Here is a 72,089-nt window from a genome sequence, read left to right on the forward strand (position 1 = left end):
ACAGAAATTCGTGATACGATCACAAAAACGCGGAAATTCGTGACCTTATCACAAAAAAGAATTAAAAAATTAGGTGACTATAGGTACGTAATTTCGTGTGACTGGGCTGCCCACAGATGGCGTCTGCCTGCCGTTTTAGACGCGTTTGGTGTACACACCCTTACTGTGACTTCCTGTTAAAGTCCAATGGCCATCTTATACTATAGCTGAGAACATCCATGTTATCCAAGGCTTTAGATCAAATGTTCATCTGAGCATTTATGTATATCCATGCATGTGTGAAATGTAGGTTCTCTCAAGCTTCATGCAACTAGTAATGGCAGAGCAATGCGATCTCATTCATTTCAAGAAAGCTTGGTGACTTCCGGTGACACGAGCGACAGTGATTTTCTGCAAATGACGAGCAACTTTCGGGAGCGACTACAGTACCAACGAGAAATTCATGTTATCCATCTTTATCAGTTACCACAGTGGACGGTTTCTCATATGTTTACTGTTACTAGGACAACCAGAATTAGGAACGCCTTCTAACGACCTTATTGAACAAGACGGGCGACACACAGCGACAAAGCTGCTCGCAGCGTGCATTACAGTTAGAAAGGTTCATTATTGTTTTGTCTCATAACATTTTACTGGCTCGTCCTCAAATACAGCTTGATACAAGGATGGTCTCTCAAGACACTTCTCTACCGAGCTTTTCTCTGAAGTAGTCCTTTTAATAGGGCCAAATGTATCCCAGGCCTCCATTAAACACCCCAATTACTGTAAGGGCAAGAGTAGTGATTTTCCTATGATAGAAGGTCTTACTGGATCTCGCCCACTCGGTTTCATTAGAGCGGTGCTTTCCATCCTCTTCAGTAACCCTGCGAGTGCCCTCGGCTATTGTGCTGAAACTGACCCCCACTCTGGTCAACGCTCCCTCTCCACACAATGGCTGCACAACAAGAATTAAGTGCTTGAAAATAAATTGATTCATTGCAACAGAAATGCGTCACACGACCTTTACAGTGCTCATTACACGTCGCGCGCATCACGCCGAGAGCATGCTCCCGTTGTTCGGACCTTTTGTCTCACTCCCTCTTCCTCTCACCGTTCTACCTTCTCCGGGGAAATGGTAATTAATTGAAATAATTTCCATGTGTAAGGTTGCCAAAGTCCCTTCTTGCACTGTGTCAATGGGTCGATATGTATTTGGATCATACAGTGCACACAGGTGATAAGAACTCAAGTCACACTGTGTTAAATGATTGCCAAAGCAGCGAGTGAGAAAAAAGAATCAGATTCAAGGGCAGAAGAGTTTGTGTGGAGAGCGAGAGAGAGAGAGAGAGAGAGAGAGAGAGACAAGCAGTCCTCTGTGGATGACATTCTGGCAGCAGGGGCTGATGGTCAGCACCCGCAAAATTGAAATATTTCAGGTGATTCAAGGCCGGCCACATTTCTCACTTCTTTTTCCTCTCTCACTCACTCACTCACTCTCTTTCAATTATCAAAAGGTTGTCTGTGGGAATCAAACAGTCTCCTTGGGGGAGTTCATGCGTGTTTCTCGGCACCGTCCTCGGTGTTCAGAACGGGCTTCTCAAAAATAAGGGGCCGCTCTCTTTATGTAGCCTGCCAAACAGTGCTGTATCTTTAGGAGGCATGTTACATGCTGTTGATTAGTTTTGCTGAGTGGGTATGCAGAGACCAATAAATTAAATATGAATAAATTAAGAATGTACTGTAGCAGAAAATTGCTTGGAAAACAACCACCTCCCCATTAAAATATGTATAGTAATGCCTTTTATGTCTGCCAACGTGGGATTAGATATCACTGTAAATTAACACGCCATCCGACCGTAGTTGAGAACTTTTCACTTTTAACAAGGACTTATAAAAAAAGCATTTACTCTAGTGTGTTCGCTAATTAATTTGATATTCAAATGAGCTTATGCATTATAATTGCAAATACAGTATCCCGAATAAAAGTAGTCTGAGGAAAAAAAGAGGGATAGTGTCAACAAAGATTGATGAAGAAAATGCCATCTGTTTGGAGCTTGCATTTACCGCGCAAGAAATGCGGCACGGTTGTATGTCAGCACCTGCCCCGCTACAGCGGCTCGGCTTCACGTTGAAGGGGATCGGGGACATCAGCATGTGAGATGAGCTCCCGCAGATAACGTCCCCGCAACGTCGCTGTGACATTGTAGCCGCATTAGCTCATTACTACACAATGTCACGGATAGCACGGTGAGGATGCTGTGCATTAGGCGGAGGGGGGACTCAACCGCAGGTATCGGGTCTCTGCAGATGAGCTGATTAATTAGGAGAAGCTCCATTAAGGTTATTGAGAGAGATGACATGGGTGGGAGACCAGAGGGGGGTACTTACAATCCTTCTTCTCAATTCCTCACCCTCATGTGACATTAGCGCCTCCTGCACACCTGCAAACTCCTGGAGTCACGCAGCGGGCCGCATCACTCCATGCCCCCAACTCGGGGATCTAAAAGAGGCGAGCGATTTTTAATTCCTCCTCTCCTCTATCTCCTCCCCTGTGCCCATCTGTCAGGCTGCACCGCTGCAGAGGAGGAAGGCAAACACCTTGTTCCAACTGGCCGCCTTTCTAATTTCCTGAGCCTCCACAGCTTGTCCCAAACAAACGCCCCTTTCTCAGCCGCCATGCTAGCCTGCTTGTCGCGCGCACACTCCCATTTCGGATGAAAAGTTTGCCGGATAGAGATCTTAAAAAAATCAATTTTACAACGGACTCAAGTGTGGATGTGCCGGCAAAGAGGAATGTGAAGATATCAGGCCCATCCGCTCATTTCTCCAACCAAGTTTTTCTCTCCTTTTTTAATCTACTAAATTTCTCCTCTCTTTTTCACTCTCTCCCCGAGGCCTACAGATGCACTCCTGTAATTTACTGCAGGTCACATTCCACCAGCACAATTCAATTTGAAGATTTCTCTCTCCCTCACTGATATAATGAATTAAAAGTCTGGCACAAGAAAATGAGGGCCATATGTTGAAATCCCATCCCTGCTACTGACACGGCATTAGCTGTAGAGGAGGTTCTCCAAACAGAACTTATGCAAATTAACTCCCCAGCTTTGGGGGGGTGAGATTTTTTTCAGAGCAAATAAATCTTTGCTATCTCCCAAGCTCTTTTGGCCAACAATGGATCAGTTGGACCTGTGGTAGTTGCAAGTCCATCTTGTTGTAGTACAATCTCTCGGATCAGGTTGTGGTTGTGATTCATTGTGTTTGGGTAATAAACACTGTCATACACTATAATTATTTAATGGCTCAATCCATCAAACGTGACAATGGCCAGACGTACAGGAAACTGAATATGGGGCTATTGCGTGCAGGCTATGTTGTCCGTTCTAAACATGACATGTGTTTGGCGTTTCATTCAGTATTTTTCTTTTAGCTCATAATTATTTGACTTGAGACTAATCAAAGTATTATCCTATTGATAAGTGTATGATATTTTGTATAACAGCACTGAAACATTTTACGTGTTCACTAAATATAAAATTCAACTTTTTATTTTTCCTTCAGTTTCTTTTAAAACCAATTTTTGTTAGCGAGCAAGGTGGTGTCATTGTATTCAATAACAGTGTTTGGGATTCTCACAGCTATCCTGATTACAGTACCACTCTTGTTTGTGTGATAATACTTGAATATTTAATATTAACTTCTTAATAATTACCTTAAAGATTAACTTCTATTGTGCTTAATTTGTTATCCGTGTACTATCTTTCCTCTAATTATTATACATTAAAAATCTTAAACTAGATTTTGCTATTCTGCATATTGTAAATTGATGAAATGAAGAAATGCAATCTATCATGCTCTTTTAATAAACAAAGCACAGATGAAATGTAATAGTAACAATTTACAATAAGGTTTTATTTGTTAACATTACTAAATGCCGAGGTCATTTCTAGCCATTTTGACCCCCTAGGCGAAACCTCTATTAGCACCCCTTCTTATTCAAGATCATACAATTTTACATGCAATATTACATAAAAAAACGCCAATTATGTAAAAATCATGGGATCATGTAACACTCAAATCTTAAATGTAATAAATTCAGCAAAGCAGTTAACTTAGCATTCCTATAAAGGCTAAACAAATGCCTAAAAAGGACACAACTTGTACCTGCTATGTTGATTGTATCTTAAATTGGTTTACATCATTCAAATCAAAAGAATTTTAGCTTTCCAAAGATATGTGACATGTTATATGTGAAATGATATGTGACATTCGAACCCGGGTCTCTCATGACATGGTGTGAGAGACCCGGGTTCGAATCCACTGTGACACCATTGTGTCCCTGAGCAAGACACTTAACCCCTAGTTGCTCCAGAGGCGTGCGACCTCTGACATATAAAGCAATTGTAAGTCACTTTGGATAAAAGCATCAGCTAAATGAATAAATGTAAATGTTTAGTTTTTTGTTTTTGAGTTGTTGTATTTGATGAAGTTTTTTGTCAATTAATGCAGCGTCCCTCCCACGGTACACTGGAATTTTATTAAATAAAAAATTACAAATTATTTTACTTAAGTTTTATAAAAGAAAAAATAATTTGTGCACTGTATAAAAATTCTGTAGAAATTACAGTATTATTGGGTACTACTGTAGCTGCCAGTAACTTACTGTAGATTTTACATTTATGTTATTTACTGGCAACAGTTTGTTTAAAATTAAATGAACATGAAACATTTTCAGTCTTTATCTTCTACAGTTAATTACTGGCAACCAGCTTCATAATTACAGCTAATTTTTTTACATTGTGTGTTTTTTACTGAACCAATTATTTATTGACCTTTGAACCCTTTGATCTAATTGGGGTGTTAAGCGCTGAACATGCAAACTTGACAGGGTTGTTTCCTGGACAGGAATTAGACTAAAATAATTGTAAGAGATGTCCAAACTGAAAACAACTTGCACTGACATATCTTAAAATACATCAGTGCCCTTTGTTTTGCTTCAAAATGCACACAAGTAATGTTTGTAAGGCATGTTTGTTAAAACCACTTATATTTCCTAATTAAACTAAGGCCTAGTCCTGGTTTAAACTAATCTCTGTCTGGAATACCACCCATTAATGTACTGTAATTATGATCTGATAGCCCTCTGATCCAAGGGCATATAGACATCAGATGACAGTACTCCAGCCTAATGGTGCTATACTGTGGGGGCAGCAATCGCATTTTAAGGTGGCTGCAGCTTGCACTACACATTGGACCAGGGGTAGGCAAATATTTTTGGGCCACATCAGGTTTAAAATACATTTGAAGAGCCAAGACAAATTAAGCTTTATTTATTTCAAATCAACTCAATTATTAATGTACTAAAGTTAAACATTGACATTTATCTTTACCCTGCAATTTCATATTTTGGGAAAAACTGGACACCTGCTCTTGTGCATATCATATTAACTGTTCTAAAGTAAACATCACAATCAACGTTATATATTTAGCGTAGACGCAACTCTCATTTCATATCCATTTTGAGCCATTTTCATGAGAAAAATATCATCACTGGGAAAATTAACTATGGCTTTATTTTTGTAGTAACCATGATTTTAGACGATTAATTCCCATTTAACCATAGTTTTACTACAAAAAATACCATTGTTATTATGACAAGAACATAACAAATTGTGGTTACTACAAATAAAACTGTGTTTGCTATAGTTTAACTCTTTCCCAGCCATTGACGAGTTAACTCGTCAATTAAGAGAAAACGCTTCCCTGCCAATGACGAGTATTTCCGGCTTTCCGCTCTTTCACAACTTATAAAACCCAGAAGTATCGCCCTAGGGCAAATAGCTGTATGTCCGTGTAAGTTTTGAGGATCGCTCTGCATTTGATTTCTATCAAATGTCCTTCACAAAAATGGAATTATCTCAGATTTTTGCTCAAAATTTTTAGAAACCTCCCCTTATTTGAGAGGTGATAAAAGAGAACTAATGAAGGTAAGATGAAACACTTTTTTTGTTTTTGTTTGAAACCAGAGGGTCTGTTCTTTCATTTGATATATTGTATGTTTATATATTTACAGAAGAACATTTTCTGGAAGGCAAAATGATGACTCCTAATAAAAAAGCTGGCGTCGAAAGAGTTAATCAATAATAATTTTGCTTTCCATTCTGAATTAAACACACAACATTTAAAGTTTATCTTTAATTCTGTTGCAGTGCTCATTTTTACTCATTCAAGTGCGTAAAGCAGCAGTCAAAATGTATAGGCGCTCTTTGGTGACCCCTGCATATGGTGGCGCCATATGCCTAGAAACGGCCCAGTCCTAACTAGATGCGATGCGATGCAGTGACATGCAATAAAAGTTATCTTTCCTATGTTAATCAGAGTTTTTGTCCTAAACACCCGCGACGCGATGTAGATTTCTTTTTTAAAAGCGACGTCACAGCTGACAGCTCCACCTATACAGAGATCTCATTCGAATGAAAGTATAAATGATTAATAATCATCAAATTTGGAGAGATTGATTATAGATGTTTAAAATCAGAAATATATCAAATCCGTCAAATTGCACAAGGAAAGCAATAAAAAGCGATGAGTCTGGTGCGTCTGGTCATCAGCTGCAGTGCAAGAGAGCAAAAAAACAGATCAAACGCAAACAGACCAAAACTGTTTTGATTGGCTGTGTTTTGTAATTGACTACATCGCGCTACAACCCTGTTCAGTATGTACAGACAAATTGCTCATCACATATTGCGCTGGATCTAGTTAGGACACAGCGTTAGCTAACACGAACTAAAAATAATCCCTTTAGTTTTTCCATTTACTTATCTTTGTTAATTTTAGTTAAAGCTAATACAGTTATTCATTTTAGTTCGTGCTGCATTAACTAATTTTAACAGTTACAACTTTTAAATTGACAAATTTGAAATTTTACCCATCTGATGATCATATTGTTAGAGATTTTAAAAAAAAAACTTTGATGTATTGTGCACTTTCTGCTCATTAACAGTTACCCATTTGTTTTGGCACTGCCCTTTTGTCCAAAGTTTCTGGTCTGACATTTGTAATTTTATTGTAGAAAAAATTTAGAAAGATTTCAAGCTGTTTTGGAAGGATGTTATTTTTGGCCTTTATGACCTCAACAGAACTAAAACGAGGCCTAATGAAACTCTCATTATTAATCTCATTATTCTCTTGGCAAAATTTTACATTCATAAATGCATAAATGTAACTTTGCACATTCCAAAACATCTTTAATTGCTTTTAACATTGAGGTCAAGCAATATGTCAACACAATTAAGTATTCTCTTAATCAAAAGGCAATAAAAACTGTGAATGTGTGTAAACAATTTGATACATTTTTATAAATCCGTACTTCCCCTGGCAAAATGTGATGATGTTAGTCTTTTGTTTATGTTAAAACACCTGCAATGTTGGAAAATGCACAATATGTTATTTTTATAATGAAGATTAAAGTTCCTGTAAACTGTGCAATTCTTGAAAAACAAAATGACGAATTTGAATAAAATTTAAGTAAATACTGAAAATAACATGAACTAAAATTAATAAAATTCTGTATAACTATTGTTCATTGTTGGCTAATGTATTTACTAATGTTAACAAATACATCCAACCTTATTGTAAAGTGTCACCATAGTAATAATAATGTGCCCATGCTTATGCAACATAAAAGGGTTTCGGCCTTCAGCCTTCATCAAAAAATTCCCACGTACACACATGCACTCACACTCCCTCGATGCAAATGGCAGGATTACAATAGTCTCTGAGTTCTGCTTGACTATTTTAATATTGTACCCATCTTGGGGATTATTTTCTCTTCACTAGAGAGACTAGTGCTTGAGTGGTGCAGTACTCACTGTATCCCCTGCTGCTCTCAACAAGATTAGAGACCCTGCACTTTGACTCCCAATCCTGCTCTCTTCATGGTGTCCAGGCACTCAGCGCTCACAGTCATTCTGTACCATACAGCTAACATTAAAGTCACCTCACTTTTATTTATTTGTGTTGCACCTGTAGGAACATTTCTACGTAGTTACAAGTATGTTGTAAATATCTGACATAAATATGAGTCAACATAATGTTAAAATATTTATATGTGGATGGTTTATTTGTAATAGACAACAACAATTACTAGGAACAGGTACATGTACAGGTACTTATTATTTGGCAAAAGATGACCGGTATGATGATAAAGAGACCAGCAAATACACATTTAACTCTAGGGAACATCTGAGGTCAAGATAGCTGTTGGATGTACTGTACTGATGCGGCATAAGCATTCATTTAAATGAGCTAGATACTATGTTTTGATTGGAGATTTTTGTTTGGCTTCATTGCAAAACGGAGAGCTACAGCTATTAAACCCTGTTGCAACCAATACATTCAAAGAAACATAAAACTTCTTTTTATTCTCTAATAGCAGTTCAATGTGCTTCAAGATGACTTGTGCGCCTTTTCTAACATGTCATGAGCAGGCAAATCGATATCATGCCATGCAGGGCTTTTACAGTGATGAGTTCATCTGTTCCACATCCATTAAACTAAAGCAGCATGTCGGTTTACTTTCACCTCCATTTAGTTAAATTCTGTGAGTCTGACAAAAAAAATAATAGATCATCCTCAAAAGAAGTCCTATTCATACGAAGAGCAATATACAATTGAGTTGTTCACCCAATCTTTAAAAAGAATTTGTTTTAAACCTGTGTGACTTTACTTTTATCTGCATAACACAAAAAAAATGTAGGGAATGTTTATGATGTATTTTTCCGTATGATGAAAGTGACTTTTTTCATGTACAACTATGAGAATAATTTTAGCTGAACTGTCACTTGAATAATTTGCTCAAAATTATTGTCAGGAAACGGTCACAGTTTCATATAAGTAAAACTAAAGTTCTGATTTGTATAGTTTTTACTTTTGATTTGTTGTATTCTGGCTTAAAAGTCACTCCAACAGGGCCAACACAGTCCAGTGGATCCCTGGAAAAGCATTCCTCACCTTTGGCACTCATTGTTACCATCCAACCGGTCTCTGATGAGGTCTAGCTGCGTTTTTGAGCCCGGAGGCCAAAGCCTGGGTTGGTTGAATGGGGGGTAGAAGCGGTGGAGGGACGTGGGGACGTACTTTCGTGCTTGCTTGAGTTGGATGCTACGGCTACTGCATTCGCTGGCGATGACGGTTTGACGCAGGATCCCGAGTTGGAGGCCTTGGTGTAGTTCTTTGTGCTCGACTGCGCAGGGGGTTTGTTACCTGTGTGGGACTGCAAAGATAAGACACGCTCATTCATCTCACAAAAGCATGAAACACAACACAGTGCACTGTGCTGGACGGTGCTATGTGGTGTGTGACAGCTGTTGGAGCAGGGTTATCTTGGCACCATCTAGTGGCAGTTTAAAGAACATGCAGATTGTTGTCAAGAATTCCAACCATGAATTTTCACATAACTTATAAAGGACAAAATATTTCTTTGATAAATATTTCTTTTGCAGTCAAATGCAAAGCAGCAAGCAGCAGGTGTTAAATTTTAATGAGACTGGGTGAATGACTGACCGGTGTCTTGAATGCATTCGGAGAGATGTAGGCCTTTGCGAGCGTTGTGCTCTTCTTTGAAGCGTTAAAGGATGACGCTGACACTTTTTTCTTCAGAGGCTATAAGGATACAATCCAGCACATGAAAAACAAAAAATGAGACATTTACACTTTTTATTTATGGCAGACATATTGGTATGTTGGGAAATGCATGTGAATACTGTCACATTTAAAGGCTTTTTGGAGGCATGATGCACATCTACAATACTGTACAAGCTCTTTAAAATACCCAAATTAATTAAAAAAAAGAAAACATTTATATTTACGATTAATTCATTAGGTTACCAATTAGAACCCAAGACTGAAATCAGTACTGGAAACCCTGTTCCAGAATTATGAACACCAGTGATATTAGTTAGGCTCTTCTACAGTATATTTGGGTCTTACTTTCTTATAGTTGATATGTTAAAAACTTTTGAGAGTTTGATAATCTTTTTTTTTAGCTAAAGTGTCCATCGTGATATCCGGTTTATTACCTTCTTGATTGGGGCGGAGGGATCACTCCTGTCTGTTACGTCCTCCACAGAATGTGTTTGGGTACCTGAGAGCTCCTGTGAGGTTCTAGGCCCTGATCCTCTGTCCTGAGTGGATATGAGAGAAAGGCCGTGCAGTCTATCACTCATCTCTACAGTTTCTTCGTCGTCTGGTGAGTCCCGAAATGTACGCATCAATTCTAGCACGTTAGTGCGCGTGCTGGTGGACGTATCCCCCTTTAAAACAGTGACAATTTTTGGTCATTTGCCAAACTGAAGAGAATAAAAATTGTTCTAAATCTAGAATATAAAATTCAGGACCTAATTTTCACAGGGGAATAGAGTGATTGAGTCCTCTTACCGAAATCCAAGGGTTATCTAGCAGCTCACTGGCTGTAACGCGGTGAGCCGGATCAACTTTTAACAGACTTCGCAATACATTTTTAGCTATAAGACAGAACACAAAAACGTTACGGGCAGTTCCATGCAAATGTCAGCCTTACTATAAGAAAAAATATATTTTTACTCGGATATCTCAGATGTCAATATTTGGTGGTGTAAATACCCATGCAAGGTCTCTTAAAATTCTTAAAGCAAATTTTCATAGTTAGGTAAGCACATCTTTTTTAATCTTACACCCATAACAGAGATATGTCAATTTCATAATGCTGTTTTCTTCAAATATGCACACATTACATATATATAAAATGCCTCTAGTCTGCATTTTTTAAATTCCTACACAGTATTCTTTCTCCCAAAAACTAGTAACTTTTTTGTCACATCCATAGGGTATGTACACTCACCTAAAGGATTATTAGGAACACCTGTTCAATTGATCATTAATGCAATTATCTAATCAACCAATCACATGGCAGTTGCTTCAATGCATTTAGGGGTGTGGTCCTGGATAAGACAATCTCCTGAACTCCAAACTTAATGTCAGGATGGGAAAGAAAGGTGATCAAAGCAATTTTGAGCGTGGCATGGTTGTTGGTGCCATACGGGCCGGTCTGAGTAATTCTGCTTAGTTACTGGGATTGTCACGCACAACCATTTCTAGGGTTTACAAAGAATGGTTTGAAAAGGGAAAAACATCCAGTATGCTGCAGTCCTGTGGACGAAAATGCTTTGTTGATGCTAGAGGTCAGAGGAGAATGGGCCGACTGATTCAAGCTGATAGAAGAGCAGCTTTGACTGAAATAACCACTCGTTACAACCAAGGTATGCAGCAAAGCATTTGTGAAGCCACAACACGAACAACCTTAAGGCGGATGGGCTACAACAGCAGAAGACCCCACCGGGTACCACTCATCTCCACTACAAATAAAAAAATAGGCTACAATTTGCACGAGCTCACCAAAATTGGACAGTTGAAGACTGGAAAAATGTTGCCTGGTCTGATGAGTCTCGATTTCTGTTGAGACATTCAGATGGTAGAGTCTTGAATTTGGCATAACTGAATGAGAACATGAATCCATCATGCCTTGTTACCACTGTGCAGGCTGGTGGTGGTGTAATGGTGTGGGGGATGTTTTCTTGGCACACTTTAGGCCCCTTAGTGCCAATTGGGCATCGTTTAAATGCCACGGCCTACCTGAGCATTGTTTCTGGCCATGTCCATCCCTTTATGACCACCATGCATAGGTGTCATTTACACTGGGGACGCTGGGGACATGTCCCCACCACTTATTGAAATGGATGATTTTGTCCCCACCACTTTTTGAAAGCATTTGGTTAAAATGTTCTAAAAAATCAAGCAATAAATGTGGGACTTAACACTGGAAAAATGACTTTCTTACTTATTTTCTTAGGTCATTTTGCTCATCAAGAAAAAGCAACTTGATTTAAGAATTTTTAGATATTTCTACTGAAAACAAGACACAAATACTAAGTAAGAAAGTCAGATTTTCAAGAAAAAAATCCTTAGTATTTTTGTCTTGTTTTCAGTAAAAATATCAAAAAATTCTTAAATTAAGATGTTTTTTAGCAAAAATCTAGTTTTTTGACCAAAAATATCAAATTTAAGTGATGTTGTGCATAAAACAAGCAAGAAAATCTGCCAATGGGGTAAGTAATTTTTTCATGAATTTTTCTTGAATTTATTGTTTAAGAAAAATGTTCAAGATTTTTTGCTTACCCTATTGGCAGATTTTTTTGCTTGTTTTATGCACAAAATCACCTTCATTTGGTATTTTTGGTCTAAAAACTAGACTAATTTTCTTAAGTCATTTTGCTCATCAAGAAAAAAGCTACTTAATTTAAGAATTTTTTTTCTTGAAAATCATTTTTTGCAGTGTACAACTGGTTTTGTGGTCCAGGGTCACATATGTTGCGTTGTGTGCTTATAGTGTGTTTTCTTTTACATAATGAATTTCATTGTAATCATTGACTTAACGTGCTGCTGTTTTCTAGTGCTTTGGCACTGCTCGGTTGAGTTGGTGTTGCAGGGACTGTTACATGGGCAGTCGACATTGTTGAGGGTTTTATGCTGAGTCTTTTTGTGTTGTTGACCGGCCTACACTATGACCATTTTTGATGCGCCGTTATTAAATTTTTTCCCCTTCCTGCTGTAATATTTTTTTATCTTATCTTTTGTCCCCACCACTTTTCAACATAAACTGCCACCATGTACCCATCCTCTGATGGCTATTTCCAGCAGGATAATGCACAAAGCTCAAATCATTTCAAATTGGTTTCTTGAACATGACAATGAGTTCACTGTACTAAAATGGCCCCCACAGTCACCAGATCTCAACCCAATAGAGCATCTTTGGGATGTGGTTTAACGGGAGCTTCGTGCCCTGGATGTGCATCCCACAAATCTCCATCAACTGCAAGATGCTATCCTATCAATATGGGCCAACATTTCTAAAGAATGCTTTTCGCACCTTGTTGAATCAATTCCACGTAGAATTAAGGCAGTTCTGAAGGCGAAAGGGAGTCAAACACAGTATTAGTTTAATGTTCCTATTAATCCTTTAGGTGAGGGTATATTTCTCTGATATTTTTCTGATGTCTAGACATTATCATCAGGGGTTTAGGAAAATATAAACAGATATCAGAGACAACTCTAACCTGCATCACTAATGGTGCGCCACACAGGGTTAGAGAAAGTGAGCTCTCCCTTCATAATCATCTCAGAAAGTTTCTCCTCAGAGCTGGCTATAAAAGGAGGCTCTCCACACAGCCTGCCGAAAAAGAAACACTACTGCAGTTAACCAGTGGACAACCAACAGAGCAGCTATTTGTGTGTGTGTGAACCGTGCAAAGTGTGTGTCAGTGGAAACAGAAGAGCTTTAAGTGTCTGATTGCATGTTAATCCTTATGTGTGCGAGTATGAGAATGAAAAGAGGTGAGATCTTCTTACAGCATGTACATGATGACTCCGATGCTCCACACATCACACTGCTGGCTGTATTGGTGAGCATTAATCACCTCAGGGGCTGGAAGGGCAAGTGCAGGTGTCAATAATGAAAGATGTGGGAGGCTTGTGAAATGCTAGATACCTAAAGCGTGATGCCGCTGACAGCTTTCAGCCTCCTTCTCAAATGTTATCAGCTTCACTGATATCACTTAAATGAGGTCATCTCCTCTCTACTGTTCATTTTAATCAGCTCTTCATTCACTTTAACACCCCCCATGGTATTTAATCACATAAATGGGACATACAGTGGTGGCCAAAAAATTGTCACGCTTGGTAAATATAAGAAAGAAAGCTGTTAAAATTAATATACAGTACAATGTTTCTTCTCTAAAGTTTTAGTTAAAACAAAAAGAAAAACAATTGAAAGTGGGGGGGGGCATCGTGAAATAAATGTTTTTCTTTAATACACACTGGACACAATTTTTGGCACCCCTAGAAACGTTTATGAGAAAAAATCTCTGAATTATATTCCCACTGATATTAACATTTTCTTTGCACACCATGTTGACTACATAAAGTGATGTTGTGAGTGATCATGGCTTTCTTAATCAGTCTTCACAGTGCATAAACCCAAGGAGTATAGTTCTGGTGTGCAGCAAAAGATTGTTGAGCTATACAAACTAAAAGTGGCTTTAAGGAAATAAAAAAGACATAAAAAAACTATTTTAGGGCAATAACAAAGACAATTTAATAAACTGGAGACGTGTGTCCATATCATCTTAATGCTCAGCAAGGAGAGTAATTTGTGTGGCCAAAGACTCTCCAAGGATCACAGATGGAGAACTTTAGAAATCAGTTAAATTTTGAGGTTAGAAAGCTTAAAAAAATAAAGATAACAAAACTGCAACTCCATCACTACAAGTGGTTTGGGACGCAGTTTAAAGGGCCAATATTCCGTTGCTACAAAGCACATTACTTTGTGTATTTGGTGTAATGCAATACGCATTATTTTCTACATACCGTACATTATTGTAGCTCCTCTATGCCCTGCCTTTCTGAAACGCGACAAGTTGTACAAAGCTAATCATTCTTAGAAATCATGGTGCGATCCGATTGGCCAGCTATCCAGCGTGTTGTGAATGTCCGAACTCCTCGAGTGTGTAAACGAGACGCTCCTTACCATGTTTGAAAGATCAGCTTCCAAAGCAAGAGCCAGGAAATAATATTATCTTTACTACCTTATCAATACGAGGTGAGCCCGAATCTGACCCAGAACACACAGATGACCAAGCTTACTTATTCATTTAGCTGACGCTTTTATCCAAAGCGACTTACAATTGCTATATACAGTATGTCAGAGGTCGCACACCTCTGGAGCAACTTGGGGTTAAGTGTCTTGCTCAGGGACACAATGGTGTCGTGTTTAAGAAGAAGATCTCTTGAAACCTCAATATTTGCGACTTTACAGATATTCTATATGCACAGACATCTTTTAACACTCTAAAGACAAAAGAAAACATGCAGGAAATTAACCATACAGATACAAATGACTTGAGTGAACTGAAGATGAGAGAGCACCAATGTTTGAAGGGTCTGGAGAAATTTTAAGATGGAAAAGTAATCTAAGATCACTTGGCATGCCATGAATTCTTCAGACATTATAAAAGAAGACTCAAAGCTGTTATCCTTGCAATTGGAGGTAGTAAAGATTATTAAATGGGGGGGCAATAATTATGTCCAGTGTATATTAGAGAAAGTCATTTCTTTTATAAAGTCATTTTCCTCCTCGCTTTCAATTGTTTTACTTTAATAAAACTTATTTTTGTGTTTTTTTATTAAAGCTCAAAAGTAGAAACATTGTCGATTCAAGTCCACAGTTTTTTGCTTATATTTAGCAAGGGTGGCAATATTTTTAAATTATTCACAGTGAAATGTATGTGATTGTGTGAGTGTGAGTGTGTCTGTGTATATGGATTACCCATATAGATGGGCGTCCCGCAGGCGGCCTGCAGCAGGTTCTCACTGCCCACACCACCCTTCTGCACTGAGAGTCCAAAATCTGTGACCTGAGTTTAAAGAAAAGTTGCATCTGTAACATTACTGAAATACAAACTAAGCCATCAAAAAAACATTCAATACTTAGAGTTATCTTCTTTAATCATTGCTCTTAGTGATTTTTATAATTAGATTTTGATCTTGTGGAAGACAGGGGTTATCATCATGTCATTTTGGATAAAGTTTGAATTAAAAAATGTTATAAGATTTACTTGAATAGGACTTATAATTAGATATATATATATTATTTCTCTGAATATTGCAACTCTATGAATAAATTTTTACATTCATTGACGGATGAAATTAATTTAGTTTAACTTGCCCTGCTGTTCCTTCTTTGTTTTGCTAGCAAACTTTTTTGTTACAACATAACAAATACCATCCATTTTCTCTCTCTTAACATTATTATCCTCTCATAGATAACAATAAATGGTAAGCACTTTATCAAGCAATGTAATGTAGTCTAATATATGAAGAGTTCAGATGCAAAACCATCTTGTGAGCATTTTTATCAGGCTCTTACTGTATGTTTAGGATAAGTAATTTCACTTTAATGGCAATGAAAAGGTTATTAGTTAGTAACTGAAATGCCTTACTTTTACAAATGTCACTTTAGTAGTTGCAGAATTTAGAGGACTCTGCTAAAAAATCCAAATGGCTTCCGAGACCGAGATAAAGCGGATTTGAAACAAGAAGTATTCAGTGAACGTATGATATGTCCTGAGAGCATTATCATGATTTTTCATATCGGTCAATATCATTATCGCATTTCTGAGCTTTTCATATACTTTTATATATATTTTGTTTTCTTAATCTTATCATTTGCCACAGACACCACAGATCGCATACATCCTGCACTTAATGACTGTATTTCTCTAATTTACCTCCAGATCCCAAATTAAAATATTTACAGCCCTAACAGACTTCTAAGGTGCATCAAGTACCCACAATCACACAAAGCCTACGTGCTCCTGGGCCATGTGAATAATATATACGGCAAGTGTATACGGTTTCATTAGTGCAGGCAGGATTAATATCAAGAAGAGATGACCACCTTCTGCCAGATAAAAGCTTTTAATACAGTGCCAGGACAGCGCTGTCTTTGGGCCTCGCTCTACACTGATTTATAACACAGCGCTGCCCTGATTCAACCCTACGCTCCGGGTAGCATCTTCAGTCGGATCCCGTCAACGCTAGATTCTGCTCCACGCTGTGGCCCGGCTGGTAATTTGTCTCAGAAAAGCCACTTGTGATTCATTTTCTTTGAGAATGCGATATGAAAGGAGTTAAGCAGGAGGTCTGGTGTAATGAGACAGTATTTAAAAAGCGGTTAAAAGGTTTGGAAAGGGGGACGATGGAAGAACTAAACAACAGAGGAGACCATCCAGAGGTCCTGCAGCGTTTGAATGCCATACCACATGCCTGTGCAGAAGTTTTACCATCTCTCTCACCTTGATATTGACCACATCATTATCGTTGCCTCGGTGACAACTCTTGACAAGAATGTTTTCCAGTTTGAGGTCACGGTGAACGATGTCTGAGAGAGAGAGAGAGAGAGAGAGAGAAAGAGAAAGAGGAAGATGAGATGGATATTTTTCATAAATCCTAAATAAGCAACGTTAATTTTTTTAGATATGCTTTGATGACCAATTGTAATGAAATGTTTTCCCACCAAAGCCTAATACAACTCAAAAGGTCATTTCTTGTTATTAATATTGTCACGCAATTAAGTTTATAAATAATAAAATGCATATTAGCCCTCCACATTTCTTTATTATTGCTTCACACATTTATTGGACTGCATCTACTTAAATAGAAATGTGGAAATAATCTAATTATAATCAGTGTGTAAGGCCAACATACTCATACATGCTCATAAAACACTCTCTAGTCCTGTATACACATTGCAAGTGGCATCATTAGCTTCACTAGACGCGAGACACAGCAGCACTCGGAGACTGTTGAAAAACACACCTATTAATCAGTATTCCTCCCTTGCTCGTTGTTAATGACTCATTAGCCCCATGTAATGGCGTCTCATTGCCAAGCAACGTCCTAAATTACCTCTAACTGCAGATTTCACAAGGAAGAGAGCGAAAGCGAAAAAAGCAAAGCATCTTCAAATAAACCCCTCAGACTCGATTAAAATTAGCTGATATTTTGTCTTGACGGTTGTTCATTATTATCCCATTATTAAAACAAGCCAGACACAATGGCAGAAGAGCTTAATGTGGATGCAATCATCCAGGCGATTATTGGATATAGCTGGGAACAAAGCAATCCACTGCATATGACTAAGCTAAAATGGGAGCAATTTGTCCAATTAATTTTCACATTACGCTATGTAATTCTTTAAAAGCAATGAATAAATAATCAAACCAAACTGCAGTATAGGTCTGCAGCAGTGTCAAATATTGACATTTGATTTGGTTGTAAATGTCTATTTAACTTTAGGTCTGTCTATTTAATATTATAGCTTTATGCCTGTACTAGTAGTCCTTTATGTGTGTTCACCATGTCAAGATGTGTTTATGAATATGTAGGATGTGAAAATACTGAACTAATATAATATAGGTACTAATATAATAAAACAAAAAAATTGTAATCTGTAAGCAAAGTTCATTTCTGTCACTCGTTAGCAGAGTAAGCATCATAGACTGTAAAAAATATGGATGTAGTGTCTATGATGTCACCCGTAGGTTTGTGTAGAGCTGGCAGAGGCTGCCGTCGCCATCTTGGCAGCACAACACTTCGCGGATAACTGAAAATGGGCAAAGAGGCAGGACGTGGGTGGACCTGAGGTGCCTGGTGGCTAAAACCACACCCGCCTAGCCCAATGATAGTGACCACAGTGGCACTTTAGCTGTCACTAAAGTGGTCACACCCTTAATTATGCAAACCTTAAAGGCGTAATATAATTTAAAGGCGGGTTGTGTGATTTTTGAAAAATACTTTGGAAAAGGGAGTCGGGCCGAGTACCAAAACACACTTGTAGGCAATCAGCAGTAAGGGGCGTATCTACTTACAGCTCCCCCATGTGGTTGAAAAGCGCAACAGTGCCTGGTATCAGACACTCTTCTGCAGGCAGGGGGAGGGGCGGGGCTGTGTTTCCTACCCTCCATCGCCACTTTCAGAGTGTGCTGGACCTTCTTTTGATAGACCTACCCCTCACATACGCAATAAATAAAACAGGATTTATAAGCGTTTTAACACAGCGTACGCAAGCGCTGCATTTAAACAATTGCCTCTGATTCAAAAGTGAAAGTAAAATGCGCATGCCTGCATACGCTGTGTTAAAACGCTTATAAATCCTGTTTTATTTATTGCGTATGTGAGGGGTAGGTCTATCAAAAGAAGGTCCAGATTCTATTGGGGTAGGGGGTGTTTGTTTAGGTGATTTCAAATGTCAACATTGGCTTTCAGAGAACACGCACCCTGCCTTTAAAGCAACACTATGCCGTTTTTTTACCTTTAAATAATGTCTCTAAAATTATTTCAGTGATAGAACAACTTTTAACTGGACAAATTGTACTGTTGCTGCAGCCTGAGCAGCCTCCTAGCTGCTACAAGCACACTCTGAAAGTGGCAGTTGAGGGTAGAGCACACAGCCCCGCCCCGCCCCCTGCCTGCAGAAGAGTGTCTGATACCAGGCACTGTTGCGCTTTTCAACCACATGGGGGAGCTGTAAGTCATTTTTACATGGAAACTACTAGGGGTGTCCTCGACTAAGGATTTACATATTCGAATCAGAATTGTCGAATCTTTCCATAGTCGACCGATAGTCGAATCATCTATGTTTGTGTGCATGGGTTGGGAGGGGGCCAGACCAGGTACAAATTGGTAACTTTTATTATATTTCACAAGCAGCACACATAAACAACTTTCTGATAAAGTGACCAAAACTGTCTTTCAAGTAATAAACGAAGACAAAACTGACGATGCATTTATATATATAAATTTTTTAAGGTCAAATGTAAGGCAACATTTGTTTATTTATTCCTCATAACATTTTAAAGCCACGATCTACAGAACATCACACAAAAATACATTTTGATAACTAAACCTAAAAAAATAACAAAGGTGATCCTGCCTTGGAAACTCCGGCTACAATTAAGTGTTTTTATTTAATTTGGAGATTTAGCGCGTCAAAGCAGTCATGACCAAAAAAAACCCGACAAATGAGAAATGACAAATAATTTGTGATTGTGACTGTAAATGATAAAAACTAATCTTTATATACAATTCATTAAACGTTAATTTATAACAAGAAAAACACTGAAATTAATAATTTTATAGACACTACGCGTTATTATTTAGCACAGAAATACCTGCTTGCTTGCTTGCTTTGACTTTGATCATCCTTGTATTAACTTTAGATACAGAAAGACCGGATGATATTATTTATTTCAGGAATCTCTTTGCTATCATTTGAAAGTGAACACCGACCCACCATAATATTAAATCACAAGAAAGACATTCGTGTCAGGCAGAAATAGGTTCGGTGCAGATACTAGTTTCCGTTTCATCACCGAAATAAAAAAAAACGGCTTACCTGTTTTGACAAGATAACCACTATGTTTTAAATACATTTTAAAAACTTATACTCGTCGAAAAACATCCGTTTTTTAATGTTTAGTTTGATGAACTCCTAAATATGAGACGCAGAGCACCTAGCCCGTTCGGCTAAATTACATGCGCAAGCATGGCCAGCACGCAATAGCGCAACATCGATACAACGAAAAGCTATCCAAAATGTACATACTTAAATTAGATCAGAATTTACGTTTATAAATTTTTTAAAATAAAATAAGGTCAGAAGTTACAAAGTGCATAACAAATATGCAAAATGCCTCAAGTGCACGGAAACAAAACACAAGCCAAATAGTTAAATCAGATACCCCAAAGTGATTTATAAATAAAATAAAATATAGAAATTATTAAAAGAACGAAAGGCATAATATAATTTGCCAGCTTTGTCTTTTAAATGTAGAAACAAAGAGGCAATGGTTTATTAAAAACCTCTTATGGACGTGTAGCCCGGTCACAGGGGTTGTTGGATTTATTAACGCATTTTAAAAATATTTATTGAAAGCTGCTACTTCACATATTATTTGCAGCATTATCATAATATGCATTATATTAATATATTGTGAGAAAGCTGTTATATGTGAAATCAGATAATGTGTGCACCCATATACGGTCAAAATTGAATGATCCTCATTTCATAACACATCTGCGACGATTCGACTGTGAGATTGGTAGTCGAATCAGGCTTCTCCTATTGATGCATCAAATCTTCGACTATTCGGGGTCACCCCTAGAAACTACATAGTGTTGCTTTAAAGAAATAGTAACAAAAAAATTCGCCCCCCCTTACAGTTGTCGTGAAGCAGCCAGTCGATGAATAGCAAAAAAATGACTTCCGTGTGGGCTTTACGATAGAGATTGGAAGGTTGCCTCTTGGTAAGATCAACAAGTTTAAATAAACTTTCAAACTTCAAGGGCATTTACTACCGAGTTAAACGCTCATTAGAAAGATCTGCAAATTCATATCGAGAAACTGTGCTGGGTTTTGTGGGCTTCACCTTTTTTGTGCAGATAAACAATAGCTTCAGATAAGTTTTTGATGATTTGTCTAGTCTGCTCCTCCGTGAAGCTCTTGATCTTTTGCAGGAGATGCTTTAGATCACCTTCTTCACAAAGTTCAGTCACAAGGTACATCCTCTGTATAAAACACACACAAACACACAGACAGAGATAAAATGACCAATACTGTGGTCAATGTTGTCAAACTTCATAAAACCCAGTGGCAGCTCGTGACTGCTCATCCGAGGGGCGCTAAGTCAAAATAAGGGTTCGGAGTGTCATGTGTGTTGCTTGCATTTTCAAAATATGTGTTTGTTGTGTCATGTTAGCCATGTGCATCACGTGTTTTGTCAAACTAAGTGCCTGCTGCACACGCGTCAAAACCGTTTATGATAAAAGAGACGTTCACATTCATAAAATACACGCAAGACACTCCCTTAACACTAAACTCTGATTACAAACAATATTATGCGAGTATCTTGCAAATGCGATCGAGTTTCTCTTTTATCATAAACCCTTAGTCGCATCTGCAGCAAGCACTTATTTTGGCAAAACACGTGGTGCACACACGATCTCTCGATGCGTAGAACACATATTTTGAAAAAAGGAACCACACACATGACGGACGACATACATCTTCGAACTTCGCATCGAGCGCCCTCCAAAAAAGAAGTCAACGGCTGATAAAACCCCAAAATATATACACTACTCAAATATAGTACAATTAAAGCAACACTATGTAGTTTTCATGTAAAAATGACTTACAGCTCCCCCATGTGGTTGAAAAACACAACAGTGCCTGGTATCAGACACTCTTTTGCAGGCAGGGGGAGGGGCGGGGCTGTGTTTCCTACCCTCCACCGCCACTTTCAGAGTGTGCTTGTAGCAGCTAGGAGGCTGCTCAGGTTGCAGCAACAATACAAGTTGTCCAGTTAAAAGTTGTTCTATCCCTGAAATAATTTTAGAGACATTATTTAAAGGTAAAAAACTACATAGTGTTGCTTTAAGTCTATGTTTTAAACACCTTTCTTAGTTTCCCACCAGCACTTTTTTCTGTTTTTATTCTCACCTTTGGTGTCTCAAACACTTCCTCCAGATGTATAATATGTTCATGTTTCACTTGTTTCAATATGCTAACTTCCCTTTCCAGATGTTTCACACCAGAGGTGCCTGCCTGCAGGGATACAAAGCATCGAGTAAGAGCATTTAACCCATCCTTGGCAATCATGAGAATGGCTCTCCATCCATCAGCTTTGTCAACAGGTGAAACATGATGACCACACACTTACTTTCTCTTTGTTCACCTTCTTAATTGCCCACTTCTTCTGTGTCTCAATGTGAGTGGCTTCGCAGACGAAGCCAAAGTTTCCTTGACCTAATTTCTTCCCAAAGGAATATATTTTCTGAGGATTCAAGCAAAGAAAGCAGCATTACTGTAGGTGAAGCATTACAAACCCCTCCTTCTCCTACAGTGACAGTAAACAACGCTTTCACTCTGACTAATGGGGACAGAATGAGGGTGGGTTTGTTTTTCAGCTTCTCTATACTCTATTAAGTTGAGACCTGAATCCTTAAAGTGGAACTTAATTTTCAAGTTTCCCAGTCTCTGGAGTTTAGGGGAATATAGCATTTCTAATCAAGTTACAAATGATTAAGTTGCTGCCGCAGTTCATTCAATCTCAGGTCTAATTAACTTGATCATTATCTCTGCGCATGCAAGGCTGAGCACTGCCTGCTGCGGATTTGGCAAAGACAGCAGTCAGAAACCTCCAGAGAAGGGGAGGGCAACCAAAAGCATAAAGAGGTGTAATTTCCCTCCAGACCTAATGAGGGCGCTAGCATATTGGTGGGAGGTCAGGTTGCAGAGTACAAGGCATCGGCTCTAGTGTAAACTAAAATTAATCTTTTGCCACGGATCTGAAACAATACGTGGGGGAAAGGGACAAAATTAACTTTTCAGCACTCAGCGAGTCAGATTTGATAGTGAAAGAATTCCAGTTACACTGTAAAAAATCCAATTAATGAAATGTTGGAAGGGCAAAAATATATAAGTTAAACCAATTTTCTTGTTTGGGCTTAGTTGAGTAGACATATTATTTTAAGTCTAGATAAATCTGTGTTTAAAACATTAAGTGAATGGTTATTTCCAAATTCAGTCAACATTCAGAATGGCTAGTGTTGACTGAACTAATTAAGACAAATCTGGTCAATATGTGGACTTATGACAGCTGTTTCCTGACAACAAAATGCTTACAATATTACTGTTATTTGGTAACAAAATGTAATTTTAAGAGTTGTTCAGGCGTGAATGTATGTGCTTTAAGTTTAAATATGCGGTCGGTTAATATAGATAGCGTCTATTTAAAAATGTGCTCGGACACTTTCGGACGGAGAAGAGCTCCAGATGAGCTCCAGAAAATCACAGACACTTAAGCGCTCACACCCCGCCCAGCGCAGCCTCGCCTCGGCAAGCCCATCAGAAACCGACTGCTGGCTCTATATCTCTGTGGCGTTTAAACATGCGATTTAATTCATTTTAATTTCTTATACTTAATAATAAAAGGTTTACCAGTATGTTTTAAATCATATTTTAGGATTGCACTTAAATGATATCGCTGTTGAATGATATTTCATATCTTTCACATTTGTTATAACTGGGCTGCGTACTGCCTGCGATTTTGAACTTCAGAGCTGAAGGTGCGAGTGGAGAAATAGTCCCAATATCATAACAATCTTAAAACTTCTAAATATACCCGTGTGTGTACCCGTGTGCGTGCGTGTGTGCGCGCGCGCGTGCTCGCGCGTGTGCATGTATGTATGTATGTATGTATGTATGCGCGTGCGTCTGTGTATTTTGAATTTAAAATGTTTTAACTCGGAAGGATCTGGATCACAGGTCATTTCATCTGAGATCAATCCGCACACAACAGCTGGAATCACTTACTGATTCACACAAGGGAGGACACAAGTCAGCCGTTTCCTCAAGTTCACATCAGGTAAGTGTTTGTAATTAAATGTTAATTTTAGAATATATTAATTGGCAAAGACGCAAATACTCGACGTTTTTGTAATTATATTTTTGTAAAGATACATTAGAAGTGTGTTATGTTACGTGACCGAAGTAAAGTGGAGCTATTTTAGTTAAGATAAAAAGCCTGGATATAGGGTTGGTTTACCGGACAAAGTTTAGAACTCGGTCTTTATTATAATTGGGACATTTTTACAAACAAACCTTATATAATACAATACTGGCGTGCATTTTGAGACAAAACAATAGCACTCATATGTTGAGAGATGTCAGTAAGTTATTTTAGTCAGTGAAAAGCCCTGTCCGAGAAAACCGCCCAATAGTGTTTAATTATGTGTGATGTCTGAGGGAAATTTGGCCTAACATTAACGTTATTTAGGGAATAAAGTCTTTCACCGTCAAAATGTATTATATTAAACATGTTATTTATGTATGTGTGTGTGTTTATATTCCTCTGTTTATCAAACCAGAGCGGAGATTATGTGAGGGGCAGACCCAGAAGGATACATAGCGAGACAGTCTCCGCTTGGACTGGCTGAGGAAAGTCTCCTAAATGGCCCTGGAGATGTTCTGACTGACTTTGGAGGCTTTTTGGACTGTTTTATGCCCTCTATTTAAATAAGACTTAATTCTGTATGTTCAGTCTGTATGATAAGTGAATAAAAAGCTTTTGTTTTTATGTGACTGAAGTTAATTATTTTGTTTACAACACCAGCATAAATTATTTGATAAATAATTTTAAAATGTTATTAAAAAAATCCCAAATAATAAATATTAATTGAAGTAACACATAAAACATTGAGTGTATACTTAAATTTTAATTGACAGAGTCTTTGCTGTAATTTTTTAAAGATTCAACTGATTAAAACATTTTAGTTGAATGAACTATAAAGCTAATTGAGCCAACATACTTTTTTATATTTGAGTCAAATTTGGGCCAACTAAAAAACATCAATCGAGGTAACACTTTGGAGACAGAAATTGAGTGAACGTAAAATTTCTGTGGAACTAGTTACTAAAAAATAATTCATTGAGCCAACAATTTATTTTTTACAGTGTAGTGAAGGGAGAAAATATTTTTTTCGCAAAATGATTTGCTGTTTCGAAGCGTTTATCACACATGCTGGTGACACCTGCAGGTCAATAGTGTGAAAGCAACGAGATCTAGGCAAACTTAATGGGAAGGTTTTCCGGACATGGCTTATCCTGGTCCCAGACTAAAATGTATGTTTGAGCTGCCTTAATTTAAAAACATCTAGTGCTGATATATCTTAACTTATATCAGTGCCATTGTTTTTCCTCAAGATGCACAGTAGTAATGTTTTGTTTATAAAAATATTTTAATGTCCTATTATAACTAAGGCCTAGTCCTGGATTAAACCTTGTCTGGGAAACCGCCACAAAGACACCTTTTACAAACAATTGCAAGTATCGTCACAACAACAGTGTAATGTTTTTAAATTAATTTACAAATAATAGTGTATTATGGTATGTCAAGTGTTGTTCAAATAGGATTGTTTTTCAATTCTCATATAGCTCCCAAACAATCTAATTCGGCCTTTATTTCACTTATTTACAATAAACTTCAAATGCCAAATTGTCCTTCTTTTCCGCCAACTCAATAACCCACAACATCTGGCCTTGGCTTGCTTGCCATAGTACAATGATTCTCAACCAGTGGGCCGTGTAGGCAGTTGTAGTCTACTGCCAAATACATTTTATTTCTTTTTCAATAAACAAATCTTGTTATTTTCACATCAAATTGTTCTTATGAATTATATGAATAAAAATGCTCAGTCATGTATGATCTGTAAGCCAATTTATGTTTGAATATCGCAACACCAATCACACACAGAGCGTTTGTTCTTTCAGATGCAGTAACATGTTTTAGTGATCCTTACTTTACCAATTTGTAACGTCCTTCTCAAGCTGCACTGGCAAAATTGAGCGATAAGCTTGGTCATTCGCATTTTCTGGATCAGATTGAACTCGTATTGATAAGGTAGTAAAAACAATATTAACTCCTGTCAGTATTGCATTGTGAGCTAATCTTCAAAACATGGTAAGGAGCGTCACATTTCCTGTTGATGTTAAAGGTATTCAGACCAATCACACCGTACTGGTAAGCTGGCATATCGTGGACACAGTTCTATTCAGATCGAGGAGCTTTGTAACAAACAAGAGGATTTGAGGAAGGCAATAATGGAAAATAATTTGTTTTTTTAACCTTAAACCACGCGAACAAATTTGGCCCTATTTTAACGATCTAAGCGCATTGTCTTAAGTGCATGGCACGCGGTCTAAATGGGCGTGTCTGATGCCGCTTTTGCTAATTTAAGGACGGGAAAAATGGTTCGTGTGCCGAGCGCACGGTCGAAAAGGGTTGTTCATATTCACCTAATGAGTAATGGGTGTGTTTTGGGCTTAACGTGCAATAAACCAATCAGAGTCTCATCTCTCATCCCCTTTAAAAGCCAGTTGCGCTGGCGCTATGTGTAATCCCTATTTAGTAGGGGTGTAACGGTACGTGTATTCGTATCGGACCGTTTCGGTTCAGGGCTTTCGGCACGGTGCACACGTGCACCGAAAGGCTGAATGCAATCTTTTATGTGCACCTGTGCGGAACATAATACGTGGGTTTCCACACGAACATATTAAGTGGCGGAAGTCTCCGTGTTCAGCGCAAGTCTTCTGTCAAACATATAACATAATTCGGCCCGCAGAAAGATTTGTATTTACTTAGTTGTATATTCGTTTGATTATTGATGTAAACGTTTACGTGTCGTGTCTAAAAGCGCATGTTTAACGCGTGTCAACGCGCTGTTTTGTTCTTTCAAAAGTGCGTGAGAGGATGCACGTCTTTCGTTGCTACGCAATCATGAGACGCGCTTTCTGTGACAGCGAGAATAAGGAATGCGTGATCAGATTTTTCATCTGCACCTCACGTCAATCATATCATTGTCACAATGCGATCAGCTGGTCGGGACAGAGAAGAGCTGTAACCCGGGCTTACTCAGCTGTTACTCAGCTGCGGAGGGGTTCGTTAGTAAAGTCACAGCTTACATTGACGACACAAGCAAAGATTAGGAGAAACGTGCAAAAGATCAAAGATGGCATGGTATGCAACTCACTAATCTCAAAATGAGTGTATAATAAGTATATCATCATGTTGCTTGCTATGCAGTTACACAGAGCAGTAGGCCTAATATTATTTTTATACAGAGATGGTACATAGCCAATTCAATACTGTGAGTTAAACAATCCAAAATAAATCAAAACAGAAAATTTTTGGTGGCAAAAATTTAGGCTAATAGTTCATAAATGTATTCAGGAATTGAATTTGTTAGTTTAGTGCAAGGTTTAAGTAGAAAAAGTTTAAGAGAAGGTTAAGAAAAGAGTTACCTACTGTTATAAAATAATGTAAAAAAGAACTTTGCAGTAGTATTTTATTTATAATTTTTTCACTTTATATATATTTTATATTTTAATAAAAATGTTTAAAAAAGTGTAAACAAATTGTAAAAAAGTTTATAGTAAACAACCTGCAGTTTAATGTTTGCATTTTTCCCTTACTGTACCGAAAATGAACCGCGCCGTGGCCTCAAAACCAGGGTACGCACCGAACCGTGATTTTTGCGTACCGTTACACCCCAACTATTTAGATGACGGACTTTGTAAACTGAAAAACTAAGCAGAGGAAGAAGACCCCCAGTTTAAGAATAATGTTAAAAAAAAATTTGTTGTTTTCATTTTTATTGAAACTTTAATTTTTGTAATAAAACCTTTAAAAGCCTTTTTTTTTCAGTCATAGAAGAACAAATAGCAGGCTTTTAATTGCTGTAAATGTATTGATATCCTACATAATCATTGTAATCTCATAAAATAATTTGCAAATATGCAAGAAAAGATTTGTACTCTAAAAATACAAACAAGAGATAAAGGATTTACTAACATGCAGAGAGCCGAAGCATTTCAGCATTTGGACAGTGACAATTTTTAAAAAACATTACTTAAAATGTTTCTCATCTCACCATATCCACAGGTACAGAGTCATCATATACAATAAATCCGTAGGATAGCATTTTAAAAACATTTAAAAATAGATCCATGTTTAAAGCAAAGCATTTATTTACTTACGTACCAGGCTACAGGTGAAGCAGCTCTTTACGCCTATTAACGTCTCATTATCGGTCATCATTTATGTCCAAGAGACTCAATAATAATCTTTTACATTTCAATCCTTTAATCTTTCATATTTAAAAGCGTTTTTGTGCTGCTGTGCATACATGTATGTGAAAAGCAAACCCTCGTTGTCGGCCCGTTTATAGGTGCATATTATTAACGTGCTCTTTAAATAACAAAAAACTTATTGCGCCATTGACTTTAGACTAGGTTTTTGTTGGTCAATGGTGTAGTGGGCGCATGGGCGCAACATTGGGCACAAATGCATTTGCGTTTTTTACCAATTAAAGAGGTCCTCTTTAATATATTTTTACTTTAAGGATGTAACTTCTCAAAGGTGGAATTTTAAATAGCTTTTTTCTGCTGGAAAAAGCCTGTGATTTCCCATTGGAAGCAATGGCATTCCTAGACTTTTAGCATCTTCATAGTGACACGCAAAGCATGAAAATGCTTTGTTTTTTGTCGCCATTTTCTGTTATTTTCTGTTTATACTATTATATTTAGAAAGGTGGTCCTCAGAATGTTTTTAAACCAACCTTGGTGGGCTGTAAGTTGAAAAATGTTGAGAACCCCTGTCATAGTAGACACTGGTTCGTGGGTTCACTTTGAGATCAACACCGCCTAGTGGCAGTCATCAGAGTTTTTAAACGTTTTGAAACAGTAATGACGTAATGCAAAAGCATTTTACCTGTATGCAGGATTCATCCTCAATCCGGGTGTGGGGAACCACCTTCCCTGCACTGTTTGCACGAGTCCACTGGGAAGCCATTATGTTTTCTGCTCGAGGAACATTTGTATGAGTCATCTAAGATTGAGAAAAATCTAATGTAAGCAATTTTCATATATAGAACAACATCAATTTCAAACATGAAAACCCAAAAAAACATTTTCAAAACCACCCTCAAAACATATTTTATATAATAATTCATTTAAACAGGACTAAGTATACCTCATCACATACAGTAGCAATCATATTGCTTCTCATTGGAGAATGTTACTGTACCATTATGTGTGTTTCAAACAAGAACCATTGAGATTTGATGTTACCAATGTGCCACCACTAACTGCACTGAACTGTATGTTTGCATACCTGCCGCTTAATAAGCTCTTAATACACTAGTCAACATTCGAAGTGGATCAAAAAAGTTTATCAAAGGTGTCCTAAGACAAGAACGCATATTGTCCAATATTTTAAGACAACTTTTATGAAAGGTTTTGATCCACTTCAAATGTTGACTAGTATATAAATTGCTTCACAAGACATACAGTATTATCCTACTAGAGTCATTTCGATTACTTTAAATGATGGATGCATTTTTTGGAGCTTTTTTACTGTTGGCTCCCATATAAGATAACATGACTCCATTTTAATTTAAAAATGATTTTGTGTTTAACTGAAGAAAATCATGAACATCTGGATGATTTATGTGATATATCATTATATGAGAATTATGATAATTATGTGAGATTTTTTTTATATTTGAGTAAACTACTTCTCATCTCTAACCTTGAATTAGCTAGGCTTCACCTGCCGCTCTCCAATTCACTCACTTTAAATGAAACCAAATGTCTAAAGTCTCCACACTAACATTAAGCACAATTTACTCAGCTTAAAAACGTTCTCCAGAGCCAAATTAAATGTAAAGCAATTACGGTGTGATAAGTGGAAGCGGCGAAGTGGATCCGCCACACAGACAGTGATTAAATATTAATAAGGAAGCAGTGTCTTTAACCTCTCCACTCTCTGTGGAATTATCAAGTCCCACTGACAGATCCTCTCATAACAGCACTGCATGTCCTATTACTGACCATCTATCTGCTAAACAAACCCCTAATAGCTCAATCAGAGTTACGTGATAAGAGTCATATAGATCAGAGTGTGGCACATCAGGGTTTCCTTATTAACAGGCCTAGGGAATGGTGGGGTTGTGTTCGGTGTTTAGGTCATGATACTGTCACTACTATGATATTACGTACTGGCCGAAAATAGTCCCCTGCTATTGAAAGATGCTAAGGGGACTATTTTCAGGCGCTGCGTAATATCATTGCGCCTCCTGCAGCCATGTTATTACGCCAGAATGACGGTATAGTTCCTAGCCATATCTGCCTAAAAAATTGCAACTTTTACATTTCCGTTGGTCTTAGTACACGATGTAACTACAGAAGAATCCAGTTTTAAATAAAAAAATATCGAAACTCTGGTTATTTTTTAGCGCAATGCTAATGGTCTAATCAGATTCAATGGATTATGCTAAGCTATGCAAAAATTTATATTTCCTACTATGGAAGTCAAAGTTGCTCCTGCTTCCTGCTTGATTACAAATATCTTCCTTTGCGTTCAACAAAACAAAAAATGTATACTTGAGTAAATCATTTTTTGGGGATTCACTATCCCCAATGAGCCAGAACCAAGAAATAAACATAAATGATCATTAAAATAAAGGCAGGTTGAACAATACAGTACACTAACAGCACTTAATGCTCAGTATGCTCAACATACTCACAGTTGCATCTTTTATGTAATATTTTATAATACATTTTTGGCTTGTTGCCTTATATTTGTTAAAAAACACACACACACACAAAAAACATGTCCCACCTTCTAGACCAAATGTCATTTCTATAAGGGGACATACCATGAAAATTATAATTATTCCATGTTTAAGTGCTATAATTGGGTCGCAAGTGCTTTTATCAACCTAGAAAATTTGAAAAAGATCAACCCAGTAACTTTTTGTTTTGGTAAACCTTTCTCTGCAAGCGTGTGAAAAAATAGCTCATTGAAATTTGGCTCCCCTTGTGATGTCAGAAGGGGATAATAGCGCCCCTTTATCTCCACTATCCAACCACGCCACTGCCATTTAGTACAGAGATCAGCTCATATGCATGTTAAAGGACACACCCAAAACGGCACATTTTAGCACACACCTACAAAGTAACAATTTTAACATGCTAAAATAAATTAACCATATGATATTTTGAGCTAAAACCTCACGTATGTACCCTGGGGACACCAAACATTTATTTAACATCTTAAGAAAGTCTTGTGAAATGTCCCCTTTAAACAATTTTGCATACATTTTCAAAATAATACAAATCTTACAATTACATTAGTGAAAAAACAACAACAAACTAGCCAAGCAAACACAAACAGGCAAGCATGTAAGACAGAGACACAATTCATCTGCCTCACAGAATACGCCACCAGCTAAAAACCAATCCACGACCACAAGCCTCGGTTTTCTGGAAGCACTCACTGTAAAGTAATTACAGGAGATTGAATGTCAGCAATCGATCCTCTTGCATTTTTCATTTTCATAACTGTAAAAACCCATTAGTGCTTGTTTACTGATTGTTTATGGACAAAATGTGTATTGTTTTCTCTGAGCACAGGAGATGCTGTGTCTCTGGCTTGAGCCCCAATTAAATGTGACATTGGTATGATGCCTGAACACACAGAGATAATACAGGGCCTGGAAAGAGGTCCCTCCTCCAGTCTTCTCTCTCTCTCTCTCTCTCTCTCTCTCTCTCTCTCTCTCTCTCTCTCTCTCTCTCTCTCTCTCTCTCTCTCTCTCTCTCTCTCTCTCTCTCTCTCTCTCTCTCTCTCTCTCTCTCTCTCTCTCTCTCTCTCTCTTTTACTCTATTTCTAATGTTTCTGTCTGAATTGTGGTCATACGGACTTGACTCATCAATGAAGTCCCATACCAGGCAGCTGTACTGTATATTAAAAAATACATTAAGAAAACAATATACTGTTAAACAATAATGCAGAAAGACAATATAGTTTTATTGCACGCGTGCTGGTTGTTATTAACAAAATGTATTGATTGTTTGTTTAAATGGACTAATCAATAAAACACAAAGTTTCTCTGAAATCTCAGAGGAAGCAGCAGGCTCCTGCTCTGCTCTTAATAAAGATTTGATTTTCTATATATGCAGCTTAATTATTCATTGACAGCTGCCTTTGATGAAAAATGATAAACGTCAAAGTCTTAATGAAGCTTGGAATTACATTACATAAGTGATAGAGTGCCTAGCATGTCTAGACTGCTTACACTATTGGAGTCATTTAACCTCATAATGATAATTTACCTGAGTGCTTCACCTCACCATACGGCATAATGTTTTCCTGTTTAACATGAAGTGTAGGTCTGTAATGGACTCCCATTTGATATAATCTAACTATTATGAAAGTGCTACGGAAGGTGAGCTGACTCTATCTATAAACCTATAAATGATCTTTATATAAAATATGGGATGCAAGAAATCATAACCATAATTGTGTCTGTATGACTTCCCCACTTTAAACCAAGGTATTCATTTGTAGTGTATACTGTATGTACAGTGAGTGAGAAGGTAACCTCTTAGGACTTACGTCATGTTTGATTAGTGTCCAGTTTGTAGACAATTTTATTAAGGGAAAGTAAAATATTAAGAGGAGTAGGCCCCAGACAAATGCTAAGATATCCATTTGTGTTACAGTGTATGTAGTACAGTGCTGCATCCAGATCGCTCTACAGTTGGATGATGATGACCATGCTGGTGCAGGAAATGTCTCCTGATTCCCAGTCTTGCAAGTTTGTTTGGCATTAGTCATTTTCAATAGTTCACGGATTCTCTTAGGATGCTTAAACGTATGTTTACGTGTAAATCATTCTGGGTTTTCCTAACAGGCAGTACCCAGATGGTCAAGTTGGGAAACATCGCCTCATCCATAAAAATAATTAACACCTGGATTCCACAGGGCTTTCGCTTCAGCCCTAATTATACTCGTTTTTCAACCATTCACTGCATCGCTACACTGTGGAGCAGCATCATCAAATTTCTGTTAATCAGTGATAATGATGAATTCACATACAGAGAGAGTATCCTCTCCACTGGTGTTTGAAGAACAATCAAGCTGTGAATACCAACTAGAGAAAAGTATTGAGAATTTTAGAAAACAAAAGACAACTCACACCCTGAAACTGCATAGATGACTCACCTGTTGAAATCATTAACTGCCTGCACATTTCTGAGGAGCTCACCTGGACAACAGACGCTCCATGCTGAAATCCGCTTTCCACAGCTATCTTTTCCTCAGAGCCTGAGGGATTGAAATATGCAAACACACACTAGTGAACTCATACAATGGCATAGTGGAAAGTGTGCTGATGGTTGACATTCATCACTGTCCTGTATAAAAAACAACGAATGTACTGTGTAGCACAGCTACAAGCAGGGACAGTACAATCATGAGGAGAAGGTACTGTATGTCTTTAAAAAATGTTAAAACTTTGTACAGTTACTACAGTATGGCTTGACTTATTGTTCTTTTATTTTTGCCTTTTGTAAGTCACTTTGATAAAAGTGTGTGCTAAATGACATTATGTAAATGAGATTCATAAAACAGTAAATGAGAGAATCACGATTATTGGCTTGCATATTGCAGACTTTATGAGGCGGTTTCCCGGACAGAGATTAGATTAGTCCTAGACTAAAATAAATGTAAAAGATGTCCAAACTGAAAACCACTTTAGCAGACATATCTTAAAATACATCAGAAATGCACACAAGTAATGTTTTTAGTAAGGCATGTTTATTAAAACTAGTTATATTTTTTTTCTATTTAAACTAAGGACTGTCTTGTCTTAAGCTAATCTCTGTCAAGGAAACCACTCCAATGTCTATGAATTCTTACATGTCAATTAACTCTTTCCCCGCCATTGAAAAGTTAAGTCGTCAATTAAGAGAAAACACTTCCTTGCCAATGGCAAGTTTTTCTGGCAATCCATAATATCGCTATTATCCACCAGGTGGCGCTGCTACCCAACTTATAAAACCTTAGGGCAAACAGTTCAAACTCTGTATGTTTTGAGAATCGCTCTGAATATGATCTCTATTAAAAGTCCTTCTCAAAAATAGAATTATCTCTTTTTATAAATTTTGTATTTTTGAAGAAACCTACCCATATTTGAGAGGTGATAAAAAGACAACAAATGAAGGTAGTTTTTTTTAAGCATAGGGTCTGTTTTTACATTTGATATTTTGTAAATCAAATTAAAGGCATTTAACTTTTGTGAAAATCATAAAAAAATGCTGGGGTTGGCTGGCAACCTTTTTTAAAAACACTGGCAGGAAAAGAGTTAAAAGACCCAGTTGCCTTTTTATGGGCTTTGTTTATTTTATAACATATATGTTCAAAAACTGGGCCTGCATAGAAAATACAGATTTTTAATGCTGCTCTGAGCTAAGAAAGATAGATTTATAGCAGCATAACCAAGAGTTAGTATAAATTACTTGCCTTAAAGGGACTTTGAAGTAAGCCATTTAAAGGATAGTCATCCAAAGAATGATATCCTTCTTAAACCCTATACTGGCTTTGAACCTTTCTTTCAAAACTTTTCAGTTTTTCCAGCTGTATTCCCCTTAGTTTTGCTTTATTTTTAATTGTGGAAGTCACAGAAAAAACAGAGGGCTTGATTGAGATGTCTGTGGTACAGTATGCAGGATATTCCTATTGGGGAAGTGTAAAAACAAAATAAGGATAGGCATCACACAGTACTAGGAAGTAATGTGAACCCATCACTTGCAGATCTATAAGAAAACTTGAATTAGACTTAACAGTGTAGATTCACTTTTTTCAAATAATGCCCAGCACACACCAACAGATAATCGGGCTGAATTTGAGCCAATTTGTCAATATTCAACATTGAATATTTACAATCAGAAATCCTGCTGTGTGGGGGGAACCTTGAGGACAAACGCACACGCACGCTGTTAGGACTGCACGATAAATCGCACGCAATTGTCATGTGCATCTCGTCAGTAAAGCCAGTTCCTTGATTACTAATAAATCACCATTGAGCCCTCGTCTAGCGATCCCAATGGTCCATAGTCATAAAACATCTAAAATGATCTTTATTTGTTTGTTTTCTGAAAGGTGTATCATCCTTAATGCTTAACCTATACAAAAATGCGTGTCCATTCACATTCGCGTGAAATTTTGGTTTCGATTTTTAAACATGCAGGAATTGCTTGAGGTTAAAAATAATTATTGAGAGAGATAAAGTTCAGGACCTGATTGATGTTAAAAGAGTTATTTGGGGTGACAAGATTCGAAAATGATCTTCCTCACACTGACAGATCTGAAGCTTCCACCTCGATATACAGTATACAGGGTTTCCCACAGCACATTTCAGTTCGGGCAGCCCGCCTAAGCTTGGAAACCCTACCGCCTTAACTAGGTAGGCAAAAAAAAAATGTTTTCGCTGCACAAAAGGCCGTCAAGTGCATCTCGAAAAATAGCGCGTACGTGCTTACACAGCGAGCGGGGACGCGGGCCACACGGCCGAAATGAGATAAAGACGTGTTCCGTCATGTCTGGAGGATAGCCAGTTTATAAAACGCGTGTCCGTGAGAACTGTACTGTAAGTGGACTTATGTTTTGGAATTATTTAAGCCTGTTATTGTATTAGTCTATAGTTCTTGCAAAGTAGTTTTAAAGTAAGTAAGCTGGTGATTTTGTTGTTTGAGCAACCTGCTAGCTAGGTTTCACATGCCTGTTGATTAGATATAATTGTTGAGCTCACGTTATTTATTTGCATTATTTACATGGTACAGTAGTTACACTCCTTTAAGATAATGTAATTAATAGTGGGACATAATCAGTTTTTACCATTTCTGCGCTATCTCTCATCGTTCGGCAGACGATTTCGGCCAAAACATTTAAATCATTAATAATCTAGTATGTGTTCATTTTCTGTCTTGAACGTAATATTTTTCCTAAAGTATTGTTTTTGACTTTTTGTGTGCCAAATTTATTAGTTATAACATTGATTTCAATGTATTTTTCTCAACATTGAAGTTGCTGACTCTATTAACTTCAAACAGGTGTATCTATGTTATTTTTTATTTTTTTGTCAAATTCCAACAAATAATACAATGTTTTGAAGGTTTTTTAACAGAGAATGTAAAAATATAACTAACAAATTTTGCTCATTCCAACTCAATTTGCCAGTACGGGTCATAAAAGTAAAGTGACAGAAATCCTTGCTTCAACTTCTTTTCTAGTAGCTATGTGACAGGACACACTCAGTAGAAATTGGCATCTTACAGGCTTAGTTTTATTGCTGGGGAGGAAAATCTGCAATTAATCCGTCTGAGAAAGACGTGTCTCCCCTTACACAACAGACTCAAGCAGTGTCTACCACTGGTGGGCACTCAGGTTACGCCTGCCATTGTGAAAAAAATCACCAGGCCAAAAAGTGCATAGATCAAACAGACTTTATTTAGGTTGTGCAACACTATAATGTGAAACCAAAAGTGCTTAGGATGTAATAAACAAAAAATTGTACGGCCCTTTCTGTCTGTTTTTTTTTTTTTTTTTTTGCATTTTTGATAGAATTATAAAATCATACTGTGTTGAACTTTAGTTCAGATAACTTATGCCTTCTCGATGTCTGTCTAAAACACATAGACTTATAGCACTAAACGTTTTTAGGACAACAAGAAACCTGGCACAGCAATGGCAACCAATTTTCATTAGCTTAAAGCCAATAATTATTTAAATCTCGTGCAAGTAGCAATTAACTCCCCATGACCTGTTCCAGCTAAATATAATTATCTGGCATAGAACCTGCATAATAATAACTGTTTTATTACTCCCTCGTGTTTCAAAACACCCACTGTGACTTGGGTATGAAGTGGCTAGGTACATGTAACTATCCTGAGTGTACTAAAATTAAGTTCTACTGTTTGATTACTTAATTTTCTTCAAATAAATAAAACGACACATTTTAACACAGACAAATGCGTATTTACAGTAGCGCAGAAATTCACGTTATTTATTTTATATAACGTAACGTTCGTGACATTTTCCTTACGTCTTGTGAGCAGCTTAGCAAAGTAAAATTCTCCTAACTTGTTGGACGGTGCAAAATAGCATTAAGTTAACAAAAATAAACTTTACTTATTAGTCTACTTACAATATGAATCCTTCGCGTCGTTTTATTTTCAGCAGGAAATTGTATTTAGATATACATTACTGAGATGAAAATTACACTCCAGCGCCAGTGCACGTTGCCATGGCAACAGTCAGCGCTTGGCCAACTCGTTTCCTTCTTTAAGCTTCCCACTCACAAAACATTAACAGCACGCGCGTTTTATGAACTTACACTTACCTTTCAGTGGACATATGTTTGCAAAACGTTTTCCTCTGTTGTATTCCCAACTGGTAATCGATATTCTTAATGCAGGGAAATTTCACATACTGTATAACATAAACTTTCCTCCCTCGAGAGGAAGGGAGGGAGGGAGGGTTTGGACACTACGGTATCGTGTGAGGGACATTCTTGCCTCTCGACACCTGCAGCCAGCATAGCGACAACTACACTACAAGTTACTGACATACTTTAAGCAAACATACTAATAAAATGTATAACTTGAAGGCACTTAAAGTTACTTTGGATAAAGGCATCTCTCAAAAACTATTAATACACGTCGGATTAATTATAAGCCATGTGCGAATATTATGCTACTGTATTGCTAATGCTGAACGCACATGTATTCATTAATCAATAAAATGTGTTTCTTGCTAGATTTTTTATTTTTTGCTTAGCTTTCTTGTTGGTACTTTCTTATTAGTATGGTTTGTAAATAATTTAAATGGTGTTTGTCTCCATCTAGTGGATTATGTGATTCTGGTAGAATCACGATCATTTAAAAGGATAGTTCACCCAAAATAAAAATTCTGTCATCAAAGATGACATCGAAGAAGATATTTTGATAAATAATGGTAAGCACACTGATTGTAACCATTGACTTCCATAGTAGGAAAACAAATATTATGGAAGTATTGTGATAAATGGTGAAGAAAATGTTTTGATAAATGATAGTAAGTACTTGACGGTAACCATTGAATTTCATTGTATTTGTTTTTCCTACTATGGAAGTCATTGGTTACAATCAGTGTGCTAATCATCATTTATATATATATATATATATATATATATATATATATATATATATATATATATATATATATATATATATATATATATATATATATACCCACTATCCCACACTATCTACACTCTGTTAGCTGATACATGCAAATTTACTGAAAATTAGATAAATAAACACTTTGCAAACAACACATACTGTAGAAAATAACAGTTTTAGAGTTTAAAAAAATGTCAGCCTTTTCTTTAGTGTATCACTCCTGCAAATCCAGCATTTACTACAAACTACATTTGGAAAAACAGCAATAATTTTACCGTTCATCCCTGCAGTAATCTCAGTTATGCAGATATGTCTGTTATTTGTTGCATAACCCCCACCTTTCCTAAGGTACACTCAGAAAATAAGGTACAAAAGCTGCCACTGGGATGGAAGGCCTACCCTATAAAATTGTATAATATATAACATTCAGGTATGCTATATATATATATATATATATATATATATATATATATATATATATATATATATATATATATATATATATATATATATATATATATATATATATATGCACTGTACCCTTGAGTTATATAGATTTGAGGTTCTAATACAGTATATGCTCTTTAGGTACAAATTTGTACTTTTTAAAAGGTGCCACACAAATCCCTTTCCCTTAATTTCTGCGAGTGTATGCTGTCTTTGCATCTCATTTTAGTAAGTGTTTGCACAGTCAACCAACATTTATTAAGCTTCTGGTGATTAAAGGCAATAAGACATTCTCCTGCTTTAACATAAATGCCTTATAGATGAAAGAGTGTGTGCAGGACACCCATTTTTAAGAAGATTAGCAACAGTACTGCAATTTTTTTCTATCTGTGGATTTATGAACTCTACAATGTCAATGTCCTTAGACATTTCTTGTTTTCAGGGCATGGCTCACATGAACAACACATAAGTCAATCTTGGTAACTCATCCTTATTGATTGACTGAGTCCAATTAGCCTTTGGAGAAAGACTAGCTCAAAGGTTTACAAATTTCTTTCAATATACTGTGATTTTTTTAAAGAATTCTGCATGCCATTTTTCGCTTGTTGAAATAATGTTGCGTATCACAGCCTTATGTGCACACTCAAATAAAATATATTGGTATGTAAACAGTATGTGGAAACATTGTGAACATTGCAAACAGTCTGACAAACGTGAAATGGCATCTGTTTGGCAAGCAATAAGACAGAAGTATAAAACAAAAGTTTATATTTTGCTATCTCCTTTGGTGCCACTAGTGGCACGGAAATAAGACCTTAAAACAATGTGATCTATACACTTGTGTTTTGGCTGTTATTGTCATGGCTTAAGAGGAGCCTGCATTCTTTGAATAAATGACACAGAAATCTAAGTAATCCTGCAGTCCATTTTTGTCTTATAAATGCAATTAAATACAAAAGTAAAGCATGACAATGCCATAGAAGGAATGCAAGAGTTTTGTTTTAGGTCCTTTTTGTTAGAAAAATAATTTACTGGCAATTTATAACTCATCTAGATAAATTAAATTCCCTCAGACTTTGTTGTGCATTCCTTAATGCAAACTCAGTCTCACGCCATTAAAACAACTTTGGAATTTCAGGGGGGGGGGATGCGTGTTACCCTTTGAAGAAAGTGTTTGAAAGCATTCACTATCATTCTCAAATGTTATTCAAAATATCACCAAAACATCTGCATGTGTCAAAGAAAAATTCAATATATTTCAGGGTAAATTGCTTTGTTTTTTCTACTTGTCGGACAATTATACAAGAAAGATCATCAGTACGTGTAAATAATGAGACAAGGATTTATCTCTCTACTAAATAAAAACCTATTTAGAATTCATGAGTATAAAATGCAAAGAATGATGGTGTAAAATATGTCATGAGGCACTGTGACAGCTACTTTAATGAGCTAATACGGTAAACCCAATGTGGTTGTATAAACGCATGCATTTATTTGTCATGTTTACTCTAACACTATTTATAGCTCATGCATATAACTTGCCAACCCTTTACCCTCACTAATAATATTTTGTAGGTTATGAGGTTCTCTTCTACATGGGATGTCTTATCAGTACCCATTTGAAATGCAGTTTGTAAGGCCGTTCCTACAAGATTACTTGTAGGTTAACATGGACATAACTCCGTTACTGATAAAATGGAGACAGACTCAAGTTCTTTTCTGGGCTCTTTGTTGTATGTTCTGCACTCAAACCGACTTTCTCCTCTTGCCAAAGACATTGTTAATGAGTTTGGCCATGGACTTGGAGCCACTGTATCGCCTGCGGTCGCCTCTGTGCTTCAGCTGTTCCATTACATGGCGGATGAGTTTCGTGAAGAGGTTGGCAATCTCCAGGTAGTTCTCAGCCGCTGACACCTCCTGGAAGAGGCATTTGTTTTCGTGGGCCAGGAAACGGCCTTCCTCCTCACTCACTTGACGGCTGTGACATAGGTCTTGCTTGTTACCCACCAGGCAGACAGGAACCTCCCTATTTACACCAAAAAAATGTTTATGATAAGGCTGTATAAAGTAATCCATCAATTGTACTACAGCTGTGGTTCTCAAACTGGGGGCTGTTAGATGGTGCCAGGGATGCCCCAGTTTTATGACATTTTCTAAAATGTATGAATTTATCATAAATTCTGTGTAATAAAACCTCCAATTAACTGCCAATTAACATTGTAGGGGGGCGCATGACAAAAAAGTTTGAGAACAACTGTACTACAGGATGCAAATATATGTAATATTGATTCTTATTTCAGACTAATAATGCTATAATAACAGTGTGGCTGAATTATTAAAATTGATTTTTCACAGTATCCTATATGGAACGATGCACTGTAAAAAAATGTTTTCCAGTGTTTGATAGTGATTTCTTTTTTGATGGCACATGATGCGAAGCTTGTCAAAACATGTATTAAGCCCATTATGTGTGTGGCTCGTCATGACAAAAATGTGCTTGGCCGGTAATGTAAACCTATGTGCATCACGGATCAATGTTGGATCCTGACGTCGGGATCAACGTTGGATCGTGAGTTTCGTGACGTCGAATCGCCTTGGATTTTGACGTCGGATCAACATTGGATTCTAACGTCAGATCAGCGTTTGATCTTGGCCTCAAATCAACATTGGATTTTGACATCAATACCCAATTTTGAGCAGATGTCAAGGTGAATTAAGACTTATATTAGACTTTTATATCTACAGAAACCGGTTGTAAGCTAATATTTCATAATAAATGTTTACAGAAAAAAACATTTATGTTGTCAGATTGCTTTATCCACTTGCGTTGGATTTTGAATTCAGATTCACGTTGGATTTTGACTTGAGATCAACATTGAAGTTTTTTGCTGACGTCAGGCCAAGCGTTGGGTCTTGACATCGGATCAACATCTGATTTTGATGTCGGGCCAACGTTGGATTTTCACGTCAATACCCAATTTTGGGCAGATGTCAAGGTGAATTAAGAATCTGATCTAATGACCACATAATTACACATGCTGACACATAATTCGTGGTTTCTCTCTAGTGTCCGTTTCATTAATTTAACATATTTAATATTGGGGGCATCCAAGTTATTTGAAGTATTGAACTTTTTAAAGGTGACATAGAATGATTGAACGGGGTATTTATCCTTGTTCTGTGATGTGACATGTAGACAATTTCTTTTTTGTTCGGGTCTGTAATGCCTTAGAAGCTTCCTAAAAACCTCTCTCAGATAGCTCTATTAGGGTGGGGAATTTTAAACAAGTGGTTTTGCACCTATTTGGCTCCCCCTACTGGCTTAACTTGCAATCTCATTCCTGATTGGCTGACTTTGCTGCCACTCTAAAAATGTAGCCAATTATTTTAAAGTGGAGGGGCAGTTAGATGCCTGTGATGTCATAAGCATCAGTTTTTCAGATTGGGCCGTTTTCTGGCTGACATTTCTAATAGAGGAATTTCTATGAGACTGAGATGTTTAGCATGTCTAGCACTTTTTGTATGTTTATGAATGCGGGTAGACTACCATTATTCAACAAAGACAAGGTAAAAATGGTTTTTCATTCTCTGTCCCCTTTAAGTAACCAATCAAAATATTCCATACGTGCACTGTCAAAAATAAAGGTACAAAAGCTATCACTGTGGCAGTACCATTTAAAAAAGGTCCCAATATGTACCATTTAGGTACAAATATATATCTTTGAAGTACCAATATGTACCTTTGAAGTACTAATATGCACTCTTTGGCAGTGTTGCGGAAAGTTACTTTAAAAAGTAATGCATTACAATATTAAGTTACTCTCCAAAAAAGTAACTAATTGCTTTACTTAGTTACTTTTCATGGAAAGTAATACATACGTTTCTTTTAAGTTACTTTTGCGTTACGTTTTCTTACTTGGCTGAGCCTTGATCTCTTTTAGGCCTTGCAGGTTGTTCTGCATTCAGAAATAGCATATTTCCATCAAAAAAATGCTCTGGCCTGCCATCTCAGTTTCTGACTCAAACTGACGCGCAAATAGAGTGCGTAATTATACATCACTTTGTTTAGTTTCATTCAGTGCATTATTTTATCAAATTAATTAAACTGAAAAGTTACTCGCATTACTTTTTTTAAAAAGTAACTTAAATATTAATGTGTACATTTAAAAAGTAATACGTTACTTTACTCGTTACTTCAGAAAAGTAACGTACTGCACGTAATTACGTAATGCACATTACTTGTAATGCGTTAACCCCACCACTGCTTTTTGGGTACAAAGGTGTACCTTTTTAAAAGGGTACTGTCCCAGTGACAACGTTTGTACGTTTATTTCTGAGAGTGTGCATATGAAATTGCTCGTTATGATATAGCCTGATGTTTTTATTTATCTTCATTAGACAAAACTATTCACTGTAGTGTATGTTTAGAAAGCTTGAAAGACAAAACTTCATGTTTGTTGCATTTTCCAGGAAACTATTTTTTTAAACTAAAAGAATAGAAAAATCTAATACTATGGGAGTGGAAGGTACAAATAAAACAGAAAAAGATGTTGTGGAAGGCAGAGGAATAGATGGAGTCATGGAAGAAAGAAAAAGATGGCAATGGGCTAGAAAGAAGTGAAAAGACAGAAGAAATCCAACATGAAGTGAGAGAAAAGGTTAAAGAAGAGTTGAATGAAATGTGGCTTTCAAATATGTTTTTCCAACACATCCTCACCCCATGGCGTCAATATTTGACGCCACTTGACCATGCGTCAATATGTTACGCGGAGGGTATACCCTTCGCGTCATTTTTTGACGAACTGGGGACTTCAATACTATTGAGTCCGTTGCATTCTCTTTCCTATTTTCGTACCATTTTCTTACCATTTTCGCGTCGGTTTAGGGTTAGATTTACATAATGACATCCCTACCCAAACCTATCCCTAACCCCAATGTCAGGCGACAACTGTTTAATTTCGCGTACCTAATAGTATTGAAGTCCCCAGTTCGTCAAAAAATGACGCGAAGGGTATACCCTCCGCGTAACATAGAATAGGCAAACCTATTTTATTTATATAACTTATAGTCTTTAAAGTATACCATTATGTTCAACCTTGCTCATCATGGTTACAGCCAGTGTTTTTTAGATACTGGTAAGATCTATGTTTATAATAACTTAGTATTAAGACAAAGGATGCCACAGTAGAGATGCTAAAGGTAGCTGCTTGGGTATTGAATGTTTCTTGTTGGGGTTTTTTATGTTATAAAAATTTGAGGTCTAGTGTGCACCGCATATAGTATATACAGTCTATACTTTTTTAATCCACGCTAACCATGCAAGGATGCTACTTCATTGCCACCCCCCTGCCACCCCATAAATAATTTTCTAGATCCGCCCCTGCCTACAGTAGATGGTAAATACCAGAAATTGTACATTTTCTCCTATAACACCATAGCAAAATAACTCTCTAATATTGAAACTGAGGGTTGGAATTTATAAAGAGCTTGTGTTGGAAGACAAATCTGAAACTTTAAGTACACCGTGTTGCCATTTTTGTGAAGTGTCAAAGCTTGTAAGCCAATTTTTAAAGAACATGCTGGATTCTGACCTCTCATCAATGATCTCATTGCCTTGTTTTAGAGATCTAATGGGCTCCAGATGCCCAGTCACACGCTCTCACTTACTATTGTTTCAAAAGAATTTCAGATGACAAATAACCATTGAAAGTTTAAACCATCCAGACTTAAATCCCTCAATAAATTAGCTGGAGTTAAATATATACTAAGCTAAGACCAGTCATCTTGTTGAAATATATAACCATTGGAATCTTATAATCATGGATGGAGAGAACTTCTCTGTGTGTACAAATCATCTGCACAATAATTATAATATCAGCCAGTTTGCCCTTTACAGATGTGCACAGTCTAGCAGGGAGCCCCTGTGCTCTATTCTGCAAAATGGTCCATTCATTTATTAAATCTCCATCCTTTTGTTCCAGCCAGCATCAGGAAAAGGTCAGAAGGTTGCAGGGAAGAATCTGACTCACCCTTTACAGGTCTCCCGACGGCTCTCTTTGATCTGCGCCAAGATGTTTTTGGCATTTAGGAAAGACGTGCGGTCGCTGATGTTGTAGACCACCACAAAGCCATCAGCCCAGTCTACTGGTTCCTCCAAGATACATCTGCTTTCTCCACTCTGCAATGGGGTGGACACAGTGTGTTTTCCAGTAAAAAAACAACATACTCACTGACCAGCTGGAAAGCCGGACATCAAATGAGCGACTAAAGTAATTAAACTTGACCCCCTCCTACAAAGGGTCAGCGTAGTATCAGAAAGCAAAGAGAGCATAGCACAAAGCTCTGTTATTCTCTAAAGCTCAAAGCATCTGGTTCTTAAAGCTGTTAATGTACTTCAAACAACTGGTCTTCTATCAGAAGTCTTTGTTTTAATGCAAAGACTGACTGCCAATATTGACTGCCTTGTACAGAATAGAAGGGTGCTCATCTGACAGCTAAATTTTTTTTAAATTAAAGCAAAACAACAACTGCTTAAGTAAAAGGTCCCAGATGCAGCTAAAAGCCGTGAGGCTCGGTTTTCAAAGGCAGCACACATAAATCTCACTGGAGCACAACATGCACTTCCCATATGAAGCAGGTATATCTGAATATGTTGCCCTGTGGCAGTGCTTGTATAAAAGTATCCCGTATGAAAGAAAAAACACAAACCTGCGAGCATGGATCAAAGACTTCCAAGTTTAACTGTCTTCCATCAATTGAAAGCCTTTTATGGTATAAGGAGTCTGCAATAAATAACACTGGATGAAATACTGTGATGAAAAAACAGATTCCTAAAATGAAAGGGTGTTATTAGACATTTATATAAAATTCAAGTGCATTAAAGCAGGAATTGATGTGATACATATGTAGTTGTATCGGTCGTGCAATTACTGTGTGCTTCAGGAATTTTTGGCATGATCACATGGGTCAAAGCAAAGGGGTTAAACTTTTACAAATTAGACAATGGGAAATCATTCAACAACAGCTCAGTGATGACACAAAAACAAACTTTACAATCAAAGTAATAGGTTCAATACCAGACAAACTTTTCTTTATGGTTTCTCTCTTAAATGAAATTCTTACCTGCAAAAAGTCTTAAAAACGTTTTTCTCTTCTCAAGATGTTTATAAAATTGCACTGTAAAAAGTAAAAGTTGGATCAACTTAAAAAGAAATGACTTTAATTGGAAACACCTAAAAATATTACATTTTATTTCAACTTTAATTTTCTCACTTAAAGTGAAACTTTTACGTTGAAAATTTTTACATTTTATGTGTTACCAATTGAATTAATTTGTTATGTTAATCCAACTTTTACTTTTTACAGTGCAGTTTTATAAACATTTAGAGAAGAGTAAAAAATGTAAAGACTTTTTGCAAGTAAGAATTTCATTTAAAATAAAGAAAGAAACCACAGAGAAAGGTTTGTCTGGTATTAAACTTATTACTTTGATTGTAAAAGGTCAGTTTTATGTCATTGCTGAGCTGCTGTAGTTGTTTTACCTTAAATATTTAACTTAAATTGAGAAAATTTAAAGGAAAACACCACTGTTTTTCAATATTTTACTATGTTTTTACCTCAACTTAGACAAACTGATACATACTTAAATTTATTTAATGTTTGCACTTAAGCTTTGTACAGTGGATCGTGAATGTGTTAGCATTTAGCCTAGCCCCATTCATTCCTTAGGATCCAAACAGGGATGAATTTAGAAGCGACCAAACAATTCCATGTTTTCCCTATTTAAAGACGGTTACATGAGTAGTTACATGAGTATGGTGGCGATTTTTTAAGTGGATAAAAAATGAGAACTATATTGTATGGCAGAAGAGCACTTAGTTTGCAGCATTTCGACCTCGGACGCAGTAATATTGACGGAAATTTGAGCTAGAGGGGGAGTAGTCAGGAGTGATGATGTTACTGCCCCGCGAGGTCGACATGGAAAACATGGAAGTGTTTGGTGTCTTCTAACTTCATTCCTGTTTGGAGCCATAGGAATGAATGGGGCTAGGCTAAATGCTAACACATTCACGACACGCTGTACAAAGATTAAGTGCACGCATTGAAAAAAGATAGGTATGTATTAATTTGTCTAAGTTGAGGTAAGAACATAGTAAAATATATAAGTTGATAAAACTAAATTTTTTTAGGTGTTACCAATTGATCAAATTTTTTTGAAGTAGAGCCGCTTTTTTACTTTTTACCGTGTGTCTTTTATTTCTTTTTTGTTGAAATTCAAAGTTTGCCTTTTGGTTATTCTCAGTTATCTTCATGTATTGTAGGAACAATACAGCTTTGTGCTTTGGGTTGTATTTGATATTGTGCCAGCCTCTACTGTATGCTGATATGGATAAAACCCACAATCACATTCGTAACATTCTGGTTTCACCATAACTTCTTAATAAACATCCACATGAGATTACTTACTGGAATTTGATGCATATTCTCCTATGAATCTTTTGGTCAAGAATCTCACCAGCACCGCTGAGGACAAGAGAGGGGAGATGATTGAGTTTTTGGATTATTGAGACCGTGCCATGATGTACAGTAAATGACCAGGATAAAGCATGAAATAGGAAAATAGGGCAAGAGCTCAAGCCCCTCATCAAAAACTTGGCAGTAAGTGCTGGTACATATCTGGCACAGGAAAAAGCGTTACATTTATGCTTTCTTCTTTTTTTACGAGCACACTACCTGGTCTATATTAAATATTTGAGCCATGAAGCTATGTTACTTTATTGAGTTTTTAAAGTCAGGGCTTGAGTTTTCACGCATAAATACACACGAAAGTTGCATCCTAAGCAGTCATGATTCAAGTGTTTTCCTCACAAACCTTTAAATCTGAAACAAGATGCTCTGTTTACTTTCCGGTCTCTCTGACCCCCCGGCCCCCTTCACTACCTCCGCTGTTTTTGTTCAGAGGAACATATGGAATCATTGTTTCCCTAATACTTATAGTTATTAGTACGTACGCAGGCCGAAACGTTCTTATGCTGCAGAGTGGAACACAAATAATCTCTAAACAATTTCACCAATTATTTGCATCTTACAACCATCCATTTCAATTTCCCCCACCCATGGATGTTTTGTATAAAGATGACCTCACTCCTGCGATCTGTTCCAGTGTTACAAACTACTTTCAAAAGGTTTTTAAAGTGCAGGCATAATGCCATGCTGGTCATGTACAGCTCGCACACATTATTTATTGTACAGCCACACAGCAACAGTACAAACATGGATGACTTCCAGCTCAACCGAAGACCGGCACATAAGGAAAAACACTGCAGTGACAGAATTGGAATTAAGCCTAAAACTACTGTTAGTTTAAAGTATGCATATTTAATAAACAAGTATTTGTAAGATAAACAGTATTGACTGTAAAGAAACTCACCAGATTTGCCTGCTCCCTCACTGCCCAACAGGGCCAGTTTGATGTCATTCATTGCTGTGGATTGCAGTCCCCTTTCCTTTTGTTTCTTTACGTACAGTCCCGGGAAGTACTCTTCACTATATTTATACAGCTCTGAAAGTGGCGCCACGATCTCTTCTGTCTCTTACTTTCTTTCTGTTACTCTCACAGACGCAATGCTCCTCTGTCTCCCCTCCCACTACACAGAGCTGCCACAAGGTCATTTCTTTACCGAACACAGACGGATTTCCCTTTGATAGTTAAAGTTGTGCGGCTAAGTGCAGAGCTTTGCCACAGTGAATTAAACCAAACTAATGTGTGATCTTGTAAACCACATTGACTTTTTACCTATACTTTAAATTGTCTTGGGGGGGGCAGTTTCTGAAATTGTATAAAACAAATTTATCATAAGTTTTGTGTAATTAAACCACAGAAAAATGGAGCTACTAAACAACAGCACTACATTGTATCATTTAATATATGTTTTGTTTTGAGAATTAAGAATTTTTTTTGGAGGGCCGCAAAAGGATGCACCATACACATGGGGGGGGGGCACAACGAAAAAACTTCCTTTTTTTCTAATTTGATCAAATTGTGTAGTTAAAATTCAAAATAGTAAGGTAATTACTTTTAAAATTGAAATGAAAGCCAATTAGATAAAACTTAAATATTTAAAGCCGTGAAAAAGAGTACTATGGAAGTAAATGGGGTCCATGAGCGGTTTGGTAACAATCATTTCTCACAATATCTTCCTTTGTGTTCATCAGAATAAAAAGATTTAGGCGGGTTTGTAATAACATGAGAGTGAGTGAATGATGACAACATTTTCATTTTTGGGTGAACTATCCTTTTAAGACAGCCAAAAACATTTCAAAGTAAGTTGAAATGGCATTTGCAGCTAATTTTATTAAATGTTAAAAATAAAGGCATGGTTTTTACAGTGTTTGTGTAAAGAATATCTTCAGTCTTAAAGTTTAATTGAATTTTTAGGTGAGGTATGTGGATACTGAAGTGGTTGGCAAAGCTTTCTAACATTAAATATACTTGATGCTGTGGGTATCTCCCAGGGTGAACATGTTAGCCCCAAGAGCAGCGTTTGCAGTGCCAGCCTACGATTCGGCCAAGAATGTCAGCCATATTTTGATTGCCGGGATCAATTCCTTACGGAGTAGAGAGCAGCAATCAATTTTCCTTCTTTTCCAGAACAGTTCCAAAAAATTGAAAGACGTTCAGCCACCCGGACTTCAATTTCATGGGCTGCTACACTGGTCAGGGAGGCTTTTTTCTGCTTCGCTCTTTTCATTCTTCAGCTGAGTTCACCACGGTGTCCTATTATTATTCTGTTATGTTTCATTTGATTTTTGTTGGCTGAGGACTCACAGACACTTTAGCAATACAAAAGCTCAAAATGTACCCGGCACCAAAAAAATATGTGGCACGTATCAGGCTTAGTCCGTCTCAGTGTTAAGTATATTGCTTTGGACAAAGTGGAATTCCATTAAAGTACACTGTAGCTATAAACAGATCCTGGATTCAGTCAGGCTTACGCACATAGAATATAGTTACCGGAGTTCAGCATAAACTTACAAAGACCTTATCAACATGCAATCACAGACAAGAACAACGTGCTTGTGAAAGAGAAGAATGAAGTGGATTTTCATCTAAACACTATATATCACTGCATACTATTGCATTTCAAAGAGACTGGACTGGTTAAACAGCACGCAGATGTAAAACCAGCAGACCTGAAGGCTGATGAAGGGAAAAAAAACTTGACATTACAAAGCTCCATCTCAGATCACACAATATTTTCTGTTAGCTCTTTTCTGAAAGAAATTTCAGATGCATTTGTTAGAGCTATACTGTATATACCAAATAGGACAAAACTATTTATAAATATTCATTAATTAATATTGGATACATGAACCTAAATTTATTGTTGGGTATTATAAGTCATATAAGTTAATACGTATCACAGTATCACAATTGTGTAAAGACTGAATCAAATTTAAATTATTTTATGCCTTTGAAAATTTGAAGTGGCTGAATGTTGCCATTTTTGCCATTGCTACTGTATATAATTAATGCAACTCTGAACATGTGAACTGTCCATTTTTCTTTATTTATATTCTAGTTAATGTGTTATGCATTTTGGATCTAATATTTTTTTTTTTTTTATTATTTTGGTTATTATGTTTGTATAGGTTTCTCATGTCCTTCCATTCTGTTAACTTTTTGTAACAACAAGCAAAAGCCACTTCTTTAAAGGAAAACACCACCGTTTTCAATATTTTACTATGTTTTTACCTCAACTTAGACAAATTAATACATACCTATTCTTTTTCAATGCGTGCACTTAATCTTTGTACAGCGAGTCGTGAATGTGTTAGCATTTAGCCTAGCCACATTCATTCCCTAGGATCCAAACAGGAATGAATTTAGAAGCCACCAAACACTTCCATGTTTTCCCTATTTAAAGACTGTCACATGAGTAGTTACACGAGTAAGTATGGTGGCACAAAATAAAACGTGGTGATTTTTAAGCAGATAAAAATGAGAACTTTATTGTATGGCGGAAGAGCACTTAGTTTGCAGCACTTTGACCTCAGCGCACAGTTACATCATCACTCCTGACTACTCTCACTCTCGCTCAAACTTCCTTCAAAATTACTGTGCCCCAGGTCAAAAGGCTGCAAACTAAGTGCTCTTCCGCCATACAATGGTCCCGTACATACTGCATATTAATTCGGTTGTCACTTCACCTTTTAATGCTTAATCCTGTTCTGTACACACACAGTTCAGTAATTTACAGTAGTGACAACCGAATTCCACAACCGAATTAACTCCCGCAAAATGCAGGTAGTGACAACCGCATTTACAGAAACTCTGCACAGTGTGTACATAACCGAACTGAACAACTAGTAGTTAATCAAGTGTTTAAACGTTCATCATAAACAGGACAGGTCTCTCTTCTGAAAAAAATAAATGCTTAGAAGGGGAAAAAGTCTTCTGTATGCGCGGTTCAGAAAATGACAGAGGCACAAGCGTTTGCTGACTAGTGTTGCCAGATCTTGCACTAAAAAAACTGCGAACAAGAAGAATCCAATAATAAACCGAAATAAATCTAAATGCTTTACCTCAAAGATCAAAATATTGGGACCGGCCTCTTCGCGCTTTATTAACATCAAAAACTTGATCGCTTCATGAGCCAAAAGCTATAAACGGTTAAGCACCAAAACGGTATTTACGTACAAAAAAAGACGAGGACCTGGCAACACTGCAAGACCGCGCGCTCCGTGCTGTGAAGCAGCCTCACAAAAGCATAAAATACACAACGCCAAGATGGAGGTTTATTGCAAAACACAATGCTGTTATTATTTTGGTCAAATCTGTGATAAGCACGCGAGACGGCAGAACGTTGCTATGGTTATCTCTGTGTCAATCATCGCATTTTCGGGAGTGAGTCTTGTTCCGTACAGACATGAAACGAACATTTAGGGGATTCACTCCCGCATTTTAATGCGGTTGTCACTCCCGAAAGTTTGTAGTGTGTACGAGACCAATATAGTTCTCATTTTTATCCGCTTCATCCCTGTTTAAATCCTAAGGAATGAATGTGGCTAGGCTAAATGCTGACACATTCACGACGCGCTGTGCAAAGATTAAGTGCACTCATTGAAAAATATAGGTATGTATTCATGTGTCTAAGTTGAGGTAAGAACATAGTAAAATTTCGAAAAACGGTGATGTTTTCCTTTTATAATATAATCCTAAATGGAGTGACCGTAGTGTTACTTAGCCTAACATCCATAACAAGCAATGTATTGAATTCTGTGATGTTTTTGGCATAAGTTAGTTTGTCTCATTTTAAAAATGTTTCAGTCATATTGCACCCTATTAAAGTTCTTGCAACTGCCAGAACACTACTGTACTTTAGGAATCTACTGTCTATCTTTAAAGGTACACTTACATTACATTTATTCATGCTGATGCTTTTATTCAAAGCGACTTACAATTGCTTTATATCAATTATATGTCAGAGGCTGCACGTCTCTGGAGCAACTAGGGGTTAAGTGTCTTGCTCTGGGACACAGTGGATTCGAACCTGGGTCTCTCACAGGCTTAATCAAAGCACGTTTCTGTAAATTCTGTATAACTTAAAAATACCAAATGATAATATGACGATGTGTTTACAGCCTTTAGTAATTATTTTCCAGACCCAGCTGCATGTCTAATCCTCACCAAACAGTGTTTACATTTTTTTACATACTGTAGATAGTTACTGTACATGAGAATAGGCAAAAAAGTCCATTAAAATGCAAAAATATATGACCCCTTTTAAGAGACATTATAAATAAGTACTCAGCTAAAGGGGGTAAAAATGAGGCCAACTGTATCTCATGAGAAGAAGAGGGAAAATGGATTTAAAAGCTGGCAGCAGAGTTATTGCATCATGTCTGCATTTAGTGTGGCCTTGTGGGGGCTCTACTCTTATCCTCCATCTTTAAGAAAGCAATCAGGGGTGTAATCCTGCAGGTTTCGGGCAAATTCTCTGCGACTCAGGCCAGGCACTGATCTGATTTAAGTGTCATCAGTAAGCTGTCAGTTAAGATGAGCCAGGATGTGTCCGCCGGGGTTCAGATGTACAGTACCTTAGCAGTGAAACTCAATTTGTCAAGGAAAGAGATATCGCAAAGACGATCACCCTTTTAGATGCCATCAAAGCTTAATATCTTTCTAACTGAAGTGATGGTTAGATGAAAAATATCCAATATACAAGCCAGTGAGGAACAAATAACAGTATTCTGCGTCATGCGTTCAGTACACATTGTTAACTGGCTTACTTGCAATTTTCTCATGTATTAGCTGCTTTTTTGCTTTGAATTTTGCTTTTGAACATCTAAAAAAATATTTTTTTATGTGATGCTATGTGAAGATATCGCTAAACAAAGTAAAAAGAAATTGGATTAAAGAAGAGAGATCTTTAAAGAAAGTAATGAAAAGTCATAAATCAAACTGATGTTTCATGCCAAACTGTCTTGACTGTAGCATCTTCCCCTTGCAAATATCAAAGAAAAATTGTGCCTTGTAACCTTGATACAGAAGACATTTACAGAGTCAGAGGGTTTGTTTTAACAAATCAAACAAAGTGGAAAAACCTCATACTGATTTAGCCAGCTGAGATGTCAACCAAATGTTTTTCGCTTGTAATGAAATTATCCAGGGCCCTCATTTTGGCTTATGGCCTCAGTGCTGGTGGATGGCCAGACTTTATTAATCTGTCAGAAGTCCACACGCACAATACAGTCTCAGGAATCTTTAGGAATTTCAGCTCTAGAGGGAAAATCGTGTTCAAGAAATACTGTAGGCCTAAGCTACATAGCCACTTTGGCCAATACCAACACTGCTGTTCTGTACCTCTCATGTGTTTAAAGCAAATAATGCATTAAAGGGACACTCCACTTTAAAAAAAAAAAAATGCTCATTTTCCAGCTTCCCTAGAGTTAAATATTTGCTTTTTACTGTTTTGGAATCCATTCAGCTGATCTCAGGGTCTGGCGGTACCACTTTTAGCATAGCTTAGCATAATTCATTGAATCTGATTAGACCATTAGCATTAACTGTACTCTTATTCTGGCGTAATAATCATGCCGTTACATGACTGCTGGAGGAGCAATGATATTACACAGTGCCTGAAAATAGTCCCTTGCTATTGAAATTAACCAAGGGGACTATTTTTGGCTGCTGCGTAATATCACTACGCCTGCAGCCATGGTACTGCAGCAAAGTCCTTGATTATTACGCCAGAATGAGAGTATAGTTCCTAGCCGTATCGGCCTAGAAAATCACAACTTTTAATTTTCCGTCGGTCTTAATACACGATATAACTACAGAAGAGTCAAGTTTTAAATAGGAGAAATATTGAAACTCTTGGTTATTTTTTTTTTTTGTGTGATGCTAACGGTCTAATCAGATTCAATAGATTATGCTAAGCTATGCTAAAAGTGGTAACGCCAGACCCGGAGATCAGCTGAATGGATTCCAAAACTGTAAGAATCAAATGTTTTACTCTAGGGGAGCTGGAAAATTAGCATATTTAAAAAAAATAGTGGAGTGTCCCTTTAAGAGTTGACATGATGGTTTAATCAGTTCTCTTCTTCACCCAAGAAAATTAGTTGGAACAGACCTAGAACAGGTTTTTAAATGAGGCCTCGTTTTTAGTTTCCATGCTGAGCCATATAATCATCAGAAATTACTTTTTAACTGAAAGATTGGATTGAATAATGACAAAATCTGGGACTATTTACTAGGTTTAGAGCTACGGTTAGAAGGTATCATTAGGTCAATAAACCATTAACTCAACGGAAAAACATCATATTAATAGGAGTACAAACGTGTGTGTGTTTAATAAGAGCCTGGCAAGGCGTTAAAGATATTTTTGCAAAGTTAATTGCTTGCATGAAGATCTCATGCACTTATGCATTGATAATGCATTTAAAGACAACGATACACAAAAATTCTTACATTACAAACATATGCAAAACAGCTTTTTAACAATTTTATGGGGGATTTTGAAGCCATCAGAAAAGGAAAAAGAAATGTGATTTAGTTTATGTACAGAAAAAAATCTTTTCCATATTTACATCAGTATATATATATGACTAAATACAATCCAGTTAAAGATATGAAACATCATAAGAGAAGGACTTAACGTATTCTGCATGACAATTTTAGCAATAAAGATTTTTCAGTTTTAAGAAGACATATCAAACCTGTTATTGAACTACGTAAAAGAAGATAAAAGTGATTCAAAAGTATTTCTGTAAAAACAATTGGATATTCTTGTCTAATTTGAACAAGGATGTCTTCTAGTAAGGGGTCATGGATTACATCATACATCTTTCTTATTAAAGTCCAATATGAACTAATGTTTTGCATCAGGCCAGTGTTCCCCAATCCTGGTCCACAAGTCCCCCTTCCAGAATGTCTCTTTATTTAACACACCTGATTTAACTCTTCAGCAAGTTAGCCATTCTTGAAGGAAGCTGATGAGTTGAATCAGGCGTTTTAAATGAGACATCTAAAACATTTGGGGAGGGGGTACTCGAGGACCAGGACTGGGAAGCACTGCTCAGGCTATGTGAAGTACTCCCTCTACAGGTCAATAAAATCATCACAGTAAAACAGTAGCTGGCAATAGTACCCCTGGATACATAGGATTTTCAGATAATTAGATGAAACAGAAGCTATATTCAACAAATATATAATATTAATAATTAACATTGACTGTCTATATTTGCTAGTTGACAGCAACCAGTCAGCTTTCGTCCGAAATGTATGATTTAATGTAAGCGAAAGCATTGTAATACACATGTACTAGTGCAAGACCTTATGAAAAGGCTTATTATAGTGAACACCTACCCACAGCGACAGCAAAACACATAAATCTGAACTGGTTATAATGTGATAGGAATTGGTTTAGTCCTCAGAAAAGAAAAATACCTAAATCTTAAAAAAAAAAACTGTTAGACACCCAGGATGGGTTCAACTGCATTAACTGTACATGTAAATACGAGGCACAACTAGTAGTGATTTCTCCTCCAGTTGAGGGAGTGCCTCCTCTTCCTCTTCCTGTGGCTCTGCTCCTTTCTCTCCGGCCAGGGGAATCCGGTCACAGCAGCTCTCTCCAGGTCCTCATAATCTTCACTGTCTGATTCCTCCTCCTCTTCCTCCTCCTGCACAGGGCACCTTAGATGTGGGAAGACCTCCCTTAGTTTAGAGAGGAAGAATGACTTCAGACTGTGTCCGGCTTGAGCCACCTCTGAGTCCGCCTGTATTGAAAACAAGTCCAGTCAATATCTATCTACAGAAAACACGCTCACTGTATGTATTACTGTGTATATAAAAGGGGACATATCATGAAAATTTGACTTTTTCCATGTTTAAATGCTATAATTGGGTCCCCAGTGCTTCTATCAATCTAAAAAAAAATGTAAAAGATCAACCCAGTAACTAAGTTTTGGTAAACCATTCTCTGCAAGCATGTGAAAAAATAAGTCATTGAAATTTGGCTCCACATGTGATGTAAGAAGGAGATAATAGCGCCCCTTAATCTGAACTATCCAACCACAGCACTGCCATTTAGTGCAGAGATCAGCTCATTTGCATTTAAAGGGACACACCCAAAACGGGACATTTTTGTTCACGATAACATGATTTAATAAATTATCTATATGGTATTTTGAGCTAAAACCTCACATACCTACTCTGGGGACACCGAAGATTTATTTGACATATTAAAAAAGTCTTGTGAAATGTCCCCTTTAATGCTCTTTGAATACAGCTGTCCTGCTCCCACTTGACTCAGAATTTTTACTAACTACCCAACCAAACAACTAACCGACTTCTGCAAGCTAGTGTTGACATATTGCATCAAATAAAGTGTTTTTTTTCTGTCTGTAAATGAGGGACTTGTGAATGACACCCTTTCCTACACAACTGATAGAAAATAGTTGATTGAATGATGAATTGAATGAAATATTAGTTACAAAGGTTGAGATTTGGGTGGTAAGGAGATGCTGACAGACAAGAGCGAGGTAAGCAGGCACTATATATTCAGTTGTTTGATTGACAGCCTAAAAAAGCAAACTCCATTTAGAATTTCATAAATGAACAAATGAGTGCCATGCTTTTTTTTGGCTAATCTATTAAAAATTAAATTAAGGATAAATTAAACAGGATATTAAAAAGCAATGCATAATCAGAACATCAGTACGCGGCATGATTATAAATCAGCTATGACATTAATTATTTACAGCTAATAACTAGAATGACGTAGATTGGCAAAATAATGCATTTCACTCACGTAGTTGAACTTGGCACAGTTTTTGAACATCAGCAGGACGTCAGACACAAACTGCTGAGGAGACTGATAGTGTGTGTGGCTGTTTTTGTTAAGTCTGTTCTTGATGACAGACAAATCCATGGGCTTCTTGATGATCTGATAATAATGACGAGCCTAAAAATAGATATAGACAGACCATATATAGATTTGATCAATCCATATGAAGAAAAAAAATCAAAAGAGATTACTTTAGAACAGGGGTACCACAATGCATAAAAGAATCTGGAGGGCTACTTTTTGATATAGTCTACTCAAAACGTTTTTGTTTTACTTGTTGATTTGAGTTTATATGTTTAAGTATTGTTTAAAATGTTAACATATATAAGCCAAGCTAATATAAAAAATATGTAATAAATAAATATTATAATTGAGACTATTAATAAAATGTGCTTTGGCGGGCACCACGTTGGAGACCCCTGCTTTAGAAGTTTGCTTTAGGTTCCTGTTTCTTAGATTTCTTTGAAAAAGTGTTCTCAAATGTTACAGAAAAAGAAAGCTTAAAAATGATACATAAGCTCTGACTTTCCAAGTCTTGCCTAATTTTTTCCAAAGGAAACATCTGAAGAAACATCTAAGACAAAGCTGATACTAATATGACACGTAAGTTAAATCTCCAAGTCTTCTGAGCAATGAAGTTGCACATTTAAGGCAACACAATTTAATCTGCAAAGAAATGCATTCGATGCTCATTTCCAAATCAAATTCTTAAGATATAAAATTTGAAATTACCAGAGGGCTGACAGGCTCATGAAACGGAGCGCTAAGAATGTTGCTGAGGATCAGCAGTGTCAACTTCTCACATTTCTGTAAACAAACATCAAGACAAATCATCCTATTAAAAATCATTTTCACACATAGTTCCCATCTGTTGAAAGCAGATATTTCACTTTTCTCTTGGGGCTTGAACTTGCTTTCTGGATTTTGACTCCCAGATCTCTGAGGTCACAGGCACAGCATCCCCTTCACTTACCCTCTGGTCACATGTCGACAGTCCATATGGCACCGTGCCGGTGGACATCTGCACATTCTCACATTCATTTTCCACCTCTGGCTGCTCCACATCCCTGCACAGGGTACAAATCCAGTCGCCTCTGCAGAGGTCCGAAATGATAAAGGTTAGTTTCAGGTAGCAGTGAGTAAAAACCTGGCTGATAAATAGAGAATGGCTTACGTTGGGAAACTCCGCAGTGGTGGCACATGGCACGACAGGTGAAAGACTTTAGGGCAGCGGTCACAGCAGAGAAGGTCTCCACCAATGAGACAGACTGCACAGAAGTCCTCGTTTTCTATTTCAGGTCTCTCCACAGTGGCCTCGGGTTCAACGGCAGCATCCGATGTTGTCTCAGAGCTGGTGTCAGGTGGGAGAATGCTCCGCTCTGCCTCCCATTCAGATTCCGGTTCAAGATTCAGTCTCACTTCAGCTGTGGAATCCGGATCCGATTCAAATTCCTGTTCGGAAGTCGAGAGCACGGATTCGGGAGGCTGCTCGGATGCCATATCCGATTCCGATTCTGCTTGCGATTCCGGAATATCTGTATCTGATACCAGTTCGGCCTCTCCAGTGGAGTACGCTTGAAAATCAGAAGCTGGCACTGATCTGGGTTCAGATGGAAGATCATGATCAGAGTGAATCTCTTCCGTGTCAGGTTGCAGGGCAGGAACGGTATCGCTGGATATTCCTAGAACCCCAGATTCTTGGTTTGTGTTGCTTAATTCATGCACAGCAGGCTGGGATACCTCAGGGGGGCTGGATGATCCACCGTAATGCAAATGCTCTGATGACGGCTGCTCTGTGGGCAGCAAGCTGTCCCCGGTCTGACCTGACTCCTCACTCAATGTACCCTTAAAAACATCATAATAATTATTAAGGAAAGTGACATGAACTTTCCTTAAGTGGGACACAAAGTAATGCGGGGTTAATTGTAACACGGCTACTTTCCATATCTATACAGGGCTGAGCGATCTATGCTTTGTGTTTTGATGTGTTTTTATTAAGATATTGAACAAAGAGTGTTTTGGAGACATGGAAGTCAATTTCTTCATCTTATTTCTGAGTTAGGGCCACACCAAAGACTTTTTAAACCTTATCAGATTTTAAAAATGTGAGAGACCACAGACATAATGAAAAAACCATTCGAAGATTTAACATGTTTATTTCTATAGTGTGTGAAGTGCCACTATGTGGTCATGACAGCACACCACTGCACCATCAGATTCACTTCACAAACAACGCGGCGAATCTCAGCTAAGAACACAGGAAATGTCGTAGAGATCTAGCAATGTTTCTTGTGGCCAAACAGCATAAAGATATGAGATTAATACAACGGACTGCTTTTTTTACATCTCTCATGTCCATCTCACGTTGGATTGTGCCTGCTGCGCCATGTAGTTGTTATGGTTTCGTCTTTCATCAGCTCGCTATCTGATTGGGTATTGTTTTGTTTCACGTGACAATCTACAGTTTGTGTGTGTTTGTGTGTGTGCGTTTGTCCTTGGGGTTTCCCCCACACAACAAGATTTCTGATCAACATGTTAAATATTTACAATTTGCGATCGGAGCGGCCCCGACGTGCCTCCGAGCAGATTCAAATGCTCTAACACACCGCGCACCACAGGAAAATTTGATAAGATAATCGGTTCAACCACAAAGACGATCAGGACTTTATCTAGGATTGTCGTGGAAAGGAGGAAAATCGGCTCAAATTCAGCCCGATTATCTTGTGGTGTGTACCCAGCTAAAGTCACCAAATTGAACCTTATATTATTTAAATCACTGTCTTGTTATCTAAAAAATAACAACATTTTGAAACATGTCAGCAACTTCTAGTAACTGATAGCTGGGACTGAAAACATTTTTACACAACGGGGTTAGTTGTCACACAGTGTTACAACTAAGCCTCAGGTATTCAATGAAAACAATTAAATAATAAAATGAAAACAATGTAAATACTATAAATTTAAATGATAACTGTTAAAACAATATCAGGGGAAATAACCAACAATTATGATTTTAATTTTTTAATTGAATAAATGATTTTATGTTTTAATTGTGATCTATTTATATGCATTGATGCATAATACAAGGATGGTTAGATGAAGGATCATGGATGGATAGATATCCACACATGTATCTATTATAGGCAGATATACAAACAACATCCACCTTTAGTATATATACAGAAAAAAGCCAAAACGTGTTGTGCACCGCTCTCTCCTATACAGATGGTTTCATCGGGCGCATGTGTGGTGACGCGATGCGCATCTGGTCCAAACGTTACTTCCGGTATTAGTTTTTTTAATGCTCTGACTAGTTGCTAAACTGAACTCTTGAACAAACACATCGTCAAAAATAGCAATGTAAAAATGTTTTGATTTCCTATGTAATCTACGTGTTGTTTATTTTGCTTGTTGTATAATTAAACTACTTTAAAAGGACTTTTTTGTTATTTATTCTTAGGGGAGTTTACCGGAAGTTACATGTTGACCACAAAGCCGCTTGTTTATGTTGTTACTGCTGAAATCTTGATAGGCAGTTACCTCAGAAGGTGTTTCTCTTTCTGGCACTCTTCTTTCAGGTTTCAGTCCAGACTCAGAAGTTTCAGACGGGAGATCTGTGTTTTGTTGGCTCTGTGGTGGATGCCGTGACACCAGGATCTTAAGTCTCTCAAGGCACACAACTGCAACCTTGGAACCATCAGATGCTTCTTTGTCACTGTAGATGTAAATGAAAATAAACAAACAAAATATACACTTCTTTCTTTCTTTGTTTGTCTTAATGTGTCGGAATAAATTGTCTGTCATGTTACTTTTCCATTAAAGGAATAGTCTACTCATTTTCAATATTAAACTATGTTATTACCTTAACTAAGAAGAGTTGATACATCCCTCTATTATCTGTGTGCGTGCATGGAAGCGCTGGGGCGCGCTGCGACAGTTCGATAGCATTTAGCTTAGCCCCATTCATTCAATGGTACCACTCAGAGATAAAGTTAGAAGTGACCAAACACATCAACGTTTTTCCTATTTAAGACGAGTAGTTATACGAGCAAGTTTGGTGGCACAAAATAAAACGTAGCGCTTTTCTAAGCGGATTTAAAAGAGGAACTATATTGTATGGCGGAATAGCACTTTTGGGAGTACTTCAACTCACCTGAAAAATCCGCTCCCCTTCTCACTCTCATAATGGGAGAGGGAGGGTGTTACTGCGCTGAGTCGAAGTACTCCCAAAAGTGCTGTTCCGCCATACAATATAGTTCCTCTTTTAAATCCGCTTAGAAAAGCGCTACGTTTTATTTTGTACCACCAAACTTGCTCGTATAACTACTCGTCTTAAATAGGAAAAACGTTGATGTGTTTGGTCACTTCTAACTTTATCTCTGTTTGATACCATTGAATGAATGGGGCTAAGCTAAATGCTATCGAAGCCCCAGCGCTTACGTGCACGCACACAGATGATAGAGGGATGTATCAACTCTTCTTAGTTAAGGTAATAACATAGTTTAATATTGAAAATGAGTAGACTATTCCTTTAACGTGAATCGAAAGATTCTACCTTGTGTCCGTATCTCCTCTCGAAACTCTTCTTTTCTTTCTGGTTTTCTTTTCGTAGGCATATGCATATACATTTTCTAAATACAGAAAAAGTTATAGATCAATGAAAATATCACTACAGATTGCATTTATAATATATACTGAACAAGAACTGTCATTCAGTACCTGGCTCGGACTTGGTGGTCAGAGAGGATCCGCGGCGAACATTTTGCTGAGATCCTCGGATGACATCGCCATCATCCTCTGTCTCTGTGAGCCGTGGACAGTCCTGCAGAGATCCAGAAACCAAACTATAAGGTCAAGGTTATCATATATTACATGCAGAGAGGTAATAACGTGCAATAATGCAATAATAATGCAGTAATATTACAACAACAGCACGCAGAATACATCAGTCAATGTGAGTTAAATTATTAAACTGAATTCAATCAGTTATGTGGGCTGCTGCATCTAATTTGTTCTCAAAAGAGAAAGAGGTTAAATGATCTGTTTCCAAGACAACAGTTATCTCTTTTGATGTACATCATCAGCTTTCTCCCTAAAAGGAAAGTAATAGAGCAGAGCCCATTAAAATCAAAGGTGTTTTGGGCTGTGTGGCATTGGTTGAAAAGCACTTTATTAAACTAATTTTAATCATATTGATTATGTTATAGTGGCAAAATCAAGCCTAGACCCCAAAGCTCTTAAAAGGAAAACATCATTGTTTTTCAATTTTTTACTATCTTACCTCAACTTAGATGAATTAATACATACCTATCTTTTTTCAAAGTGTGCACTTTTAATTTTTGTACAGCGCTTCGTGAATGTGTTAGCATTTAGCCTAGCCCCATTCATTCCTATGGCTCCAAACAAAAGTTTTATTTTGTGCCACTATACTTACTCATGTATCTACTCATGTAACAGTCTTTAAATAGGGAAAACATGGAAGTGTTTCTAAATTCATCCCTGTTTGGATCCTAAGGAATGAATGGTGCTAGGCTAAATGCTAACATATTCACAAGGCGGAAGTGTGCGCATTGAAAAAGATAGGTATGTATTAATTCGTCTAAGCTCAGGTAATAACATAGTAAAATATTGAAAAACCCCGGTGTTTTCCTTTAAATGTATGACAAATAATAAATTACATCATATCCTCATAAGAGACTTAGTGTGTTTTGGCCCAAACAGACTCTTTGTACTATATTTTTCATAGCATTTCACAACACTAAGCTCTGTAACAATCCCAACATTTCCTCATTACATCTCTTGCACACATACCATATACATAAGGTTCACAGTACCTGCTGTGTTACGCATCCCTGGTCTCCAGTCACTGTTGCCAGGCTTTGAGCATCTTTAGAGAGCCTCTTAGGGGCTCCTCCGGGTCCTACCAGGCTGCTCCGAGACCTGGTCCTCGTCTCTGAACCGGAACGGCTCCGGCTATCATCTCCCCGGCCTTGAGCCGGCGTGTACATCTCAGACGCCAATGATCTCTACGGAAGAGAGAAAAGTTATGTTAGTGTATGCGCCACGTTTGAACCATAGCAACTGTGACAACAGAGGACTAGGAGGTAATGAACAACAACACACTGTGGTTGGTTAATTCTACGCAGTCCGGAGCCTACCTAAAAACAATAACAAGTCTGCATCTATCAACACTTAAAGAAATTCTCTTGATAATATATGACTTAGTTACAGCATAAATTATCATGTAAATCTGGGCCACCAAAGACTTCTTTGAATAAGTAGCATTAACACTTTAGAGATTAGACGTTCTCCACTCCGTGACTCTCATCTACTCTTGTCATGATTTCAGTAATGCGAGAAGTTTCAAGAAAAGCCCAAGCGACTGCGCCCTTGACTAACAAGACAAATGTCAGAGTTGCTCACGATGACGTAGCTCCTCCCCCAACCTCTCGGTGTCTCTCTTACCCCTTTCTCTTTATCTGGCTCGTTATTATCTCCGGATTAAAAGCACTCACCTGATAGACGCTCACGAGGAGAGGGTGAAATGAATCGAGCTGTGGAGAGTGTGTGTCGTAAGTGCGTGTGTGGGTGCAAAGAGATGGTAGGAGGTCTCAAGACTTGAGAGGTAATCGTGTGGGCTCGACAGCAAGACGAAAATTCCAAGTGCGAGTTCTTTCAATTCCCCTAGCTTCTCATTAATACTAGGTTAAGTAAATATGCAGTTGCACCCAGGCACTTTTTTCCTTTCGTTTAATCACATTGCAGTTATGGGCTGAAGACGATACATAAAAAAAATAAATATTACACTAATTTGCCTCTGGAGTACAACATCATACAACGACATGAAACTTGACTGGTGTTTGTCTCATAAAATGCATCAAAATACTGACATCAAGAGATCTAAATAAAACTTCTATTGGTTCACGTCCAATTCTGCACGGTAGAGTCTGTATGCAGGTAGGTATGCAAGTGGATGAGGGTGCATGTGTGGGTGAGATATTGTGTGTGTGGTACAGTGTGGTCTTAATAGTTTTTCAGTTGACGCTACAGTTGTCCTCACTTATGTCTCACAATCTGCAAAAGTGCTGTCAACAGCTTTCAAGATGAAATGCATCACACCCACAGAAAATACAGTGCCTGGACAGATTCTGTTTTTTTTATCTAAATGAATATTGATGCAGGAGTACGTTGTGAGGCCTGTTTGTCCACTACAAATGCACTCAGTATAACTAACCAGAACCTAAGCAGCACGCTACACCTTAAAGGGACAGTTCACCCAAAAGTGAAAACTTACTCTCATGTTGTTACAAACCTGTATAAATATTGTTTGTTCTGATGAACACAAAGAAAGTTTGCAATTGGAAGCTCTATTCGCTTTCATGGTATTCTTTTTCCTACTATGGAAGTCAATGGGGATTTTGATTGGTTTGGTTACAAACATTCCTTAAAGGAAAACACCACCTTTTTTCAATATTTTACTATGTTCTTACCTCAACTTAGATGAATTAAAACACACCTATCTTTTTTCAATGCATGCACTTAATCATTTTACAGCGCGTCGTAAATGTGTTAGCATTTAGCCTAGCCCCATTCATTCCTTAGGATCCAAACAGGGATGAATTTAGAAGCCACCAAACACTTCCATGTTTCCCCTATTTAAAGACTATTACATAAGTAGTTACACAAGTAAGTATGGGGGCACAAAATAAAACATGGTGATTTTTTTAAGCGGATAAAAGTATGGCCGAGGAGCACTTAGTTTGCAGCACTTTGACTTCTGGGGCAGTAATATTGACGGAAGTTTGAGCGAGAAGGGGAGTAGTCAAGAGTAATGATGTTACTGCGCGCCAAGTAGGGCTGGGCAAAAATGTTTTCGATTTTTTTCGATTTATCTTTTTTTTTTAAACGTGGTCGATTAAAAATCGATTCTTAAAGGCCACAAATTGACTTTTTAAAAATGAAATAACCTGATCTTGTTTGATCAAAATGCGACTGATCTGACTTTTTCAGCATACATTTTTCATCTTGCATCCAAATTGTATTGTATTTAACATAATTGTATGCATTTGAAAATTAGAGATGGGTTCTGTTTTAAAGTTTTTTTTTTTTACCTTAAAACAATGTTTCCAAAAAAGTTTCAGTCGTTCATCCACTCGAAACAGGGTGAACGGCACTTTCACATTCGCTTTGCAGGCCTCTGTCAGCCAAAACCGCACTAAAGAAGTTTCCAACCGTCGGGTCGTGGTCCTGAAGTTCGAGTGAAAACTATAAAAACTTGCTTTACAGCAAGTTACAATCCAATCAGAGCCAGCTTTGCTGCAGTAGGCTAAATTATTTACGACAGTGGTAAAGGACAATTCCGCTTCCAACCTGTAGGGGGAGCAAGGAGCATAAACTCTTTAGTGTTGCTTTAATGTACCCAAGTGTACCCAAAATAAAAGTTAAATATACAGGTTTGTGGCTCTTAATTTCTTTTTATTAACTCTTTCCCCGCCATTGATGAGATATCTCGTCAATCTGCAATACCGCTATTATCCACCAGGTGGCGCTCTTCCGCAACTTATAAAAACCGGAAGTATTGCCCTAGGGCAAACAGCTATATGTCCGTGTATGTTTTAAAGATCGCTCTGCATCTGTTCTCTATCAAAAGTCCTTCACAAAAATGGAATTATCTCAGCTTTTTGCTCAAAATATGGTGTTTTTTATGAAACCTACACATATTTGAGAGGTGATAAAAACAGAACACGTGAAGGTAGGATGAAACAGATTTTTTGGTTTGAAAGCAGAGGATCTGTTCTTTTATTTCATATATTGTATGTTTATATATTTAAAAAGGAGCATTTTCTGGAAGGCATTAAACTTTTGTGAAAATCATGAAAAATGCTGGCGGTGAAAGAGTTAATTACCCACTTGTTAACTTATGTTCACTGTTCTTTTTTATAAATATAGTATTTGTATTAAATCTATATTCATTGAGTCGAATCGAGAATTGAGCATAAAAGTCGATCCGAGAATCTGAATCAAAAGGAGAATCGATTTGATAGATTGTGAATCGAAATTGAATCGATCGGGAACATGTGAATCGATACCCAGCCCTAGCGCTGAGGTCGAAGTGCTGCAAATTTAATGCTCTTCCACCATACAATATAGTTTTCATTGTTTTTATTCGCTTAAAAAAATCGCCACGTTTTATTTTGTGCCACCATAATTACTTGTGTAACTACTCATATAACAGTCTTTAAATAGGGAAAACATGGAAGTGTTTGGTGGCTTCTAAATTCATCCCTGTTTGGATCCTAAGGAATGAATGGGGCTAGGCTAAATGCTAACACATTCACAACGCGCTGTGCAAAGATGAAGTGCACGCAATAAAAAAAAGACAGGTATGTATTAATTCGTCTAAGTTGAGGTAAGAACAAAGTAAAATATTGGAAAACAGTGGTGTTTTCCTTTAAAATAGCTTCCTTCATGTTCATAAGAACATAAAAATTATACAGGTTTGTAACCCTATCCCTTTTAAATTAAAATTAAACTTGTTTGCACCACACACACACAGTACACTTATAACCTCGAGCAACGTATTACGAAAAATAATTTGCCAAACGCTGCAGCACTGTTTTAGTGATTTGCATCAAAACAACAAGGTGAATGAGCATAAGCATAAACAAGGATCTATCACAGCAACTACATAATACATACTGTAAAAAAATGCACTTTCCATTTAATTGTTAATATGAATTCTAATTTAATATATAAATTGTAATACTGTAAGGAACACATACTGATATCCCCCTCCTCCCATAGCTTAAAACATTTGCACTAATGTTTGATAGTCTGTGCATCTGCTAAGCCCTGCGGTGTAGACCAGTTAAATGTGTGGTTGATATGCAACCTTTGCGACACTGATGAAAGACAGGCCTGAGGGCTGTGGTCAGTAAACTAAGAGCAAAGGTATTGCTTTGCAAAATAAAGAATACACAAACACAAAACTGAAACTCACCCTGCCGTCATCTATACAAGCAAACATAGGCTGCAGCTCAACCATGGCTTGGTCGTTGGATTCTGTGGTCGGCTGGTCTTGAGCCTGACCCTGCTGAAAGTCACTGTTTGATGCTGCCTCACTTCCTGATGCAGCGGTTTGTCCTCTCCCACCAAAAATCTGGCCTGGTTCGGATATTCTCCCGTCAATGATTGTCGAATCAGCAGGGAGCGATTCGCTGTTGGATCCGGAAGGGCGGCGGCTGGCTACGTGCTGGACAGAGTCATGCCCTGGGTGAGAGGTGGACCGCTGTATGGGCTGAGATCCAGGTGGGTTCACGGGGACAGAAGCATCAGCTTCCCAACAGCCGCGGAGTGATGGTGGGGAGCTCTGGCTGGTGGCCTGTGGACACTGGGTGGGGTATTTGTCCAGGGTTACGGGGTACTTGTCCAAAGAAACCGACTGGGTTGGTCTGCAGTGAAGGCAGCAGAGTTGAGGCTGGCAAAAAGTCTGGTAGGCGCAGCCAGGTTCACGCACAGAGTGGCACAGAGGAGGCATGGCTATGCAAGGTACAGGCTGAGGTCGCAAGATACTGGAGTGACCGACAACCTCGGTGTAAGAACGACTTCCACCCTCAACAACCAGCTGACCTACAGCAAAGTTGAAGTGTTAATCAATACTGTATTCCTTTCCCAAATGGTTTGAGCTGCCTAAACCCATTTATCATACATATGATGTAATTCAATTTTTTTTTAGATCATTTCAGACTTGGGTGTATACATATATTATATTCTTTTATAAATTTTATTTGCATACTTGTTTATTCCAGCTGATTTTAAAGTGCAACCAAACTTCATCAACACAGAACCAAAAGCCTAAAACTAAAGTTTACCAGAAGCACTATTCACTGCTGCCTTGTAAGCACTTAAAGGAAACTGAGTGCTCAACAAACCTGTCCATCAGCTATGATTTCTCAATAGATGTGTTTACCTAAAGTGGACATCTGCTTGGTCCAGAAACTGGCATCCCAGTTGAACTTAATTTTTAAAGGGGCCCAGGAGTCTGAAAGCATCAATGGCTCCAACAACTGCTGCATCTGAAGAGCAATCTGAGAAATAAATGATACATCAAACCTCATGATTAGTGACACAGAGTTATAAATACTGCATGCAATTCTGTGAGTGAAATCGAAACTCTTTTAGCACTGTTCTCTATGTATAAACGGTGAGAAGATGAAATAATGGTTTCTATAAGTAGCTCAAAATCGGTGAGAAACATGCAACAAACTTACACTACAGTTTAAGAATCTTATAGCATCAATGTTGACTTTTGTGAGTCTTGAAGGCATATGTATGAATTGGTAAAGTGGAGTAAAATGTAATTGTGCAAACATATAATTTCTCTCAAAAATATAATTTCTCTCACAAAAAAAAACTATGTGGATTACTTGGACTAAAATTTGAGGAACAGCCAGAATAGATCCGAACCCAAAATAAATGGGTGGCTGCCGAGAAAACATTTCTGCAAATATACTTGTATATCTAGGTAAATGCTAGGTGACACTGACCACTTTAAAGGAAAACACCACCGTTTTTCAATATTTTACTATGTTCTTACATCAACTTAGACGAATTAATACATACATATCTTTATTCATTGCGTGCACTTAATCTTTGTACAGTGTGTTAGGAATGTGTTAGCATTTAGCCTAGCCCCATTCATTCCTTAGGATCCAAACAGGAATGTATTAAGAAGCCACCAAACACTTCCATGTTTTCCATATTTAAAGACTGTTACATGAGTAGTTACATGAGTAAGTATGGTGGCACAAAAAAAAATGGCGATTTTTTAAAACTGATAAAAAATGAGAACTATATTGTATGGCGGAGAGCACTTAGTTTGCAGCACTTCGACCTCCGTGCGTAGTAACATCATCACTCCTGACTACTCCCCCCACTCGCTCAAACTTCCTTCAATATTACTGCGCCATAGGTCGAAGTGCTGCAAACTCAGTGCTCATCCACCATACAATATAGTTCTCATTTTTATCCGCTTAAAAAAATCACCACGTTTTATTTTGTGCCACCATACTCGTGTAACTACTCATGTAACAGTCTTTAAATAGGGAAAACATGGAAGTGTTTGGTGGCTTCTAAATACATTCCTGTTTGAATCCTAAAGAATTAATGGGGCTAGGCTAAATGCTAACACATTCACAACGCGCTGTACAAAGATTAAGTGCACACATTAAAAAAAGACAGGAATGTATTAATTAGTCTAAGTTGAGGTAAGAACATAGTAAAATATTGAAAAATGGTGGTGTTTTCCTTTAAAGCGTAACTAAACCCCTGGTCAGAGCCTGACTCCACCCACAGCCAATAATTGAAAAACGCAAGAAAAGTGGGCAGATCCCAACGGAGATAGAGGGGACGAACTAAGCTCGTACCAAGTGTGTGGTTAGATCGTAACAAGGGCGTGGTGAGCTTGAACCTGCTTACGTCACGAGTCATTTTTTGGACCCAACATCCAATAGGAAAATTAAACTGCAGTAGCCACCGTTCAACCTGAAGAGGGCAGCACTCAGACGTTTTTACACCATAAATTGTAGTATTAAAACACTTTATATCCAAATGTCAAAAAACTTACTAAAATCAATGAACAGCACTAATAAAGCATCATTCTTACAGATCATTAACCAAAAAAAGTTGGTTTAGGGTTTAGTTACTCTTTAAAGATGCTAAAATATAACATTAGTCAAGAATAAGTAAGTGATCCAAAACTATAGTGTAAAAGTTATAACATTTTCATTAGCCCATGTGCACTTTCAAAAACTCCTACCAGCTCTTTGCTGAACAGCAGTGGATTTCGCCTGTGGTGGGCTGTGGCCCAGGTAATGAAGTTCTGCACGTGCTCCAGCTGACTGCACAGCTCTATGGCTCCCTGCAGCTGGTCCTCCAGACGTTGCTTGAAATCGCTGGAGATACTCTGCACAGGAAGGCAATGATAAAAGCATGAATCTCACCACTTCTACTCCATCTGTCTGGATATGGTTCTACTTGGCACTATCTGCGTTTTTTGCACCAATCAGTCCGTGGACGTTCTCAGTTCTGCATGCTCCATCAACCGAACATCTACCGTCAGCTGGGTGTTCGGAGATGAACACGGCACAGAAAGACAGAGTACAAAAGGAGGGAGAAAAAGTAATTACCTCCAGTTGCTCTATTAATAGGTTGGCCCGTTTGTTAAGCTCGTTCGTCATAATCATCTTAGCCATTTTAATCTGGTTCTCTGCCTTCCTCTGCGTGATCTTTATACCGTGGAGCCTGGACAAGTGGAAGGAAAAATGAAGACGTTTGTTGATTATGGATTATGGAGTCGTCAAATGGATTTTAAACATACCGATATGGCATAGTGCGTGGATCTGGATGCTCAAACATCTGTTAAAATCGTTTGAAGAAAAAATGGATCTTTATGCGGCACATAAACTATGATTGTTGCTATATAAATACCAGCTGTTCACGTTGTAGATAACTAATGGACACGCTTGGCTTAACTAGCATAGCTGTTAAAGGAGAAAATGTGTGAGGAAGTGCTACAGTACCTGCCCTGGACCTGCTTGGCTGTGCTCTCCACAGCCGACCTCTTCTCCTCCACGTGTGCCATGAGGTTCTGCAGGAGCCACCGCTGGTCTTGTAAAGCTTTTCCAACGTGCACCAGCCTAAAGAAAAAAAATCATATAGTAAAGCCAGCCAAACACCTTTGACTTCTGGCAGAAGTTGAAATAAAACATGCTGGACACCTAGGCATGCCCGACAGCCTATGTTTGTTGATATTTGATAACTGGGCCACCTGTTCTGTCTGAGCACAGCGGGTACGAGTGTTTGCGAGAGAGTGTGTGGATGTTAGTGAACGCGGGCATGCGTGTCAGTGGGTACGTGTCCTCCGTGCATACCGATGGTCTTTGTGGGTGGACAGGTGACAGATGCTGCAGGCCATGAGGTCGCACGTTTCACAGAGCAGTTCCAAAGGCTCCTGTTTGTGGAGAGGACACATGACAACAGCATGCCCGCAACAACCGGCTCCTACAGCATGCAACAAAACAGAAGAGAGGAAATAAGGCTCATTAGCAGATGGCTATTAAAACCACATCATCTGTAATCAAGAATCACAAATCAAAAAATATATATAAATTGACGGATTTGACACAAAAACAAGTGAGCTAATATAAGAAAGCATGAGGAATGTACAGGTTTAAATGAGGATTCAAATATCTTAGACCAATACAGAGTTACTTGTTGTTCTCTGTGAGTCACTTTCTATTTTGGAATAATTTATTTTTGGTGGAAAACCACAAGCATGTTAAAAGCCTATAAATATTTTTAGAAAAGAAAATCAGATCTTTGTTCGATCAGTAAAAGTCTCATTAAAAGTCCACTCCACGTATGCTTTTGTGGAGCCAAACACAAAAGGGTGACGAAATCCAGTGTCCAGCATCAGAATAAAAAAAAACTTTTTTTTGCACATATAAGATTAAGGTCTGAACTTATTATAATCATTATTTTTTAGATTTTTAGTAATCATTATTATCATTACCGCAACATATTACATTAAATATAAGCATTTACAAACTCATGTTTCGGTAATGAGAACTAAAAAGTGTCTAGGTACTTTGACAAACAAAATGTACATTTTTATCTGGAGAGAAAAAATAAGAACTGTTTACCTGGTAGCCATCTTGAGTGTCACAGTCAATTATGTCCCTTCCAACATTTTTTTTTTTTTTTAAAATATTAGTTCCTTGAGGGCTTAAACAATGATTGAAAATTGTTGCGGAGGATGAGAAAATTGGTCTTGGACACATTTATATTCCTTATTATTGTCTTTACATTAACCACATGTTTCTTTCCTGTAAATGTTTATAGTATAACATGCACTGAAGCTTTGTATTTTTAAAATTTTTTAATTATAAATATTTCTATGTCAAAGAACCAAAATCCAGTCATGGACACGTTGCGGTAATGAAAAATTTCCCCTTAAATGTGGAAAAAACAACAAAATTGGT

At 37.5% G+C, this 72,089-nt stretch overlaps 3 protein-coding genes across 3 annotated transcripts in view; all 3 read right to left on the minus strand.

The window, feature by feature from the left end:
* Nucleotides 1-8,141: 8,141 nt before the first annotated feature.
* Nucleotides 8,142-37,554, minus strand: stk33 (serine/threonine kinase 33). The gene is made up of 14 exons (XM_065267741.1): nt 37,432-37,554; nt 33,255-33,356; nt 28,959-29,075; nt 22,350-22,463; nt 22,130-22,234; nt 21,060-21,198; nt 16,926-17,011; nt 15,398-15,485; nt 13,423-13,498; nt 13,131-13,243; nt 10,417-10,502; nt 10,059-10,292; nt 9,544-9,642; nt 8,142-9,253 (listed from the first exon to the last, which is right to left on the minus strand). Exons 3-14 carry the CDS (start codon nt 29,073-29,075, stop codon nt 9,035-9,037), a joined length of 1,476 nt encoding a protein of 491 aa, XP_065123813.1. The 5' UTR covers nt 33,255-33,356; nt 37,432-37,554; the 3' UTR covers nt 8,142-9,034.
* Nucleotides 37,555-39,195: 1,641 nt separating this feature from the next.
* rerglb (RERG/RAS-like b) lies at nt 39,196-48,303 on the minus strand. The gene is made up of 5 exons (XM_065267716.2): nt 48,129-48,303; nt 47,165-47,221; nt 45,407-45,480; nt 44,728-44,876; nt 39,196-40,724 (listed from the first exon to the last, which is right to left on the minus strand). Exons 1-5 carry the CDS (start codon nt 48,178-48,180, stop codon nt 40,445-40,447), a joined length of 612 nt encoding a protein of 203 aa, XP_065123788.1. The 5' UTR covers nt 48,181-48,303; the 3' UTR covers nt 39,196-40,444.
* A 6,279-nt stretch (nt 48,304-54,582) lies between these two features.
* The window catches only part of trim66 (tripartite motif containing 66), a 23,777-nt gene continuing 6,270 nt past the window's right edge, over nt 54,583-72,089 (minus strand). The window contains exons 4-18 of the mRNA XM_065267705.1: nt 70,980-71,109; nt 70,629-70,745; nt 70,236-70,350; nt 69,866-70,012; nt 68,018-68,135; nt 67,049-67,677; nt 62,883-63,074; nt 61,768-61,870; nt 61,604-61,679; nt 60,589-60,763; nt 58,223-58,893; nt 58,022-58,142; nt 57,781-57,855; nt 57,013-57,165; nt 54,583-55,978 (exon numbers count right to left, since the gene is read on the minus strand). Coding sequence (XP_065123777.1) covers nt 55,730-55,978; nt 57,013-57,165; nt 57,781-57,855; nt 58,022-58,142; nt 58,223-58,893; nt 60,589-60,763; nt 61,604-61,679; nt 61,768-61,870; nt 62,883-63,074; nt 67,049-67,677; nt 68,018-68,135; nt 69,866-70,012; nt 70,236-70,350; nt 70,629-70,745; nt 70,980-71,109 — 3,071 coding nt within the window. The 3' untranslated portion in view covers nt 54,583-55,729. The remainder of the gene's footprint in view (nt 55,979-57,012; nt 57,166-57,780; nt 57,856-58,021; nt 58,143-58,222; nt 58,894-60,588; nt 60,764-61,603; nt 61,680-61,767; nt 61,871-62,882; nt 63,075-67,048; nt 67,678-68,017; nt 68,136-69,865; nt 70,013-70,235; nt 70,351-70,628; nt 70,746-70,979; nt 71,110-72,089) is intronic.

This window comes from Paramisgurnus dabryanus, chromosome 2, assembly GCF_030506205.2.
Source record: "Paramisgurnus dabryanus chromosome 2, PD_genome_1.1, whole genome shotgun sequence".
Taxonomy (NCBI): domain Eukaryota; kingdom Metazoa; phylum Chordata; class Actinopteri; order Cypriniformes; family Cobitidae; genus Paramisgurnus; species Paramisgurnus dabryanus.

Bases quoted from the DNA above. Each gene is read 5' to 3' on its own strand.
- rerglb (XM_065267716.2), bottom strand. From the start codon at position 48,180: ATGAATGACATCAAACTGGCCCTGTTGGGCAGTGAGGGAGCAGGCAAA. The intron at 47,222-48,128 runs GTGAGTTTCTTT...TCTTGTCCTCAG, and splicing joins TGAGGGAGCAGGCAAATCTG to CGGTGCTGGTGAGATTCTTG. The intron at 45,481-47,164 runs GTAAGTAATCTC...TATTTATTGCAG, and splicing joins AGAATATGCATCAAATTCCA to ACTCCTTATACCATAAAAGG.
- stk33 (XM_065267741.1), bottom strand. From the start codon at position 29,075: ATGACTCATACAAATGTTCCTCGAGCAGAAAACATAATGGCTTCCCAG. The intron at 13,244-13,422 runs GTAAGAAGATCT...CTTTTTCGGCAG, and splicing joins GGAGTCATCATGTACATGCT to GCTGTGTGGAGAGCCTCCTT. The intron at 10,503-13,130 runs GTTAGAGTTGTC...TCTGTCTTATAG, and splicing joins GCGCACCATTAGTGATGCAG to CTAAAAATGTATTGCGAAGT.